Genomic DNA, 72089 nt, shown 5'->3' on the forward strand with positions numbered 1-72089 from the left:
CAGGGATGTAATATAAAAAAATTAAGACATTGAATAATAAAAATAATAAATTACGGGATAGATATATAATTGATTTGATATAATAATCATTTTATATATTTTATTGTAATATAATATAAAAAATTATATTTTTAGAATTAAATTTTAATTTTTTAAATTTATTTGAATTCTAATTAATTAATGCGTTAATTATGTTTTTTTCCGTAACGCAAATTAAAATTAATCTCTTTGAAACTTTAATTTAATTTAGTTTTTCAATTTTAAAAATACATAAATTTAATTTTTTTAACAAAATTTTATTAAATTTATTTAATATTTTAAATATATTTTTAACTAACATTAAAGTAAAAATATGTCAATTATAATAAACAATTTAATTATTATCATAAAATATGTTTCAAATGGCAACTAAACTTAACAATTGAATAAAAAAATAAATTTATACATTTCTAAGACTTAAAAACTAGATTGAACCAAAGTTTTAATTTATCCTAAAGAAATAAATTTACACATTTATAAAACTTAAAAGAATAAATTTATCCTAACTTATTTTAATAAAACATGAATGAGAGTGTGATTCCTGTAAAATTATTATATTAAAAAAATGCAAAAGAATCTTAAAAATAATGTGAGATAGAAAACCCCATAAAAATTAAATTAGGATATGATAGAAGGACTCCTATTACGGTGTTGGACAATTATCATAAGAAAAATAACAAAAAGAATATTTTTTATAACTTAAATATGCAAAATATTTTTCATATGATTTTTAAAAAAAATTATAACAACTTAATTTTAACTTTCTCAACCCCGTTTGAATAAAAAAAAACATTTTGGAAAAAATTGTTTTCTTCTAGTTGCATCCTTCTTTGGAAATGCATACAGATAAGTCAGAAGTCTATTATATTTGAAAGATTACTTTTCAAATTCTGAGAGATACTAAAGATTAAGACAGATATCATAAGAGCTTCCCGGTGAAGTATTATAATAAAAAATAAGACATGACTAAGAAGAATAATAAGTATTGGATAATAAATCGATTAAGTAAAATAAATATCAGTAATTCTATTTTAATATAAAAATATATATTTGTAGTTGTTTGGTTTTAGTAATTATTGTCTGTTTATTAATATTAATCTTAATATGCAATTATCATTAAACAGATTTTGTAAATTTAAAATTTGTAATGTTTTTTTTTAAAAAAGATAATTATAAAATAATGTTAATTTCTTCTTAACAAACATATGTGACAATTAATAAAGATTAAACATGTATTTAATTATCTTATCTATTAATTGAACTAAAACAAAATCAATTAAAAAAGTTGAACTTTTTACTGCAAAGGTGTATTTTTTTCTTATTTTATTAAAAAAAAATGTCTCTATTTGTTGTTACAAACCAACAATCTTCCCAAAACTTATTTTAATAAAACATGAACGACCGTGTGAATCTTATAACATTATTGGAATAAAAATTGTTAAAAATTCTTGAAAATATATGCTACAACAAAATTGTACTTTTTGGAGTCGAATATATCTTGAAAATGAGTTTCACACACTTTTGAACTTTTCATGTGTGTTCCTCTATTGTCTCGATATTGATTCTTCACGGATAAATGTTAGTGTATACAAAAAAAACATTATGTCCAAGTTAATCAAATAGGTCATATAACAATAAATATTACAAATGTGAATCTAAATTATTAACTTAATAAGTATATTATTGATACACTAGTAAAAAATGACGTTTTAAACTCGAACATTATGACTCGGTTTTTATGAAACCGAAGCATATCAAAACGTGGTCGCAGTTTCGTAATTTTAAAAGCATTATATGCCTCCGTTGTTAAGTAACCGGTGTCTAAATAAAATACTGATTCGGTTGTCAGAATGAACCGAGGCCTAATTCTTACGTACCAAGGATACGGCCTCGGTTGGAAGATAGAACCGAGGCATATTGGGCTTGGACTGGGGCCTTAAACCGACAGAAACCAGTCTGGGTAGGAAAACCTTTCCCCAAAATTCTCCTCCTCTTCCCCTCTTCTCCTGCGACACCTCTTCTTCTCTTCTCCTACGACACCTCTTCTTCTCTTCCCCTCTTCTCTTCCTCTTCTCTTCCCTTCTCCTGCGACACCTCTTCTTCTCTTCCTCTTCTCCTACAACGTGCGACGACGGTGGACGCGAGGACGCGGCGGTGGCGAGGACGCGGCGGCGGCGAGGACGCTCTTCTCTTCCTCTTCTCTTCCTCTTCTCCTGCGACGTGCGACGACGGTGGACGCAGCGAGGACGCGGCGGCGGCGAGGATGCAGCGACGGGGACGCAGCGGCGGCGAGGACGCAACGGTGACAGAGGGAGGTGACGGTGGGCAGATTTGCGGTCATGGAGGGGCGACGGGCAGATCTGGGCGCATGGAGGGCAGATCTGCGCATATGGAGGGGCGGAGGGCAAATATGTGACGAGCGGAGATGGTGGTGGTTGGAGATGCTTCTGTCGACGATTTAGGTGGCGCGAAGAAGCTGAACCACGCCGTTGGTGGTGGTCGGAACTGCATGGATAAATGGCTCTGTTTCACCATTTGGGTATGCCCTTTGCTTTGTTTCACCATTTTGGACCGCTGTTTGATTGATTCCTGTTACAGTTTTCTTGTTTGTTTTAGATTTTTGAGCTGAAATTGAAAGAAATCTTGGGAGCAATCTTCGGTTTGTTTGGCATGAGAGAATGACTGAGAATGAATGAACCGTGAATGAACCGTGAATGAAGTATGAAAAAACAAAAAAAAATACACTCTACTGCCTCGGTTATCTAAGAACCGAGGCATATTCCTATCTCGTTTTATCTCACCCTATAACCGAGGCATAAAGTTTAACCTTTTTATCTCGTCCAGATACGCTTCGGTTGTAGAACCGATGCCTATAAACATAAACAACCGATGTTGTTTCTCTTTATTGTACTAGTGATAAGATAATTATGTGTTTGTGAATCTTCACCTATATAGTTATGGATAAACCAATGATCCATTTAGTTAAGACCTTATAGAAAGAGGTCGACTTGTGATCAAGAAGGAATAAGCCAACATGTGACTGGATAGGAATAGACTAGTATTGGTCAGATATAAATAGTTGGACTTGTAACTCAAAAACATCATACTAACTTATGACTGAATAGGTAGAAACTAACTTATGACTTAATAAGAACTGGTCGACTTGTGGTTAGGGTTTTACATAAATATACAATATAAAACCTATAAAAACTAAATTAAGATACGATAACAGGGCTCCTAAAAATGCTATTAGGGTTTTTGGACAATTTCATAAACATCCAAAAAAGAAAAATTAAAATTACTTTTCATAACTTAAATTCGCAAAAGCTTTTTCATGACTTTTTTGAAATTGATAAACAAATTCATTTAATTTATGAAAAGCACCTTTTTTTTCTGATGCAAAATGCTGAAGAAACTATATTGTAAACAACTTCCATGACTATTCGAACTAAATATCTCCTAGAGAGTTATTTTCGCAAAGCGAAAGGGAGAAAATTATTCAAACATAAATCCTGTTTCCTGAAGAGTAACTTTCGCAAAATTATTTCATCATTTTGTGACCTTTAAGTCCTGAATTATTTCCATACTCGTGGGTTATGCTAAAAGAAAAATTCAAATGCGGGTGAAACAGTGGTAGTATAGAAAATTGCACCACGGCATAAACAAGTTCAAATGTCAATGTTATATATGGATCAACGCATATGATAGAGTTTTATCAGTCTTTAAACATAAACTTGTATAAAGAAAAGTTTATTGTCCTTAATAGTCTTATCGTATCCACTACAAAACACCCAAAATCTATATAAAATAAACTATTGATATAATGCACAAACAGAATATTGTGGTAGTTTTAGTGCGAGATTTTCTATTTTACAAGTTATGCGTGGTCCAACTGAGAGATATTTAAAAAGAAAGATGCTCCTCCAAGAATAAAATAATCTATTACTATATGCATGATCGTACATCAAAACTACGTGTAAAAAAACAAATCAATGTAAATGCTAAAAACAAATATACAACTTGCATGCATGATGGTGTGCTATGATCTCTCCATATGAGAGCCATCAACCTAGAATACTTCATTCATTGACCAGGAATCAAGGCACTTTTTCTGAGTCTAAAAAGATTTGTTGGTTTATAAATTATATATACAAAGGACTAAACAAAATGCTTTGTACTTTAATAGGTTGATAAGAGTCTAAACAAAACTGAAGGAAAAAGCATAAACACTTCTATCTCCCTGTCACCATTGTAACTGTCAAATCGTTTGACACGTCAAGGCCTTCGCTATAAGATTGATCTCCATCATCAAATTTCCTCATGGAAGCAGTGACCAAAGGTTGTTTAGGCAGAGGAAGAGTTGTGTCTTCACTTGCCAGCATTAACAATACAGAGGCCATGTTTGGTCTGCGAGATGCTGAGTCTTGCACACATAACATTGCTATGTGTATGAATCTCAATGCTTTACTCTTTGGAGTTGAATCACCAATGGAAGAATCAAGAAGCTCCATTACTCTCTGCTCACTCCACATGTGCCAGGCCTGCATCCATTTTTTCATCATAAACCATCAGCCTTCACCACTCCAATAAACCAGGAATTTTAAGTACTTTTACTTTCACAAACATTGTATAAATTTGTAACTTCTCAAGACTCCTTAGAGGTGGGCACTTTTCAAGTAATGATATAAATTTGCAACTTACCAACATGAACACCAAAGGAAAATAAGGAAACAAATACCTTATGTATTTCAACTTTAAAGAAACTTTTTCACTAAATTTGAAGTTTTGTGAGAGTTGTTTTAGTTATACTCACATATCCTATGAGACTTGAATCTTCTGTGTTGCGAAAGCTAGTGTTCCTGCGGCCACTCATAATCTCTAGTAGCAGTACACCAAAACTATAGACGTCAGATTTAACTGAAAAGAGACCTTCCATTGCATATTCCGGCGACATATAGCCACTGCATCAAAGATATAGAGATTAGTAGTCTGGTTCACATAAGATGGAAGAGAGTGATTTTGTCAAAAAGTGAAATAAAAGCATACTTACTATGTACCAACCACTCTGTTTGTGCTTGCTTCATTTTGGTTTCCTCCAAATATTCTGGCTAAGCCAAAGTCTGAAATTTTTGGATGCATGCTTTCATCTAATAAAATGTTGCTTGCTTTAAGATCCCGATGAATTATTCGTAGTCTTGAATCCTGGTGCAGGTAAAGTAGCCCTCTTGCAATGCCTTCAATTATTTCAAAGCGCTTTGTCCAGTCTAGTTGTGTTTTCTTCACTGGATCTGCCATGATGTTACAAGAACAAGCAAATTATTAAGATCATGCATGCACTGGTTGGTTCTGTTTCAAACTTATCCGAATTAGGATGCAGAAAAAGAATATGCTTAGTTAATGGTAAGAAACATACCAAATAAAAAACAGTCCAAGCTTTTGTTTGGCAAGTACTCGTATACCAGCATTTTTTCTTCTCCTTGAATTGAACATCCAAGCAGTCTAACCAGATTTCTATGTTGTAGTTTGGCTATTAGCATCATTTCATTCTTGAACTCCTCTAATCCTTGACTAGACTTTCTTGAAAGCCTCTTAACAGCTATTTCCTCTCCTCCTGGAAGCTTCCCCTGGTAAATGGAATAAATGAAGCTATTAACCTTTTATTACGAAATGAGTTTTGCGTTTATGGAACACCTTTTTTCTCTTGTCTTTCCATCACATAGCATACTTTTTCTCACTCACTCTTTTAAAATTTGTAGGATAATTTGTTGTACACTTAACGATATTCTTAAGGTAAGCTTAACAGTTAAAGTATTACCTTGTATACAGGACCAAATCCCCCTTGTCCCAGCTTATTTTTTTCGGAGAAATTGTCTGTTGCTGCTGCAAGGAAGGTCAAAGTGAAGAATGGAAGCTCTGCCTTATTCCCTTCCAAACCTAAGTCAGTTGATCCTGAAAATTCTGTCGATAAATCTGTACTCCTCGTTGGATCAATGATCGAAAACTCACCAATGTTGTTAGCCGAAGCCAGGGAAGCTGTTGACAAATGGAAAAGAAGAGATAACATAAGAAACTGTTGGTAATACCTTGTCATTCATTCATCTGAAGGATGAAAAAATAAAATTCTTATGGAAATAAATATATTACCTTCACGTTTTCTCTTAAACCTCCATACCAGCAATACAGAGATCCCAAGGCAGATCAGCACCACCACAACAGTTATTATTATTATTATCCAAGTTTTGGACTTTTTCTCTCCATCGCTTGCTTCTGAAAACAAAAAAATCATATGCTGTAAATACTACCACAAAATCAATGAAACTTGTGAGAGCTTGGATGGGATTTGAAGTGATTTTCCATCTCATCATATTCACAGACAACAAACTAACAGATGTTCCTCCTCCTATATGCCATATGGGAAAATCTCTAACCTAACGCATTAAGCAAATAATTTCCTGTGCATTGAATGTTATAAGCACAAGATTTCTAAACTTGATTGGTTTGGACATGAAATATGACAAATTCAAGTAGTTCCTCGAGAAAGCACGTAAGGTGAGATGTAAAATGGATTTATAAATCAATTATAAACAAAACAAAAAAGATCAATGAAAAGAAAGACAAATTACTCGAGATCTTACCTAACTCAGAATCAGCAAGACGGATGTTGAGTACACTTCCAATATCATTTTCAGTGTGTTGAACATCGACCAAGTCCACATACCAAATCATGCACCCAATTCCAATTGTATATGAATACGCAGTACAAGAACTATTCTGCAGACAAAACCGCTTGCATTCCTCATCGTTAGAAGGACTCTCCAGACGTGCAAAATCTGGCAACTTTGTACAGCTTTGAACGGAGAAACCATCATCACCAACAGTAACCTCAGTTCCAGAACTATTTCTCTCAGCCTTCAGTGGAGTCCTCCTCTTACAACCCCCTGAATTTCCATCATTCCACTCACTCAATTCCCCTTGTTGAAACCCGTGCAAGCAACTACAAACAGATGCCTTAGAGATATCACACACTGCAAAATTGCCACAAAAATTATAATGCTCACACTTATTATAAGGCTCGTGTTGTGTATTATTCCATTGTGTCTCATCTTCATTCGATATAAACTTCTTTTCAAACCCATCCCAGGTTATCTGAAACCTCACCTTTTCAGTTTCATTCCATGTATATGTAAAATGATTCCCATTAAGTTTAAAACCAAAAAGAGAGCTTCCTGTCATATTAGAGACACCAGTGAATACTCTACCATCCCAGTACCCAGTTCTCCACCTCCTTTTTTCCCCATCCAAAATCAAAATCTGTATAGTTGATCCCCCAGAGTCAACCCCCATTGAGTAGTTTCCCGGTGAAGGATCCGTTGCTGATTTCCACGACCTGAACATACTCGTTCCAGCATTAATTGGTAGGGACATACCCGGCACGAAGGTATCAGTTGGATTCTCAAAGCTTTGCCACACCTTTTTCTCATGTTCTGATTCTTCTGAAAGAACAAGGTTCCCGTCATCACCAAGAACAGCTGTTGTGTTGCTCGTCGATATAGACTTGTTAGTTGACCACACCTCGTTGTTCTCTCCATCGAAAACAACCAAGTTTCCGTCACCTTTGATTTTGATCGAACCTCCTCTTCCCATGATGGGTTTCTCTCTATTTGCTACCCATATGAATGCCGTAGCCGGACTAGGAAACTTGCGGTACCAAATCCCAACGTACCTTGAAGAGTTATCAAAACCGAAGAAACCCATTTGAAAGCTGAGGTCTTCTGACACCAAGTTGTCATCACCATTGTTGTCTCTGATTTCTTGCTCTCCTGTCAGGGAATCGACAGCATGAGAGAACGAGGCATGAAAACAGAGAAAGAAGAGAAGGGGAAGAAAGTTTGTATATTTGGGTGCAGTGATCATGCCCATGTCCCTGAGATTACACAGAGGATTACGTGGTTTGGTGTGATGATGGGCATAAGAATGATGAAAAATGAGTAAATAATAAATATAAAGAAGAAGGTTCAATGGCTCCTCTTCTCTGACCAAGTAGGTGTCACGTTGACATACATTTGACCACTTTAGCCACATGATGAACACTACCAACGTTTTTTTTTTATTCTTTGAACTCAATCATAATTAATAATTGTACCGTAGAGTCCGGAGGTTTGGTAATGTGTATCACATAGGTTAGATGTTCCTCGAGGATAAGAAACAGCTAAATAGGGGTTAGACATTTGGATTTCCACAAATAACACTGAAGGACTCCAGCAATAAGGGACGCAAGATAAGTTTTTCCTACAATAATTAATTAAGATAAATAATAATTAGGGATAATAAATTAAGATTAGACTGACATTAAAGTGTCACTAAATATTCTGAAAATTATAAATATAGATGAAGTTCTAAAAACTATAAATATAGAGGAAAAAGATGATCGCATTTATTATGTATTTAATATTATTGTTTTGATTATCTTATGCTGACTTAAATATCAAATAATACTTGACAGGTATTCCACTGGACAATTGGAATAAAAATAAAGATAAAAAACGTGATTTTCATTGCAAAGGTGTTAGAAGTTACGTGATCCGATACTTCAAACAATAATCAATATTTTTGTTCTATGTATTCAAATATTATATTGTTTTAGTTAAAGGTGCAAACTATTTAATCCCTTATAGTTATAAATTTAAAACAGTTTTTGTGTGATATTTTTCACTTGTATGATGCACGGTTAAGTTTACGTTTATGTAAAGTTTTTAATTTAATCAGATAATATATTTTTAATTTGATTGAAGTGTGTTCGTCTTTCCTGGTAAGAGACCAAATTAAAAAAAAAATCTATAATATATGGATCAAAGTTAAAATATCATACTTATAAAGATTAAATTAAAAATGTGTAAAATAAATATTGGTGATAGAAACCAAATCTATAATCCTTATAGGATTCAGTTTAATAAGGTTTTAAGTTTAAGAATTAAATTGAGAAACTACTCGTAAATTAGTATATTATTACCTCTTAAATTTTAACTTTCTTTTTTTGTGATTTAATAATATAGAATAAACGAAGAAGGTTGAAAATGAAATGACTGGTATGAAAAATGAGTGGAGAGAGTGAAGTGGGAGTTGGAATGAAGAAGATTGAATTGGTTGTGTAAGTATTACTGGTTTGGAAAGGTTAAAAACATTAAAACAAACACGTGGTGGTGGTTAGTTAATGAATATGAAGTTGAAAAACTTTGAAGATGGAAATATTCATGGTAACAGGTGTACCTTCTCAATTAAATATTGTTTTTTTCTCATATATGAACAAATTATACAGAATTATATCAATTTTCTTATGAGTAAATATATTGACTTTAAGAGCCTGCGCTGAAAAAGGAAAGAAGACTCCAGGAACCCACGAGCCTTGGAATATTTTCTTCCGTAGAAACGCATCATGATGGATTTTTCAACTGTAAGCAGAAGAAAAATGCTACACGGAATGGGAAAAATCTGCACATTCAAAATGGACTCCTCAATTACCAAGTAAGTTGGGTTATTCAATGGTTTCTATGTCAGATTAGGTTTGGTAACACATTGTTACTTTGAAATTCTATAAACCAAACTCAATCCAACTTATCACTCTAAAATTATTATTAGTCTTATAATTTTTCTTACTATTACAAAATTATATTTCATGTCACACAGTTTATATCCAATTTTAAAAAGAACGACAAAAAAAATCATGACATTTTTTTAAATAGTCTAGTTTAAATTAAAAATTCCAACTTTTTTTTTTCTTTTTGCATTCTTTCCAATTTCCTATTGTTTCTTTCTTTTGGGGTAACAAAAGATAAATATATTACTACCAAGTGGGTGTTTTTTATAAATGTTTAGGAGGCCATCTTTTTGGCTGAATAAGTGATTGTAGGAGTTTGGTTATGGTGAGTATTTTTTCCCCGATTACATTAAAGTTTCGTGGATCTAAATATCTAATTGAGATGAGTTATTATATATTGAAATTGAAAAATATTTATTATTGAGAATCTGAATGTATGAATATCTCAATTAATTTTGTGTTTATAATCTGTTTTGTTTGTTTTTCATATATCCTAAAACTTTGTTGTATTCATTTTATTGTATTTTTGCATTTTCACTGTTCACGCGATTATTCAAGTATTAGTTTATAACACTAAGGTTCATTATATCTGTAAATTAATATTAATATTTTTCTATATTTCAAATTTTAGTTTAAGGCAAAATCGATTAAATAAAAAAAAATACAAAAATTTACATATACCATGTTGTAACATCCCAAAAATACAGTATCAAAATCATATAATAGGAATATCACAAATTAATAATATTACATATCAGTCTTACAAAAGAGAATCAGTACAAATACGGCCGAACGGCCTTAAAATATTACGAGAAATTTAATAACTGCACAAAAGGTGAAACTAGGCCGAACGGTTTACAAAAGACCTATACCGAAAGGCCAACAAAAGAAGTAGCTCAAAAGATGACCAAACGGTCATACAAGGAAACCAACAACTGACTGAACGGTTCTACTGTTCGGTCTTAACTTCTACCTCTACCAAATTTTCTTCTTCCAGCGTCTCTTCCAGCAACGCTTCTTCTTCTGCTCACATCCACATGGATGATCATTGCAACGGAAGGACACACACCGAACATACAAAACGGACAAGACAGGAAAATAGGGTAAGCTTATGTAATTCAATTCAATCATGAACATGTACTTCACACAATGCAATTAAACAAGATAATTTCATTCACTTTTACAGGCAAAGCCTAATACTAGACTCTGACTATCTAGACTGTATGAATTCTGTGTAGCTACAATGTTCGTGCACCCGGGTGATGTAGTAACTGAGATACCCTCAACAGCTGCCATCCGAGGTTAGTCCTATCTGTCCAAATTAACCATAAGGACTAGGACCTCCTGCCATTCCCACTCATGACTTACCCTTCTCTACGTGAGAACGAGTAATCACGGAATATCAGGATGAATCGCTAGCTTAGCATGCCCACATTCATACTTTACCAAATTTCCAATATACATTCACGAGTTATCCCTCCACGGAATGCTCGTTCATAATCCAATTCATTTCGTCCATATCATATGCTATTCATCTTTCATTATTAATAATCTCAACTGAACCCTTCGTACAAAGATCCCTTAGGATACCAAATACCAAACGTTGAACATCAACCCCGAACAAGACTGAACGCTCGGAGTGAGACCAAAGGTCTCCAGTTCCAAACCGGATCAAAACCGAAAGTGTGAACATCGGTTTTAAGAAAGAGACTGATTTTAATAATATTTTTTGAGAACGACTAGAACCAAACGTTTATATACTAAGTGAGCCAATTGGATGAACTGACTCACGAGTTAGACCAAACACCAACAAGCCTAGGCCGAGTACTAAAACTCTAGGCTGGAACCAATTTAGACAGACACTGAGGGACATCAAATAAGGGTACTTAACTGGATCCGGTGAATAAACCGAATGTCAATAAATATACTTAGCCTTTGAATGAGTTAAACATCAAGAACAATCAGAATGCCAGTCAAAGACCGAGCACCGAAAAGGGCAAACCCTATTGAGTTTGGACGAACGTTCTTATTATATATATATATATATATATATATATATATATATATATATATTTTACAGAAAGGAGAAAGAGTGTTTGGTGTAAGACTAAGCACTTACTCAGCACGAGCACTTGGTGTAAGACCAAGTACTACTAACTTATAGAGAAAAGGTTTGATAAATATAATGGATACCATTTTTAGTAGTATTTAAGAACAAACGAATTATACAAATACTTATAGATATACTTGGGTTTATAAGCAAATACCAAGGGACGACTACCCTTGGCTGAACGCTCATATACAAGCATTACAAAACAAAGACACTCGTCCTCAACTAGGATTCTTCCCAAATGAAAGAATCCAATTCCAACCAAGTCCACTAGAAAAACCGAACGGTCAAAGACCATTCGGTGACGAACGTACACTTTCATAGGGAATTACATTCTTATCATTCTTTACACCAATTCATTTCCTCAACATATATTTTCATACATTCATACAATCAAAACATATCAACAATCATACGTCATATTCATTCAGCAACTCAACAAACATGCATCCATTATAACGAACGTAGAAACGAACATACAATCAAATTATATAAGCTTCCCTTACCTCTAAGCGTGACCGAACGTTCACAGAGACAGAGTACAGTTTCACCACTACAAGTCCTTCTACCCTCAACGCTCGACAATTTTCCAACTAAACCAAGTAAAACCAAGTAAAACCAAAACACTATCAGAACCTCTCATTTTAGAGGAGCGATCAACACATGAAACCAGAACTTGGTTTGCATGTAAAAGAAAACGCACGACTAAGTGAAAAGAAGAACTTACCAGTCCAGAACCCAAAACCGATCGGCTCAAACTGAAGCTCTTGACACCGGAGGAGTAGAAACGGTGCCTGAATGGTGATCGGAGGAATAAAAGGTGAGAATTTCTTAGAGAGAAGTAAGAGCTTTTTAGAGAGAAGGAGGAGAGAATGAAAATTTTCAAAACTCTGGGGAAGAAGGGTGCATGCAGAGAGTGGCGTGAAATTCTGAAACTTAGAGTTTTTCTTCCAACGTCAAAACGAACGGTCACTCAGCTGCTCACACCTGTCTTCCACCATCCGAGTGTCGGACCCCATTCTTGACACATGTAATCCACTAAGACGAACCTCAAGTGGATTTTAATGGTTCTGACACATGTCAGATGAAGATTTATGCTACATCACCCACATTCATGTCAAATTGTTATTTGACATAAAAAAATTATAAATATACAACATAAGAAAAACATATTTTATAACCATACCCATGTAGAAAAGAAACATTTATTTTATAGTTCACTATTCTTCATCCTTATCATTCTTTTCAATATCATATAATGGTTTTATATAATAATTCATTTTAATGGCTAAATTACAAGATAATAAAAGGTGGGGATAGATTAATTTATACCTCTTCTTTGAATATTATGTTATAAAAATATGTACTAACACTCTAAAGTTGACCAACAGAGTAAATATTTCATTCTTACATATTTTTGGAGTTGACCAACAGAGTAAATATTTCATTCTTACATATTTTTCAAAACCACATTCACTAATTGTGAAGTACATTTATAATTATAGTTTAGATATATCAATATTTTAAGAATCACTATTTGTATTAATGTTTAAACTATGGACAATCTTGTAAATTTTAAAATTCTGAATATATTGATTATGAGATATATTTTCAAGAATTACATATGTGAAAATATATTTCAGGAACAAGTATGTTTTGTGTATCACCATATAAAATAATCTCTCAATTATAATATATACTCATTAAAGAGCTTATAATAGCAAATATTACAACCTAAAATGCACCAAAAATATACACATATAAATATTTATATAAAAAAGTTAAAATAAAATAAAAATTACATATTTCTATTACTCAAAATATTCTCTCTACAACTGTATCTATATTTGGTTGTGTACATAATATAGTCATTATTGATCACAATACAAACAACACATGTAAGGATAATCTATTAAAATAAATTTATATATATAAAAAGATATATTTTAATTAATACGCCACAATAATTCATTTTCATTTCAAAATCTAACATATAACAATCACATAAACTACACATAGATCTATACATTAAGGATATTCATCAAACAAAATATCAACTGACTTTTCGGATGACACATATTAAGTACGTCCTACAATAAATTAATATCTAGATAATTGAATACTTGATGAGCCCCTAACCCCTATCAAGGGAGGCACATGCTTAGGGAGAATAAACGTGTTTAGAAAGAAAAGTTTTTTCACCATCTTTCTTTTATTAAGTTTAGTTTTATGCTGACTTAAGATGAGTTGACCTTATTAACTTGATTTATTGACCTTCTTGTTTGGTTGTTTGTTTTGTAGGAATAAACTAGACCCAACTTGAAGGACGATAACACTAATTGGAGTGGAGGAGAGACTTGTGCTTGAATCCACATGCCTTTCGAGCACATGTTTGAAGAGTTAGAGGAGCTTGGAGTTGAGCTTCATTATAGAAGGTTAAAGGTTCCACATAAGAAATTTTGGAGGCCTAAGTTAGGTCTCTTTTCTTTTCAAAACACCACACCTTTAGTTAACCTAGTTTCTAGAACATTATTTTGTATTTTTGCTTCTTAGTCCTTAAGATTTGTATTTTTGCAAGAAGACCCCTTTCATCAATTATAAAAGGGACTTTTCTATACTTGTAAAGAAGGTTGAATATTTTGAGTAAAATTACCTTATATTTGATCATTTGTGAGACTGTTCTCTACTAGAATGTGTTTTCTTCCCTTAGTCTCATCTTAAGCTTAGAGCTCTCTATTAGAGTGTGTTTTCTTCCTTTAGCCTCATCTTGAGCCTAGAGCTCAAGTGACAGAAACACGACTTCTCTTAAGTTAGAGAGTCTTAGTTTCCCCTCAAGTGATGTGTTCCACCTTGAATCTCCCTCCCCTTTCAAGTCTTCCATCTTTCACTTCATCTTCTCTTCTCTTTTGGTTCCTTATATCATGTTTACTATTTGACACTTGTGTTCCATTTTTTGTTCTTGATTTTAGTTTTCTTTAATTGAATCATCTCATTCTCTAGAATACTTGGAAGTGAACCTTCACAACTTGATAACCTTACTTATTTTAGGTTTAATCATTTTCGAGGTCCCTAATTTTGCTGAGAAGTTTCAAATAGGTTCTCAGTTATTTTTTCTCTCAATTGGGTCTTTATTTTCGAATAATGAAAGCAATTAGGTCCTTCCAAGTTCTTTAAATTATAATTAAGTTCTTTAAATATACCTATAAGGTTTAAAAAAAATTCAAAAATAATTAAATTTAAAAAAAAACCACAAACTGACACATGGCACCTCCTTTAACGGTGTTAGTACGAAACTAAAGGCAAGGACTTAATTGCTTTAACTTTTCGAAACTAGGGACCCAATTAAGAAAAAATAATAATTGAGAACCTATTTGAGACTTCTCAGCAAAATTAGAGACCTCGAAAATGATTAAACCTTTATTTTATTGTCGAGTGAAGATCTTTCTTGAGCTTTGTTAATCATCTAAACACCGTATTTACTCAAAATGAATCTTTATCAATACCTAAGACTTAGATTTACAAGTGAATCTAAGAGAAAGGATCAAATTAAGTTCAATACAACGCAAGTCATAAGTTCACTATGTGCAAGAATGTTTTCCTCAACTTTTCATCACCTAGTGTCTTAATTCATGTGACTTAAACCATCAATGAAGGTAGGAGATCTTTGTTACAACATAAATGTCAATACTTAATGCTCAAATTAAACAAAAATCCATGTGTCATTCCATATATGTGATCATAAATTCACATAATTATCCTCAATCTCCATAACCATCTCCATATATAACATGTAAATTTCATCAATCTCATTAAACATTGTTATAAAATATAACTCATTTAAATAAAACCATAAATCAATCATGTATAAAAATTAATATTCAATTTGCATTTATAAAAACATTCACATTTAATCAGTTAAAGACACTAAAATAATTTTTTTCTTAGCTTAAGTGAAAATATGCTCGTTTGAGTGAAAATTAAATAGAAATTGGATAAATTTGCAACACTATTTTTGCTAAAGTGAAAAATCATTTGCTTGAGAAAAATAAGGCAAAAATCAAGGTTATTTCCAACTTTAAATTTTGCGCTTAAGCAAAAATTCTTTTACTTAAGTGAAAATAAGGCAAATAGTAATGTCTAGGTGCCTGTTTTGTTTTCACTTGTGCGAAAAATCCTTTGCTTTAACAAAAATATCAAAGAAATCAATTATAATAAAATTGGATTTTGAGAATAATTTGTTGGATGTCTCACATCGACTAGAGATAAGGCCAATTCATAGTTTATAAGTGGGTGCAAACCTCACCCTACAAGTCGGTTTTGTTGGGTTGAGTTAGGCTTAAAGTTCACTTCTAACATGGTATCAAAGCCATGGTTAGAGCCTATCCTAGCGATATTTGTTGACCTCACCCTACAAGTCGGTTTTGTGGGGTTGAGTTAGGCTTAAAGTCCACTTCTAACATAATTTCAAAAGCATTTTAATAATACAAATTCTAATCAATTCAAATTATTTTATCTAAATCATAATTTGTTCAAACATTATTTCATGTATAATCTCTATCCTTTAACTCCAAAATATGCATGTTTAGGTTCATATCAATTTCATAAATTATCATAAGAAAATATATAGAAATTTACTCTACTTATCTAAATCATATTCAAAACCCAATTCAAATAAGTTCTACACATGCATAATCTACTTATCATATCAATATATCAATAAGCATCTAATTCATATTAATTAAACAATCCTTCGTCAAACAAAATTTCATAACACTAAAATTTAAAACATTTGCACAAAGTTTCAACCTATTACAATCGTTACATAAGAATTATAATAGGTGACCAAGTCACCTTCACACACTCTATCTTAAATTTATATAAAAGAAAAACATAATAGCTTCCTTTACTTGTAATTCTTTATTTCAATTAAATCAATATATAATTCAAGCAAAACCAAATCAATCTATAATTCAAGCATAAATTAAAACTTATTTTATTTAAAAATATGATCAAATTATGAAATAAATAAGATATAGAGAAAAAATTTTAAAAGAAGAAAGAGAAAGATTTTAGAGAAAAGAATTGATATGATAAAAGAAAAAGAAAATAAATAGAAGAGACAAAACTTCACATTTTGATTATAGATATATTTTAGTGATTATAAAATTTAGAGAGTACTAAAACTTGGACCAGTCACTCAGTGCATACTCTCGCTAAGCGAAACCCCCCAAACAGTGGATTATACCCTCAGCTCACTCGCTCAGCGCATGTCATTCGCTATCTGAATAAAACTGACAAAGCTCTCAAACCTCAACAATTCGCTCAACGCATACCATTCGCTAAGCGAAATTCCTCTGACAGAAAATCCACCTCTACCACCACTCGCTGAGCGAGTGAATTCGCTCAGCGAGTCTGCATAGTTATGCAGCACCAAATCTACAGAATTACGCAACCTACATCAAATTTACCAATTCCAACTATTTTTCCCATATGTTATATTGTTTTATATACTTAATTAAACTTAACTAAGTGTGTTTAAACCCTTCTAACATCAATTTAAACAAGTAGCTACAAGATCTCAACCAAAAACTCAACTTATAGACTCAAATTGAATTCTACCACTTGTGGTACAATTTCAAGCAACTTAGGGACTTAAGTAAGTCCCAAATGACTTACCAAAACTCTTCAAACTGACCATTTGAGCACAGAACCTTTAACTCAAGTTTTCACTAGTTCACTTCCTCAAATTGAGTTCTAAACCAAGTACAACTCTACCTTATCTATCACCAAACCTTCTCCCCACATATTTCATTCATTTTAAACATCTTAACCACTCACAACACACTCAAAACAGACTTCACATACTTCAAACCAGTTCACAAGACTTCTCTCATAGTTTTCACTTTCTAAGACCTCATTTCTATACCAAAATAACCTATAAGTAACCCTTGCTCCCAATAATTCCATCATCACAATTCACTTTATCAACACTAAATTCAACATCAATCTCATATACAAATAGATTCAACATATTATACATCATTCATCAACACAAAACGTTAAACATCTAATTGATTTCTCTACATTCAATCATAGAACAAAATTTTACTCACACAGTTCAATATTCATGCATCCTCTAACATACACAATTATCATCAATTCAAGAAAACTCTACCTTCCCTTACCTCTAAACCAACTGCCAAACTTTAAAAATGCTCGGCCGATTACTTGAACCGCAAGGAATACCTAGATGAACCTACGAAACACCAAATTAGAAACGAACAGAGTTCTTAGAATTCTAGATGAATCAAGAACATGTAGGAGATGCATGATTACACATGCAACAGAACAATATTACTCTAAAACAGATTTAGGAACGAAAGGGAAAAAATGAGTCGAAACTTACTTGCTCTATTAAATAAACTGATCGGATAGAATGGTAGACCTTGATGCCGTGATCATCTAGGCACCTCATGATCGTCAAATAAAGGACTTGAGATCAAGAACTCTTAGAAACAAGGTAGAAAACTTTAGAAAAATGATTTCTAAAGAGATGTACGTTTTAAAATAATGAAACTCGTTTATAACAAAATTATTTATAATAAAATCGTTTAATACTAAAATAATCGAGTCTCACTATTTTTATATTACCATTACTTCTAAAATATACCATTTTCTGGGGTTTTACAAAGTCAATTAATAATAATGTTAATTTAAAATTAAAAATAATAGATAATTTAGATTAAAATATTTAAAAATTCAAAATTAAAATATCATATAATCATTAAAAAATTTAAAAAATTATTCCATAAAATAAAATTCGTAAAATATTCCGGATCTTCGCATTGCACTAAAACCGTCATGGCCATTATAATTATAGTCACCATTATGGTCAACTTTATAATCATAACTATTATTATTAATAGCATAATCAAGATTGTCATTATTTTTCTGTGACTTTTTGACATAATAATCATGGATGTAATAATAAATATGATTAATGACTTAATCATTATCATCACTCACTTTTTAAATATTTTAATTGTAATGACATGTTATTTGTAATCTGTTTTCAATTATTGTCACTAAGTTACTTCATAAGCTGGATAAGTATGTTACAAAGAGAAATCTATGGAAAAAAAATCATATCTATATTCAATATTAGTTTAAGGTTTCGCCAAAGTTAATGATAAAGATATAAATAATAATATTATCTTTCAATTATAAAAAATAATATAATTATCTTTAGCTCGATAAGTTTGTTACGAGGAATATCTAAAAAAATATCATATATATTCAATATTACTTTAAAGTTTCGTAAATGCTGATGATAAGATATAGTAAATACTAAAAAAAATGGTATACCACATGTGAGACCAAAATATAAAGCTTTTCCCCATTAAGACCACAAGTTCAACACTTTCTTAAGAAAAATCTATAATGAAAAAAATATATATTAACCATATGAATCAAATTTAATATTATAATATAATTTTGTCCACAAAGTCTAATTCGTAAATGATGTTTCCCAAAATTTCAAAGATTAGTTCGTCAATGTTTCAAATGCATCATCTTCTTGCAGACCAAACGTATAATGTAAAATTGTCTTTTACTATGTAAACTTTTATTATCTAGTAGACGTTTTTCAAGTCTTCTTCGCTTTTTATAGAATGGGATGTCTCAAAAAAAAATTCGAGTTCTTAGTAATGTAATTAAATATTTTACTCAAATATAAATTAATGCAAAAAAGTAAAATCAAATTATGATAAAAATAATATTTATAAAGATGTTTTCTCATAATAAATTCATTTGAATGAGTGTCAATTATGAGTTCATTGGTCAAGATTTAATGTCCAACTTACTTGTGAGAAATTTAATTTTTTTATTAAGTTATTAATGGTGAGAATGTTTCCAATAAGTATAAATAGACATGCGATATCATAATCTAAAGAATAAATGTGACCTTTAAAAACATAGTATTCAATATTTGACACCTATTAATCAACATTAAATTTATCTATTTACGAATACAATTTTCAATATCTGATAACTAATCTGTCTCTAAGAAACTATTTAATAATCATTCTATAATTTTATTGACTATAAATTATATATTGATTATAAATAATATAGTACTAGATACCCAATAAACAATATCATATTTAAATATTGTAGTTAAGCTTAGGATTGGACATAATTAATTAAACTGTACTAAATTATAGTTAACTATAGTTTTATTAAACTAAACAAAACTGAACTACTTACTATAACAACTAACTGTATTATTTAATAGTTCAGTTTTAAAAATCTGAACTTATATTAATTAACTAATAACTGAACTTACATCGAGTAGTCTTCTCTGTAATGCGAGGTTGTGTATTGCGAGTTTGTGTACTGCAAGTTTTACTCAAGTTTGTGTAATGTGGGTTTTACTCAAGTTAATGTGTGTACAGTGATCATATATTAGCACAATTTTTAACAAATCAATTCAAGTTAGCTATCACCATTTCAATTAATTTATGAAATTAGATCAAAAGTGACGCAGCTCTCCACTGCAAAAGCTCTTCAGGTAATTTATAAAACAAAACTTTTAAATTAACACTATTTCATAATACTTCTTATAACACTTCCTTTACCATCTCAACTAACATTTATATTGCTCACATGTATTTTTTTTACCAACTTTTATAAAACTTATATATATATATATATATATATATATATATAACATTTTATTGGATAAATGATTATTTAATCAAAATTAAAATTTCACATCAATCATGTAAAAATTATCTACAAACTGATGTTAATTATGAAACCAAAACTCAAAATTGAATATAAAACATTAGTGTCAAATCATTCATGTTTATCTGTATTTTATATGGTTTATTATTCATAAAGTTACTTGATTGAGGATTTTTGTTTTCAAGTACTAGAACAACTTGGATATTTTAACACTTAAAACCCATTAATTTTTCTCTCTCTTCCCATCGGTAAAGTTTGCAATGGAGTCATGCAGCTAAATCGAAGCAGAAATCAATTAAACAAGTGGTGAGAGAGAGGGAAATAGGGTCAACAAAAAGCAAAAGAACAAAATTTCAGTTAACTCCATAAACAGCACTGTAAATATTATAAATTCAGTTTTTCTAACTTAAACTAGATAATAGTATAAATAATTTTTAGTTAAAATGAATTAGTTTTTTTCAGTATAAAACAGTGCAATTAATTATAGTTTAATACAGTTAAATTATTTTTGCCCAGTAGTTAAGCTAATGGAGATCTATCTACCCATGTAATCTTATGGAACTTGTACAATTTTGGAATTTAATTCCAAACAATTACTAGCATTAAAATCACGATTTTTTGGTCAACAAAAAATCAATCCTATATTTATTCATACAATTAACAGTTGATCTACCTATAAACAAATTTTCGAAACAAATTATTTTGTGTTGAAAACATTGTAACAGACTTGTACTCTTAATTATTTACAAAATATTATAAAACATTTATAAAATATTCACATCTTTCATTCCGTTTTTATTCCTCATCCTATGTCTATAATTTTATCCATTACTTATTATTTTTAATGTTTTTCCATTTTTTCTTCCTTTGGTGTTAATGAATAGTTTTCCTTTTTTATTAAATAATAAATATAAAAACATTTATTTACGTGATTCTTGATCAATTAATAATCCCACAATATTGAAGTCAAAATCTGACTGGCATGTCAATTTACGAAAACAGAGTTTGGAGGATTCAGTGGCAATGGCGTGAAGTTTCTTCTATTTTTTTAGTTAGGGTTGAAATTGGTTTTTATAATTGATTTAGTTTACTGTTCAAAACGGTGTGTTGCTGTTAAAACCAACCGCAGAAACGAAAAACAAAGTAGTTAATTATTAATTATTAGTTATTAATTATTAATTATTTATTAGTATTTGTGAATTAGTGGGAAAAAGATAGGAATAAGATCCACTATGAAATTGGCAGCAGCACACCGTTAGTTTGTTATATAGTGGAGAAAACACAGCTACTGAATTTTACTTTCCACGTGGCAACAGCTGCACCCTTATAATTGATACAATTATTTCCCGCCAACCTAAGATTCATGAATGTGTCAACGCACATTCATCAACAAAACAACCGTCCTTATCTTATCTTCTTCTTTTAATAATATAAATAATTTTCTTTTTTTCATTCATTTATTCATCTTTTCTCTATCATTCTCTGTTCTAAACCCGCATAACAGAGCCACCAAAGGTTTTCATTTGACTCTATGGGGGATTTGGAGAAGCAGGAGAGGGTCTTGGAAGAGGAAGAGAGAGAGAGTTTGCTCGAGGGTGTGGCGGTTTTGGACTTTGACGTGCTCTGTTCCACTGTGGCTTTGCAAGCTCAGCATGGAAAATGGGGGAGGCTTGGTGTTGGTGATGATGATCAAGAAGAGCAGAGTGGTGAGTTTGGTGTTGTCCTAAGGATGTGGGAGGGTGAGATTCTTGAGTGTTTCGATGATCATCGCATCGCCCTTGAATCCACATGGTAATCAATTGTTCATTCTGTTTTTTTTTTTTCATTCTGGGTAATCATCATTATTCATTCTGTTTTTTTTTTCTTCTGGGTATTCATCGTTGTTCATTCTGCTTTTGTTTCCCTTCTGGGTATACGTCATTGTTCATTTTGCTTTTGTTTCCCTTCTGGGTATTCACCATTGTTCATTTTGAGGCCTGTCTTGTTTTTTCAATTATGTCATGTATAACAGTTCGTAAAAAGACTTATTTTGTTTTTGTTTTTTGGAATAAAAGTATTGAAATGAGCTTAGCTAATATTGTTCTAAAAGGTAAAAACACTTGCTTGTTATGAATTTAGTCCTTTATTTTTCTATGAAGTTATCAAGGGGCTCAAAATTTGATTTTGAAAAGTAGGAGTTAAGATGTTTTATGAGATCATGATCTGCCATGTCTGAAAATAAAAGTTCATTCATTTGGTTGTTACAGCTGTCCTTGCTACCGGTTTGGGAAGAACATGAAGAGAGCTGGTTTTGGTTCTTGCTACATTCAGGTAAGCGATAACATTGATCAGAAAGTTAAACAGCTTTTGTTTTGGTAAAAATGATGAAACAGTTGCTAAGAAATTCTTAGAACGATTGTGTTTATAATTGGCAGTTGTTTAGCTTGTTTCCTTGTCTTATTTTGCAGGCAGCGATATATTTTGTTCTTGCCATGGGTGCCTTTCTTAACTCCATTGCCTTTATTGTCACGAGACGTCACTGCAATCTATACCTGGCAGTTGCCGTCGTTGTTTCCTTTGTAGCATATTTAGGGTTCTTCCGCACACGACTAAGAAAGAAGTTCAACATCAACGTGAGTATTTTTCTGTATTTGTTTAGATTTACTGATTACTGATGAATGATTCAACAATTATGGTTAACATTGAGCCATATGGCTTCCTATTGCGTGGATTCAACTGCAAGACTACTTACTTTATTTGCTTGTATTGTATATAATTTGATATGTTTTGAGAAACTAATACGCTCTTTATTTGTAACTTTTTCAGGGTAGTGACAGTTCCTTGGACGATTGCGTTTACCACTTCGCCTGTCCTTGCTGTACATTATGTCAGGTCATTTTCGAAACTTTCCTTCCCTTCTCAATTAAGTCATCTTGAGTAATTTTTAAAAACATGTTCTTACAACTAAAATTCATATCAGTTTCTACCAATGACAATACTGAATAAGGGTAATTTCTTGAGCTAAGAAAAATGGGGTATTTGATCTATAGTAATTGGAGTGAATGGTGAGATTTAACATGTGTCTTGGAAACATGATGCAGGAATCTAGAACGTTGGAGATGAACAATGTTGAAGATGGCACTTGGCATGGTCGGGGTGACAAAATATGCATAGGAGGTTATGGCCAAGAGGGCAAAGGATTCTTTCAGTTAAATCCTCCTTCGATTATGAATATTGATGAAAGTTCATTGGAAACAAAAGCAGACACAAATGTCAGCAATCCATCTTAATTGAAGGTGGCGAGGAAGATTTTAAGGAATTTAACATGCACATTGGCCACACATTTAAAAATCCCATTGAAAATTTCTTGCTGAGATGAAATGTAGTGAGCAGTCCTCCATACATGGAAAGTTCATGTTAAGGACTATATTGTTATGGGCGAGAGGAGTGAAACACAAGTATTGTTAATGGGATGACTTTCCATTTGCTCGAAGAGCGATGGTTTGATTCAGATTCGCTCTGGGAAGGAGATGTTGTAATAGAGTCTGATGATGGTACAAAAATGTTGCCATCTTATTGTTCATAATGTAATGTTTCATGAGATTAAGTGTTGATAATTCATACCCAGCAATATTTGAAATTGAGAAAAAGGAAAAATAATAATCACAATGCTTTCATTGAGAGTCGAACTCAAGACCTCCCGCTTACTAAACGGGTGCTCTAACCAACTGAGCTATGAAAGCTTTTTTTGATACTAGCAATAAAATAATTAAATTTATGTTTTTATACCTAAAGGACTTCAGTTCACTTGTAGAACTATTCCATTGTATTTTAGGTAGGGTAGTGTTAAGTGGCGATGGAACTCCAAATCTCATGTTCACCTATTTATTTTTAATTAATTTGTTATATTTTTTCTTCTTTATTTAAAAAGTGGTATCAAATATATTATAAGCAGCCATAATCTATCGATTTGTTTTTTTCTTTGCACTTTCTCTTTGTTTCACCTTCCATTGAAATTATTTCAAAATCTATACAATTTTAAAGTCCTGGCACACATTAATCATCATATTACTATAACTTATAACGATCATTCTTCCTATATTTCTTTTTAATAATTCTTTATATATATATATATATATATATATATATATATATATATATATATATATATATATATATATATATATATATATATATAAAGCATCGTAATCTAGTTCGTAAACTAAAAGGTTTTTAAAGAATAAGTTTCTATTTTTTTTTCTTAATCAATAAGGTATTAAAACTTTTAGACTTATACTATTTCATAATTATGTAATATTAATCAATGGTTAAATTATTTGATATCATATTTATGGTCTTAAATGCTTAAAATGTTCTAAAATAGAAAGATAAATTTAACACTTAAAAAAAATTAAATTAGAGACATTGCACAATTCTTTTTATAGATATATTATCAATATACAGTATATATTGTTTTTATCATTAATTAAATTTCTTAAGAAAGTTCCCTAAAGAGAAGGGGAAAATAAGACATAAATACGTGTTTTGTTGTGATGTGTCACTTGTGTATTAGGCTTCTAATGTATAGGTTATGCATTAAGAATAATGAATTTAATGAAGAATCACAACTCTAAGTATAAGGAAGAGAATGGTGACAAAAAGGTACCGGAGAAATGGAAAATAACAATGTTCTTCTTTGGATTACATGAATAAAACAAAGAATTTGTAGAGCATATTTTTAGAAATAGGAAAAGTGAGAGAGCTATTAAAATAAAATTATTAAAGAAAGCTATAGAAAGCTTAATTAAGCCACAAGGAATTATCATTTTTTACTTCCTTTCATGAACTAAACGTTGCAAAGTTAGTTGAACAAGTTTATTACTGTTTTTTAGACAATTTTTAAGATATAATAATATTGTAGTTGATCATAAAGAGAAACTATTATTACTTTTTCTTTTGGAATATTTGCATATGAAAGAATTTCATTTAGATTATACGATGCTCCAACTACTTTTCAAACATGCATGATTGTTATTTTCAAACTTAAATGAAAAAAGAATTGAAGTTTTTATGGATAACTTTTCTGTTTTTGGTTTATTATTTTTCCTAAAGAATCTAAGTACAATACTACAAATATGCATAGAGACCAACATGGTTCTAAATTGAGAAAAATGACATTTCATACTGAAAGAATGCATTGTTCTTTGACACAAACTCTCAAAAAAGGAATTGAGGTAGATCAAGCCAAAGTGGAAGTTATCTCTAAACTACCTCTAACTTTCCATGTAAAAGGAGTGAGGAGTTTTCTTAGCCATGATGGTTTTTTAGAGGATTTATAAAAGACTTTTCAAGAATTTTTAAACCTTTGAGCAATTTCTTAATAAATGAGGGCAAGTTTGACTTGGATGATGATTGTGTAAAGGTTTTTTAATTGTTAAAATAGTGACTATGCTTAATATCAGTCATCATTACACCTTACTAGAGTAGCAGTTTTGAGTTAATGTGTGCTACAAGCAACCATATATTGGGTGTAGTGCTGGGACAAATGTATAGAAATGAATACTACAATAATATTACAAGCAAGTTTCTATTTGGCATCTATCTTTAAAAATGCTTTTGAATACTGTAAAAAATGTTATGAGTGTCAAAGAAGTGGAGGAATCTCCATAAGGCATGAACTACCTCTATAAAATATCATTAAGATAGAAATAATTTATTGTTGGATTATTGACTTCATGGGACCATTGTCGCAATCTCATTCACATGAGCACATTGCAGTGGTTGTAGATTATTTGTCAAAATGGGTGAAAACAACTGCAACTCAACGAGCTGACTCAAAAATAGTAGTCAAGTTCCTAAAGAGAAACATATTTTGCATATTTGACTCATAAGAATACTAATTAGTGATGGTTACACTCATTTTTGCAATGAACAACTCATAAAGGTGCTTGAGAACTACCATGCCAAACATGGGGTGACCACACCTTATCACCCTCAAGAAAATGGCTAAGTTGAAATCTCAAATAAGGAGTTAAAGCAATTTTTTAAGAAAATAATTACCAACTCCATGTAATATTGGTCATTAAAGCTAGATGAAACACTTTGGACATATAGAACAATTGTTAAAACACTTATAGGTATGACTCCATTTAATTGGTTTATGGTAAGGCATGTTAATTACTAGTGGAGCTTGAGCATAAAGCTTTTTGGGTCCTAAAGGCCTTGAATTATATCTCAAAGTTATTGGTGAAAAAAGGAAATTACTGGTCCATGAATTGGAAGAATTAAGGCTACAAGCCTACAATTCAGCAAATATTTATCAAAGCAAAATCAAGGCATACAATGATCAAAATTTTTTGAAATGAAAGATCAAAGTAGGACAATAAGTCATACTCTTCAATTCCAAGTTGAAACTCTATTGGGGTAGGCTGAAATCTAGGTAGTTTAGACCTTTCATTATTAAGCATATCACTCTATAGTTGGCAATAAAGATTGAAGATCCAATTACAAAGAGGAGCTGGATTGTCAATGGTTAGGGGTAGAGTTATGAAAACAGGTCACCGACCCAGTTCGACCCACTACGGGTTGGTCACCTAGTGAGCTAACACAACCTGACTCACTTATTAGTGAGCTAAAGAAATTTAAGTCTAACCCAACTCACCACGAGTTGGTGGGTCAAACAAGTTAGCTCACTTAATTAAAAAAATTAGAACTTTTTTTTTCTTCAATCTATCATATTTTTTAATATGTAACCAAAATCTAAAAAGTTCAAACCTATACTAATTTTTTTTCTCCTTTTAGACAATAAATAAATCATTCATCCCAAAAAATAAAACACAATTCTAAATAAAATCTAATAATCTCAAAATTTAATTCAACATATTTAGCTTAAAACTTAAACTTCATGGCATGGACCTCTCTCTCATGAAATTTAAATAAAGAAGTTTACAAGACTGACATGGATTTTGTTTTTTATGTCCAAGTTGGTGAGTCAACCTGACTTAACTGATTTGAAAATTTCAATGAGTCAAAAAGGGATCCGGTCTACTAAAAATCCGACTTACCCAGCTCGAAGAGTTATCTTCTCACTGGATAAGCATAGAGATCATTAAACGAGTCTTTTTCTAGTAGACACTCACTAAGCAAGAAACTTATTCAGTAAGCGAGAATGTGCCATCAGAAAGGATGACTTAAGTTTAAATCTTACAAATTATTATTGAGTTATATGAACTTGGATGGAATGTAATAATAAGAAAGGGATTCCTAGGATGTGAATACTACAATGTGTTGTTTTGTATGTAGTGTATTGACAATAAGGATTAAAAATGAGATTATCTTAACTCTATTAGTTATTTGATTCCTATAAATAAAAATAACTAATTGTAAAAGTTGTTAGAGTTTTCTATCCAAAATTTTGACAAACGGTCGAACTCATAATATATGTAAGTTACCGTGTCATATTTTACGGATCAATTTATATGGAACTTATATAAATTGATCCATAAATATAAAACTGTAAATATATATATATATATATATATATATATATATATATATATATTATATACTTATATATTTGATTTATTGCTTAATATTCAATTTATAATAATTTAATTAATATTGTAAATATGTTAAGTTGAGATGTTACATTATAAATATTGTCTCGGTAGATATTTTCGGGACCGAGAGACTAACCTGCTGACGTGTCTGAACCGCTCGCTCGCTTCCAAACTCCTGCTACTGGCCGATCGGTACAAGCACGAACCGATCGGTCTCCTTCTTGACGAGGGAGGATGTACCTGCAAAATATACTCCGTCGCTCAAGTTAGGCGTGTGATTTGAAGAGCCTCGGCTCTTAGTTGAATATTTAGTGAATGATTATCACTATTGAGTATTTGAGAGTAGCGTAGAGTGAATAATGTGTAAGTGGAACGTACCTGGCTTTCGGCCCTAGCTTTGTATTTATAATTTACCTCATGGATCGATCCTGAGCTGATATAAGCCCAATAAAATATAAACAGATTACCTGAAAATTCGGTTGGTTGTTTATAACCTGCTTTATTAATATCTTTAATTAGATATTCTTTGATTATTTTATCATCTATTGGACTGTTGACCCAACAATAGCTTAAGCGCTGACCGAATTGCGGCCCAATCTTTAACCTGAGTGGATGGACCGATCGGTCTTAGTCACCAACCGCTCAGTTAATATTTTATACGATACACATATATTACTTTTTTTTATTATGTTCATGATTTTAACTTTATCTCGAATTCATAAATTAATTATACAATTTTTATAGTTAAAAATTACAATACAAATTTGTTATCATAATTTGATTATTATAAGTATGGTAAGTACAATTAATAAATCAACTGTAATACAATATTGGTTTAATTGCTTGCATTATCCCTAGTTTGGATGCAACGTGTCAAAGTAGTCCATTCTTTTAAAAAAATTTCAATTACGTACAAACTTGGTTTAAAAGTGTCAATTTCGTCCAAACGTATGTAAAATTTGCTTCAATCAAGTCTCTTCCGTTAAATTCACCAAAACGGACGTTAATTTTTTAGTTCTCTCTCCTCTGCTCCTCTGCTTCTCTGCTCCTCTGGACATTATAAAATAATATAATAATAATATAAAATATAAAATAATATATTAAGCAATTATTAGAAAATTTGAAGATGAATATTATTTTGTTGAAGATGTACTGACACGTTGGTTTATAGAAAATATGTGTGATTGAAAGTAGTATTTTATACTGTTTGAATAAAGATATATAAGTAAAATTATTAAGTGAATAAATTAATTTTAACGATATTTGAAAAAAATGCATTTAATTAAAAATATTTTATTTACTATTTAAACACATGATTACATATAAAATTATTAAAGTGAATAACTTTATATTAATTGAAATAAATTTAATAAGTATATGAATAATTTTTTAATATTCAAAATAGGAAAAGTAGAATGATTTTATTCATCTGATTGTATGATTAGAGGAAGTCAAGATGAATTATATGGATAGTTTTTTAGATTTTTAAAATACAAACTTCTAATTATGTTAAATTTATTAAATCATATATGCATTAGAGTATGTTTAGTTTTAGAGTTTTTAAATGTTTTGGTTGGAGAGTAATTATTATTTTTGTATCTTGTGTGATTTTTTCATAAATGAGAAAGATGATATCAATACCTATGTTTTTGTAAATATGTACAATTTAAAGTTTTTATATTTTGCGTGAAAGATATAACTGTAGCCATGAGTTAACTAATTTAGTTTTTTATTCATAGATAATAATATAAGTGGCAATATTTTACTGTCATGTATTTATTTTTTTTTTATGATAAATATAGTTTGTAAATATTGTGCGAAATATAATTTTTATCACGAATTTAATATTTTATTTTAAAATAAAAGTAATATTCATTTTAAATTGAATTGTATTTGATGAAGTTTAAAAAAATATTAAAGTAATTATGTATAAAGAATCAAAACAATTTAATCAAATCTATTTTACTGCCGCAATTTGTTAACAAAATAACATATCAACGTGTCAGTACATCTTCAACAAAATAATATTCATCTTCAAATTTTCTAATAATTGCTTAATGTATTATTTTATATTTTATATTATCATTATATTATTTTATAATGTCCAGAGGAGCAGAGCAGAGAAACAGAGGAGCAGAGGAGAGAGAACTAAAAAATTAACGTCCGTTTTGGTGAATTTAACGGAAGGGACTTGATTGAAGCAAATTTTACATACGTTTGGACGAAATTGACACTTTTAAACCAAGTTTGTACGTAATTGAAATTTTTTTAAAAGAATGGACTACTTTGACACGTTGCAGCCAAACTAGGGACAATGCAAGCAATTAAACCTACAATATTTAAGTTTAAATACATTATAATAATTATATGTTTATTTATGCTTGTTAATTGTTAATTAATTTTAAATATATATCTTTATACTTATTTGAATACAACAGTTAGTTTAATTTGGTTTAATTCTTTATTTTGAATTTGAACTAAATCACGCGATTGAGAAAAATATAAATTGAAAGAATGAACAAAATTGTTCTTTATACTTTTTTTTAGATGAATTTGTAGTTATTTGATTGAATTGTTCCGATTTTGAGTAATTCTAATTTTAGTTATGGAAATGTTATTTTCTTTTTCTTCTTTTTACTTTTCCCCTTATAAAATAACGAATAACGACTTACGAAGAAATTTATTTAAATAGACCCTTAAAACTCATTAAAGTTGAAAATTAGGGTAATTGAGTTGAAAAAAAAGAGAGATTCGTTAAGCTAAGGAAGCAGGAAGAAGAAACATGTAGAAAGCATCTATATTTTATACTTTAACCAATTTTTTAACGTTATAACTAAAATAATATGCATTTATTGTAGATAATATGTGAGCACCTAAGACATTCCTTATCCAATATTGCTCCTCATAAAAAAACGGTTCTTTCTTTAATAGGAAAAATACAAAACCTTCTTTCCTTTAGACAGGTTTAAGATCAGATCAAAAGATTCCCAGCATTGTTTGCTTGTGGAAATACAACGTGTCCAAATAAATTCAAGAAATATGATTTAAGCTCCACTATATCTTTAATAATCCCAGAAAAAAAATAATAAAATGAAAGGAAAGCAATTAAAAAAAATCGTTTTCTTTCATAATTACTAAATCAGTTTTAAAGCACTGGTTTAATTTTATTCTACATAAAAGGCAGAAAAAAAATCTTCTAATTATTTTTTACCCGACAATAATACCAAAAAGCAAAATTTATTGGCAGCAAAAAGAAATATTATTTATCAATAATGTCCTTTATAATGTACAACCTGATTAACTTGCTCAAAGAAATTCATATAATTACCATATTTGGCTTGTAATGCATTCAATTCAACGAATAAGGGAAAAAGCCCAAACTTGATGGAGCAGGCACGTGTACACATGAATTACCCATTTGCATGATCGTAGTATAATAAAATAATTCAGCATCCACCCCCAACACAAAAACCGGTTCAGTTATTCAGCGAATTGGGGCCCCGACCCACCATGTACTCCGCTCCACCTCTCTGCAGTTCATCAGCACCGGTCATGGGCATCATCGGGTGTACGGGAACCGGGCCGGAATTTGGCACGGCATGATACACGTGCTGTTTCAAACCGTCGTGAACCACTGCGGCGGAAGGATTGTAAGGTTGCAGTGGAGTCATCTGCCTCACGCCTGCACCATATACTTGACCCGAACCCGGAATCAAATGATGGTAGCCGATGGGAACCTGAGATGGCACCACTGCATGGTATGGTTGTTGAACGTAGGAGTAAGGTGTCTGCTGCATATTAACCGGCACAGTTCCCGGTTGAATCGGACCGGGAACATAGAAAACAGGAACCGGGTTTACTGTATGAGCAGAATAAGCAGATTCTTGGGGGTAGTGGACTACAGGGTTACCCGGGTAGAGGTTTTGGTTGAGGTTGGGTTGCGGTTCCGTTTCAGGTTCCATTTGATTTTCCTTGGAGTCCGAATCAGCAACAGAGTTTGAAAGTTTAGTCTTTACTGGGGGAAGGTTCGGAAGAGAAGGAACGCAGGGCGCTGATGAGGTGGAACAGTACGGTGAGGAAACAACCGGGGCGGGAGAACCCGGATCCGAAACGGAAACGTTGTCTTGGAGAACGGGTCGGTCCTTGGGTCGTGGGTCGCGTTGGTGTGTGTCGTCGGAGTTGTCTAATCCGAAGAGGTAATCGGGTACTTCCGAGACCATGGAAGAGGCTTCAGAGCGGCCACGCTCGAGACCCGAAACGCCACCGTTTAGTGCGTCGAGGAACCAGTTCTCGCGTTTGGCTGAGCCGTTCAATAGCGAGCTGATGCTACTGGTTCGAGAGTCTTCCCCTTCGGGGAAGAGGAAGAGCCGAAGCCGCGCCGATCGCGGGTTCTGATTCTGTGCCACGCGGTCGTACTCGTCCATCATGTTCTCCACGTCTTCATCCGTCGTGACCGAGATTAACGCGTCCAGATCCTCGTTCGGGAGCTGGTACTTCGCGGTTATGTTGGTCATGCCTGCATCCAATAGAACGCCCACAGAAACTAAAAGTTATAATTGTAATTAAAAATTCAAAGACGAGGGATGTGGTGTGAGGTTGGTTTTCTTGTACCTGAGAGTTTGGAGAGTTTGAGAATGAGGGCGGAGAAGGAGATGGAGCGGTGGACCGCGACGATTCGAGTGTCGCCACCGACATAACGGAGCTGGTTGTCGTGGGGACGGGGGAGGATCTTGCCGCCAAAACTGCACATGAAGCGGACACGCGGCGGCGCGTCGTGGAAATGGTCAGAGCGAGGGGAGGAGGTGACGGAGTCGGCGTCTAAGTCGGGCTGGTAGTGAGAGTGTGACGTCATTCTCCGGCGAGTAGAAGTGGAAGCGTTACTTTAGAATGTGGATTCGGTGTCAGAGACACGTAGATTCCCCCCACTGGCATTGTTGTGGTTGATCTCTGAATTTATATAGGACCCCCCTCCTTCACCCACTTTATGCCTCATATTCTTTCTGTTTTCATTTTTTTTACACAAATGCCCAGGCTGTAATGTCATCGAATATATACAATATTTTAATAATATATACTCAATAAAGATTGTATTACTTTTTTCATAATATCAATTTCAAACGATAAAATAAAAGTATTCGCTAAATTATGATGAGTAATTTTTTATTTACATAATTTTATCTGTGTTCATTGCATCACCTACTTTATTATATATATATATATATATATATATATATATATATATTTTGTTTCCACTATAAAAAGTAGCAAAAATATTGCCCTGCTTATAAAATTATCCTAAAAAATACTGAAGCATATTGTTCGGCTAAACACTAATATAGTGCCATTTTACTCGGAAATGAGCTAGGTGGATATCATTTTTAAAAAATTAAATAAATAAATAAATTATACATGAAATAACTATTTAACAAATAGCTAAATCATGTTTCAAAGAATAATTTTACATATAAAATTCGTAATTCTATTAAAATTTTAACTTTTTTGCCGTCATTCCTATTATGATTTTAACATTTTTTTCTTATTTTTATAATGAAGTTGTATTCTTGTAGTGTGAGTTCAACATATTTTTAATATTCGACTATTTTAAAACTTTTTAAAAAAAGTAGAGTGAAATCACCCTAAGAAACATAACTTTAAATGTAAAAAAACTAAACAATTCAAATTCTAACCACTTTAAGATTAAATTAAAAAAAGAAGAAGATAAAGTTGTGTTTATAAAGAAGACGGATAAATGTTTGTGTGTTAGCTACAATAAAATATTTAATTTCTATACAATTATAAATATAAACATGTTTTTTGATATTTTATCTCTTAAAATAATGATTTTAAATTTTGTATCTTTAGAAAAAATTAAAGAAGAGAAAAAACTAAGTAAAAGTAAAAATAAAATAATATATATATATATATATATATATATATAAATATAAAAGTAACTTGTATAATTAAAGGGAGATAATCCCATTAGACTCAAATTATTAAATATATTATATTTATCATTTATTTTTAGTTAATATGTTATTTTTTCTTGTATTTTGGGCTTACCCCATATTTATGGTGTATATTCAACACGAGCAAGATCATGGTATTAGAGTCATTATTAAAGTCTATCCTAACGAGATTTGTTGTTTGTTAGACATACTGTTGTATTACTATGGAGTTGTTATCGGACCACCTATTAATTTTTAGTTTCACGCACGATATGTATATACCTCGGTATGATGGGGTGTGTTGGAAGTCTCACATCAATTAGACATAAGATCAATTTAGAGTATATAAGTGTGTGCAAACTTCATTGTACAAACCACGCCATAAAGGGAATGCACACTTAAGAAGAGGATGAACACTTTGAAGATTGAAGGTTAGAAATATTTGGAGAGTCTTTGAAGTGTTTGCACTGTACATTTTTTACTATGTAAAAACAATTGACGTCCACCGTGGGTTAACTTGTATTCTGTGAAGAAAGCATTTACGGTGTCTATGAGAAGCGGAATGGTTGGAGAAAGATAATCAGAACCTTCTTTAGCTGACATATCACTGAGGAGATGCAATAGGAGTTTGTCGAATTTAAGAAAATAAGTGCTAAGGAGATGACTGAGGAAGGAGAATGCAAGGTTTAAAAGGAGGTTTGAGGCTTTAGCAATGGTTGACAAAGAAAAGGGAAATGAAACCCATGATAACATGCAATCAATGTAGAGAACGACACCTTGCACCGGTCTTGTCCGTGGAAACGAGGAGGAAAACAAGTATAACCGTACTCCCAAGACACATAACTCCTCGACAGTAGGAAGGAGTTGTCGATGTCCCTTCATAGACGATATCATGATATCCCCCTTTCTAAGCAGTGGAAGGATCTTACCCTAAACCGGTATGATGGTAGCACCGACCTAGATGAGCATGTTGTCGTCTACACCACTAAGGTTAGTTTGTACTCGACTAATAATGCCATTATATGCAAAGCTTTTGCCACCACTCTAAAGTGCCCAACCTTGGAGTTGTTCACCTGCCTTCCCCCATATTCTATTAACTGATTTGACATGTTGGCATCATCTTCATAACACAATACACCACAAGCCACCACCATCACCTTACCTCCCTTACACTCCCTAACATTAGGTCGGTAAAGGGATAACCTACGAACTTTTAGTGAAAGGTTTAGTAAAGTGCCTTGAAGATAAAAAACCTAAACTCTGAGATGGTTCTCCACTATATAATCACGACACTAAGGCTGAGTTCTTTTGCGGACGACTTGTGTATGGCATCGCCTTCAAGTATGGATGAGCTGAGGTAGCATCTCGCTAAATTCATGCGATTGGAGGATGTGAGAGAATATCCAAACAAGATAAAAGTTAAGACTATGCCAGTTGAGAAGAAAGGTGTCGATAAGAGTTTTAACCACTCATGGTATTAACCCTAGACAACCTGTCTAAACCTTTTAACTCAATTGAGTTAAAATATAAAAATGTTTTAATTCACTTTTGAATATACAAACACAATCAGTGTTTTGAGAGAGGATAAATTCAATATAACATTGTAAAGTTCTTTCTCTTATAATAAAAGCTTTAGACAATGTGAGCTTGGAGAGCAGCAAAATAAAAATTCAAAGATATACCTCTTGTAGTAATTACCCTTCTTTTTTATCTTCTTCGAGTCCTTTTTATATAGCCTTCTTCAAGAGATGATCATTAATTAGAGAGAGTTGACCTCTTGAGAGTAGTTGGCTTCTAGTACGAAGATTTGTATTTTTCTGCATCTTGGGAAGAGCAATATTGCTTTAGCAGTGAGAGCTTGTACGGTTATGACAGGACATAAAACTTTATGAAAACATTTCAGGAATGTTTTCCTATTTCTCAATGTCTTTCTAATCCATGTGCAAGGCTTTTGAATAAAACTTGGTATTTTCATTAATTACACAGATAAAAAGAGAGAAAAGCAAAACAAACAGAGATATAGTACGTTCATGCATTTAATGTTCTTACGTTAAGAGAGGGTTTAGGCATGATTTATAGTATAAGCGTTTAACGTGAGTCTATGCTTTTATTATTGTTTTCTCTATACGCGATTTTTGTCAAATACTTTTTAATATTTTATAAATGACACTTTATTGTTTATCTTGCTTTCATTTAACAAAGATTTTTTAGTATGCACTTCTCTTAAACATTTTACTCACTAAACAATATTTCGTTAATTGTTGTGTGTTAAACTTCAAAACTCGAGTTGTTATATAGTCTAGCCTCTCTAGACGATCTTGTCCAAACACCAGTCAATCATCTCCTTCTGTAGTAAGTTAGCTACCTTACGACCAAGCACAAGGGACCCACTTTGAAATTCCAACATCGTGCAAATAAGAGTAGCCAATTCAGTCTCCTCTACCAATTTTAGTTCACTATCCTTCAACCCTATTTGAATGTCTTTGCGTATAATGATAATGACCCCTTCCAAACCACCCAAATCAACGAATTGGTCCTTGAGCTACCAACTTGGCAGAGTAGCTCAACTCTTAGTTTATTCTTGTCTTTACCCACTTCCTATTACTTTTGGGGACACAAACCTCCTGTTGCCACTGAAAGGTCAATGAGTATCTACAATTGCTCTCTTTAGGTTAGGAACCACAATCTCTTCAATTTTCTTGGCCTCCTCGGCTAGTTGGTTCCTTAGCTTGCGGAACATGTCCTCGTTCGTTCCCACTTTAGTAGTATGTTGGGTCGTGTAAGCCACAAGCACCACAAAATTTCAAATCAACTAAAAACTACTCAACTTACAGGCTACTATACATACCACACAAGTCAGCAACCGATTAAGGATACATGTAAATTCTAACAATATTTTTAGCAGGTAGCTTTCGAGGAAGCTGCTTCAAGATCCTAGCAATTTCCGGTCCTCCTCGGACAATATGTCCTTCGACCACTCCTCCTTATACGTAAGGGGGTTATCGGTCCAGTAGAAAGGAAATTTTGGGTTGCCACAATCATAATAAAAATGTGAATGACCAGTCGAATTCACCACTATCCTAAAGATTCCATTCTTAAACTTCTTGAAGGATTAGAAATAGGCATCTAGAAAACATATACTTGGCTTGCTCACCAAGGATAACTAGGTAATGGGATCCCTGGTTACATTAAGTAAAAATGAAGAAAGCACTCAAGTGAAGGAGATATATTGAGAGCCTAGCATACACTAGTACAAAAACACCGTATAACGTCGGTGTTTTTGGCTTTTCACGTCGAATTCGAGGTCGACGTCATATCATGAGACGTTAAATTGACGTCGAACATAGAACAATTCGACGTTTAAAGTAAAGCAAACTAATGTTGAATTTTGTCAGTATTCGAATTTAATATGTTTTTTTTAAAATTAATTGTGATCCTTTTTTACAACTCTACGAGATCTGAAAAGTAGAAAAATAACACATTTCAATTTTTGGTATTTTATAAAGCATGAACTATGAACGTGTAGTGTAGTATCAACAACAAACAACAATAACAAACAACAAACAAGTTCAACAAAAAAAAATAAAAAACAAGTTCAACAAATAAGTTCTTCAAACGAAAACGAAAATTAACCTTCAAAAGATGGGTTCGTTGAAATAAAGTGTTGCCACCAGTGAGAGAGAAAGAGAGAGAGAGAGAGAGAGAGAGAGAGAGAGAGAGAGAGAGAGAGAGAGAGAGAGAGAGAGAGAGAGAGAGCAGAATGTGCCTATGAAGGACAAGAACACGAAAATAATTGGTCAAAACAAACGAAAATCATACCTAAAGTAGTTAATTAACATGCACTTGTAACAAATGAAAGAAAGATTACATGTGATGGTCATCAAACTTCGTTCCAGAAAAGTTTGAGTAGAGAAGAGGGTATCGCACGCTAAGATAAAGTGAATGAATTTTCAATCTCTCGCTCAAATTTTTAATGAATTCACTAACCTTTTAACGTCTAACGCTGGGGCATTCGACGTTTTATATCCTTTTGACATCTAATTCTAGGGAATTCGACATCATACGTAAATACATTTTCACCTTCGCGCCAAACATTTTTGCAAAATTTACCCAATATAACAAATTAACATCGAATTACAAATCTAAACGACGTTTAATAATTGCATTTATTTACAAAACGTCCATCGGTCATTTTTAACGTTGGCTATTCAGTGGTTGGACATTGAACGCGTGACGTTATATGTTGTTTTTGCACTAGTGATACTAATCCAAAACCTTAAAGGCAACCCTAATTATTCGATGAAGTTGTGTTGGTACAACATTCATAAGCCAAAGCACACCCATAGTAAAATCGTCAAAGGGTAAGCGAACATGCAGTTGTTAAAGAATTCCTCCTTCTACCCCCTCAATCATGGTAGACATTATCAATGACACTCACCTTCCTAAAAAAGACTATATCCTCAAACACTCCTCTCTCAAACACATAGATATTATTCAATTAGGAATTCAAAGTTCTAGACCACCTAAATTTGAAAAATTTAGTTCTAACTAAAGGATGTACTCACTCATACCCATCCCTTCTAGGTAGTCGGGACTCAACATGCACTTCAGCGGGGTCTTCCATATTCTAAAATATCACCTCCATTTCCACCCTTTGGTACGAGATGATGATGCATCCGATCACATTCAAATTCGACTATTATTACTACTTCTACTATCCGATTCCTCTCTAGAACCCATTTGACTTGCTACAAGAAATACCTGTCGAGTAATCGACTCTTGAAGTGATTGACTCGTCTCACAAGATATCAGTAGCAAAGCAATTTCATAGAACTTGGTACTCCTATTTGTAGCAAAAATTTGTGACTTTTGACCTTTCCACCCTTTCCCCCTAACCATTAAATCTCTCTAGATCTAAAAGCTAAGAATTGTGACTCTGCCCTTTCCAAGAATTGTATCGTTTCTTGAGTAGAACAATAGTCTCATACGCTCTTATCCCATTAATCGTTACGCTTCTCGAGGCTAGGGGGATATTAATACTTATAAGGTTATATATCCAAAGATACAAATTTTCTTTGCAAGACGACTACTTAATATTGATACCATGGTCGATAAGCCAAAAAATGATGATCAACTACTAATATGTGATACGTTGAAGCTCTTCACAAGACTTTAACATGTAACATGTAAAGCATGAGAGAATGATGTATTGTATATGACCGAGTACCTTTCCACCATACCAGTATAGGACTCATCTTTTTACAAGTACATGTCAGACTACTAAGTCGATATGTATTCGATCCTTTCATATTTGGCCAATTCAACATCACACAAGACACTTAATCACCATAGTCAATAGTTAACTACGATGATTCATAACCAATAAGTATTTGGGCCAATGAGCTAGGTCCATCTAAGTAAAATCCCATAAATAGTAAGTATAAATAACATATTTTATAAGGTATGTTAATTACGTTTCATTAATTACACATTTATTGCTTGCTCAAGTGAGAGACTAACTTGAATGTGAGAGTGTCTTTTGCAAACACAATCTTTTTTTGTCTTAAAGGAACAAGCATTCAAGAAGATGACGAATACTCTAGAGATTGAATTGAAGAGTCTTTGAAGTCTTCGTAGCGGACATTCTTGGCTCTATAAGAACGTATTTTAATATATTTATTTGTTTTATTTTAATACTTGGATTAGAAAAATATTTTATAATTATAGTTTTAAGGGTGAATTAAAATTACTTCTCTCCATTTTTATATCTTTTTTTTTTCTAATTTTTTTACCTTCTTAATATTGTAAGGATTAAATTTAGTCAACATAGCAATAATTTAGATATAAATATTAATATATAAAATTTTCATAATGTGATATTAAATATAAAAATATTTATTACATACATCACTTAATAAATATGTTTAACTTTATTGAAAAGAAATGACTATAAAACTATACCTATAAAACTACATAATTAATTAAAGAAATACAACTTTTTTTTATGCAAATAACATGACAATCGACAATACAACTTTTTTTTATGCAAATAACATGACAATCGACTATCAGTGTGTTGAGTATGAATGACCAATCCCTAACATACGATACCTTCAAGCTCTTCACAAGTCTTTAACCTATAATATGTAAAGTCTGAGTAATTGGTATATTGTGTATTACCAAGTTTCCCTACCAATATAAGACTCGGTTTAGTCGAATACATGTCAGACTATTAAGTCAACATGTACTTGGCCATTCCACTCGACCAACGTGTCATAATTTTTCTTGCAATTTGGGTTGCTGAAACATTTTTCTTTGAATAGAAAAAACATTTCTCTTGGATTTTTTAATTTATTAGTTTCGTGGTAAAAAGTATTCGTATAATGTCTCGTTATCTATCTGAATTGGAAAAACATAGTTTCATTTCTTAATATTATAATATTTGGTTCTTCCGTAGGTAGGGTTATATTTCTTACGACACAATCAATTGTTTCAATGTTAAGAAGCATTTATTTAACTTATAAATTCTTTAATAGCATGAATTATGCCGTGTGTATAATTGCTTTTGAGAAAAAAAAATTAATTTTTTTTTGGTAAAATAAATTAAATGTTTCGTAGCAAGGAAAAGAATTTCAAAAGTATACTCATGTAATTTTAAAATAATACTACTTTTGATACAAAATATTAAAACCATACCACTTCAATGTACAAAATAAACTTCATTGCTAGCTCGTTTCTTCCACACAATCATTTAACTACTTTATACGTCTCCTCGAAAAAAAAGGATAATATTTCCTTCAATTTTCCAAAATGACAGCTTCAAATTTGGAGTCACGCTAACAATTATTTGTGTAAAGGAAACGAATAAAATAAATTAAAATAATAGGTGAAAAGAAGCAATGATTAATTTAAAATAGGAGGTGTCATAGTCAAGCTATAAAATTAATGTTGTTGGAGAAGATGGTGAAAATGCAAATATATTATGTGGACACATCTTTCTGAACGGTTTGTGTAATTGAATTTAAATACTATGAAACTGAAATTCATGTCTGTCGTCTGAGTTGCTGGGTATGAGTGGCTACAAATTGTTCCTCGGTATAAAGTCGTTATCCATTTCGGTTATTAAACTTCTGGCCGGCAAAATAAAGAAATTAGAAATAATTATTATGATTAATAAAATAGGTTGATTGGGTCTAAAAAAATTAGTTAGTTGAATGGAGATACCCTATGTGGTGGTCCTTAAAAGTTATGATAGGGCGTTGTGTAAGATGTGATGAGCATGAATGAGCAGGGTTTAGGCTTATGGAAAGTGGTTTTAGGTTTTAAATATTGGGCCACGTCACCTTGTGTTTGTGGTTCAACGCCATTTTTGATGGGGACATGTTCTTGATTACAGTGGTACACCAACGTTAATATATCTCATTAGTTTTTTGAAGGTTTGCACCTAGGATTTTTAATACCAGCAATTTTGTTTCTGAGAGATGGGGCGTGAGGTTTTGTTTCTGTGATGGAGACACCGATTACGATTCTTGAAACCTGGATTTTAGATCCTTGCTTTTCTTCACTGTTCACGTGAGTGATTAAGACAAGGGTTCTGTCAACTCCTTTTCTCCATTGCCTAATCTGTACTCTACCCTTCATTACCATCACTTCAGATTAAATGCAACACAGAAGCAAATTCCGTAATGTAAGGGAAGGAACAAGACAATAATGTTGGACCCATTATCGATTATTTTGATTCTTGAGTGAGATGTTCGCCCAAAAGTGAAATTGCTTAAACCTTAAACCTAGCCTGATTGTATTTTGAAGGTACTTTATGAATCAACTTATTCACTCCCCTGTTGACTTCGAGAGAAATGAATGAAAATATAAATTATCATAGGTATTAATAAATGTTGTGTTTAGATTTGAGGATGAATTTGAATGGATTGGAGGAGAGAAAAAGTTGAAAGTGAGATTGTATGGATTAAAGAAAAAATTGTGTGAAATGAAAAAATTTGAGACGAAAATTAACGAAAGTTTCTAAGTGAGGTAATGGATTTGGTAAATAAAAAATGTTTTAATAAATAAAATGAAATGATTATTATTTTATTCTTAGAATGTAATTAGTATAAATTATTATATATCAAACAATCTTTCTTAAAAAGGGAGGTTTCTTATTCTTTTAAATGCATCAAATTTATGTGTAATCAGCCAACCACCTCTAATCTCATGAGATCACCGTCACTATTACCACACCAGTAAGATTCATCACAACAACAACACTAGAAATAAAAACTCAATAGAATCGATTATTAAAAAAAGGAAAATCAATTCTTTAGAAATAATAAAGAAGAGAATAAATTCTCTTCATTTCAAAATCGATTTCCTCACATGTTTGTGTCAAAACGTTATTTTCTTCTTAAATTCTTAATCCAAACTAGAGACAAATGAGTAATTTCTACAATAATATCGTTCCTTTCTCGTCAAATCTCTTCAGTTGAGCGAGACACCTCTTTCCTTTCAACCTTGCAAATCTATACTTCCATTTTGATGCAAATGGTAATAAACAAATGTTCTTCACACTTGTTGTTCCGACCATGACAACAATAAATCATACGATCCAAACATAGGATAAAAGAGATATTTTATCTTAATTTATAAGTTGGTAAACATTCAATATAAGATCTAAAGTATAATAAATATTACTACTTTTCTTTTATTGACAAGAGAGTTTTATTAATAATTTTGTAAAAGCATAATCATCTTTATGGTGTGAGATATATTATAAAAATTGACAAAAACATGAATAACATGAGTTTTCTATGACATAAACGATCATTATTCTTAAGAATTTATGTTATGTATTGTGCAAGCATCATAGGATATAATAAGAGAGTTTTTCAAGTAGTTATGAAAAACTCAAAAACTAGCCAAGAAAATTCTATAAACAACAAATAACTCAAGATATAAGAGAGGTAGAGACAAGTGGTGATAGTGAGTAAAAACGTGACTTAGAGATGCATAGGAGCCCTTATTTATAGGTGGAGTATAGGGTTAGAAACCCCATGACTCACATAGGAAGCTAAAGCTTTACGGATGAAACTCCTCTATCTACAAAGAAATCTCTTTGACTTGTTGAAGAGGAAACATGTAACTTTCCTACAACAACATTGTAGGGCATTTTTGTAGAAAGGATCTTGACAACAATGTTGAACGTTTGCATGTCAAGAGGATCTTGGTGTAGAGCATTTCCATGGATCATGGGTTTTAGTTATGGAGGTCACGCTTTTGCAACACTTTATTATTCTTTATGTTCATAACAATCTTTCACGCAAAAGGAAAAGATAAAAAGAATGAAAGAAGAAAATCTTGGGTTTCATATATTATATGTAATGCACCAAAGTTGATTTATCAAGCAATATGAACCTATCATAGATTAAGAAACTTAGCACATTGTAGTTGGTATAAAAAGTTATTTGAACCAATGGACGTAGAATGTGTTAGCGATTTATCAATTGCAATACACCTTCCACAATTCATATTGTTATTTTTTGTGTTGTGCTTACTAGGCCTTGCGTGTGTTTGATATTCATGAGTGTTATAAAGGTTTTATTATGATCTCATGTAAGCAACCCCACTCAATAGTTTTATAAGTGATTTCATTAAGTGCATGCTCTAAATCATACACCACTTATAAGGGATATGAAAATCATTAAAATCTTTGTTAAAAGATCAAATTCTTTACCACTTATAGTATCTATCATTTTCACACACAACATAGGAATATGAAAAATTGATTTAGAATCAATTTAAGTGCTAACAGAACTAACAAGTGGTTTGTTTCTACCTATATGAATCTTATTCATGGGATCACTAATTACAAATGTTGGGTTTTCATCACTTGTTTGATTACAAGTGCTTGAGTCTCATTCCCTTCAATGTTTATAAAATAATGTTTCTCCTTCGAGTTTTGTCAAAGGACCTACTAGATTATGTTGTAACTTAACATAGTCAATAGAAATAGGTTCACTCTTTAGCAATTGTTGTATCAAAATGTGTCTCAATCATATATGTTTATTTTTCCATTAAAAGTTTTGTTTTTAGTTATAGCTATTGCCAATTGGCAATGACAATTCATTGATATAGATGGCGTTGGTTCATTCCTATTGGAATGCTATCTCAAGAGCAACAAACTCATTCCATTGTTGATCTTTCAATAATTATTTGCTTAACTGATCTCCATGTAATCGCATCACCGAGTGAAGACACAACCATTAATGGACTTTGTCTCATCTGTATTAAAGATTCAATTAGCATCATTATACCATTATAGTATAATAGGCAATTCACTATATTCAATGGCATAATCTATTCTACTTCTTATGCATTTAATAAGTCGTGCAAGTGCGTCTCAATGTTCCTTATTAGAACACCGAGTTTACATATTAAATCTACCTATCTCATAAGCAATATATGGTCTAGAAAAGCCTATTAAATTTAATAAGCTCCCAATTATTTGGGCATAGTGAGGTTGAAAATTAGATTATTCTTTATTTTTCTTTGATTTTAGAGTTAATATCATAAGGGGTGTTTATTGACTTAGAGTCAAGTACCTAAACATCCTAAGAAGTTTCTCAATGTATTATTTTTGGGATAGTAATATATTATATCCCTTCTTTATGATTTTAACTCCTAAAATCACATCATCTTCACACTGCTCTTTTATTTCAAACTTAGATCCCATAAACAACTTAGTTCTAGAAACAATATGATTGCATGTACCAAAAATGAAATAATAGGCAAACTCTATAAAGGAGAGAGGGGTAGGCAAAAGGATTTGAATAGAGTTTGAAAACTTTTCTCAAATAGTGCTAAACACTGTTTGTAGAGGTTAGACTATCTATAGATAGTGTTGAACACTTAAGGATTTTTCAAAGCATTTATAAACACAGTAAAAAGAGGACAAAGATAAAGCTCATTTTATACTAGTTCACTCAACCTGAGCTGCATTCAGTTATGCTTTAAGCACTTTTAAAAGGTTTCACTAAATTCAATAACTACAAACGAGTTTCACTAGGCTTGATTTACAATAGCCAAACTGGCTAAAATACCATTTAACTTCCCCTAAGTTAAACAAATCAAGTGTTTGGAATCATTCCCGATTATCCAAAACAAATGTATGTTTAACTTCTCTTCTTCATGCAGTCTTCAATTTATAAAGAACTTCGAAAAAAATCCATTAGACTTAGACCATTAACTTTTGGTAAAGTTGATGTAGCTTTTTGTACATTATCAAATGCTATTATGCTTTCGTAGAGAAAAATTGTGTTGTTGTACAGATGATCAGACAGAAAGCAACAAGGAAATATTCGTAGAATATGTCTATATCTCTTAACGTCGTTTTGGATCAGTACAAAAACTTTGAATAAAGCAACTTGTCCTTTGTAGGATCCGCATAAACAAAGAGGTATTACACAACAGACAAAAGTATTATTCGTATGATAATTAGGCACATTGGTTTTAAACAATAGGTTTTTTACTATAAGGTTTACGATAGTTCGTTTACTAATAGCATTGAGGATAATGCTTAGTCATATAGTATTTAGCGAGTTATCCTAGATGGTTGTTAGAAATAGGAGGCCTTACATCTCAATCCAAGAGGGGTGAGAGAAAGATCAAAACACACAACAATTTATACTCGTTCAGCTTATCACAAGCCTACATTCAGTCTTCTCCTAACAACCTGAGTTGAGAGGCTTTCCACTAAATCAAATTTGAGTTGAGAATACAATGAAACTCTCAATTGATATCCTCACCACCCTCAAATCAGACTACAATACAAATAAGAGAGGAAAACACCCACTCTCACCCAATACAAAAGATGAAAACTTTCAGTTTCTAACCTGACCTACTCGCACAAGTGCTACATAATGTAGAAAGAATGATACACTAATCAGAACACACTATTCTAGTGTAGATATATCAACAACAGTGAAGTCCACTTGATCTTGAATGAATCTTTGAATGTGAGCTCACCAATGAAGCATGAAATCCTCCAAGAACTATTCTTGAGAGACCTTGTACTCAAAACTCAGAAAGTATGTTAGTATTTGAAAATTATAACGTTAAAGAAATACGTCTCAAGTCAGGTTTATATAGAAAATTCAAATCCTGACACAATTTAGTGGATTATATTATCAACATAATCTATTATGCTTTTCTCTCTGTTTTAATAGATTATAGCACGTGTGTAATCTATTATTTCAACATTTATGCCTATAATTGCTTCTTTTAACAGACTTAACATATTAGACTATTTGTATAATGGATTTGACCTTACTTTCTATTTTAACCAGTTATCCAACTTATATAATATATTATATTTACACTTAGTCTCATTAGTCATCCATTTACCTTTCTTAACAGATTATGTTACTTATATAACAAATTATGCCTTTCTCTCTATTTTAATCAGTTATATAACTTATATAACAAAGTGATTTGCCTCTGTTTAATTTTCTAAATGTTCTGGCTTAATCTAACGGATTATACCACTTATGAAATCGATTATTATTACCAGAAACTAGATTCTCAATCTATTTTAGGCCTATTTTATTAATCATGAATGGATTCAAACATTTAGCCCTAACATGTTAATGATTTAAACATTTGTTATGTCCTTTTGTTGTGCAAGAATGATTAAAACCATTTCTAATCATTTAAACATGTTCATCATAAAAAACCAATATGTATAGAAGCTAGGCTCTCTCTATCAACAACGATCTTTGCGATGATCACTATTTCGATAAATGATTTTGTTAAACTTCAAAATAAAGAGTTTATAAACAATATTGTCTTAACAATCTCCCCTTATTTTTATGTTTAACAAGTACTATGCAAAGTATAACATGAAATAGGATTAAAAATTTGATCAAGAAACTTTTGTCATGTTAGTCATTTAGGTAGTCGTTTACGCATATAGATGTAAGTGTGTGTGTATGATAAATGATTTCCCATCAGTCACAAATCATTGTGTAGAGCAATAGTTAATAAAAATACAAGGTAAACATTATTCAGAGCGAATAACTTATCAGAGTAGAAAAAAAAGGTATCATAACAGCTCAGAAATAATTATCAGAGCTAAAAATATTCAGACATAATAAATGTTCACAATGAATTTATTGTAAAATGTCCAGACCAAATGTTTAGCATCAAATTGATGTAAAATGTTTAAAGCATATGAAATGTTTATGATAAATGTTTAAAGCATCAAATTCATGTTGAGTGTTCAAAATGTTCAACATAATTTCTTCCCTTTATTTGATAAACAACAACAAGGATTTGAAATGGTATCATTGCCCCGGTGGTGATGGACTGGTGGAGTCATCCGATGTTGGTGGTGGCAGTGGTAATGCAATAGGTTTTAAAGATAGAATCTGACTAGTTGAGACATTGAGTGTGTTTATTATTGTAGTAAGATTCTCATCATGTCTTCTTTCATTAACTTTTAAAATTACAACAAGCTTTTGTTCTTAATGTGCATTGTTTTCAACTATAAGAAAATTAACCTAGTCAAGGATGGATGAGGAAGTGGATGTGGCAGTGGATAAGGTAATAGGGTTATTAGGTGGGGGCACACTTGGTGGTGGAGTTGGTTAAGTGACTACTGTCTATTTCAGGTATTATGGTGGGAGCTTGGTTGTTGAATAGACTCGGCGTGGCGTTCATAGACACAGTTGCATCCTCCAAAAAGGATTTTTCAATGATAGTAGGTAATGATGGACGAGCACTGCTATCATGATGAAAAACTTCTTTAATAGCAGTCAAGATGGATGAAACACTTAGGAGTTGTTGAAGTTTTGAAGTTAAAGCTTCTATGTAGTAAAGCAGTTGAAGTAAGATCATTGTTATGAGGGGAACTTTAACTTGAAGCATATCAAATAATTTACGACCAAAAGAATTTGAATCCACTAGATACGTGGCACGAGATTCATCAAAATGATAAATGGGGCACGATTCCAAAATGATTGAGCTAGGTGGTTGTTCTCCATAACCAAACTAGTTAAGGAAGTTCATCCTGGAACTGGCTTGAAAGCATTAGTGTTCTTGAAAATGCATTGTTGCAAAAATAAAAATGCATTGGACTTAGAGTAAGACGATTGGAGTTCGATAGTCCATTCTTTTATAGGATTAGTGAGCATGGAGCGTGTATGAGCATAACGAGTGCCTTTTAGCCTTTGAATCATGGTTCTTTTTATTGGTCGTAGATCCATTGGAGGTAGATGTGGTGCAATGAGATTAGGCACAATGAACCAGTTAAGACAATAACATAAGAGGTGAAGTAACATCAAGGACAAACTCTTGTAGAATCCAATTAGCAAAGAGAAATTGGGATGACCTACTAATACTAGGAGCATCTTGGACACAAGGAGGTAAAGGGAGACACATCCTAGTTGATGTGAGGGGGTTATATTCTAGAAGGTGATGGTGGTAAAGGTGGTGAAGTTTGGCAAGGCTGTAAGTAGGAAGGTGGGTCAAGCATCATTTGATCATGGTCTGAGTCGAGAGGAAATTTTTTTTGAGCAGTATAATTAGTAGACAAAACACCCTTAGACGTTGTTCTTGCAAAGCATCTAACAATCACATTTTGGTTCTTGACTGTAGCATCAACAACAACAAGTTTAGTGGACTTTTTCAGTCATTTAAAAAACGAGTCCTTTATCAGAATCAATAGACTCTTTAAGACGTCCAACATTAAAGGTTTGAGCAACCTTGACTTTGTTTTTTGTTTTTTGCTTCATCATCGTTGATCAAGAGCGTTTGATGGAAACTTCTGGTTAAGAGGTAGAAACATCTTGTGCGGTAGGTGTTGAGAGTGGTTGAGCAATAAACACTTCAACCTTAGCCTCAAGAATCATGCCTTTATGATTCCTTTTTTGTTGACGAGTAAGAAGCTCATAAGAAAAAGCTTTCATTGTAGACAGAAGGCTTTTGATTCTGAGGGATTCCTTCATTTTTTCATTCATGTGCGACGAAGCCAACTTCTCTTGTCTCTTCTTGGCCAAAAATTGCTTAACGTCTAACTGAGGAGTAGTAGACAATCTTTTCATATCAACGTCCAAATGGCTCTAGCATATATTGGTGATCCCAAAACGTAGTGCTGTCAAAACAGGTTACTCGGCCCGACCTAGTTCGACTCATAATGGGTTGGCCGCTTAGTGAGTCAATCCAACCTAACTCACTTATTAGCAAGTTGAAAAAATTTGAACTCGGTCCGACCTACCATGAGTTGATGGGTTAAACGGATTAGCTCACTAACTCAATTAATTACAAGTTTTTTTATTAAAAAAATAAAAAAAATTCTATTTCAAATCTAAATAAAGGGGAAGGGTCTTAAATTATATTTATAATCAATCAAACATCATATTTCATTCACACAAAGGTATCACAAAATCTCAACAAAATTTGTAATGGCTTTATAGCGATTCAAATTTGTTTTTGCATAAAAATTGAGTTACTAAGTAGAGATTTGAAGATTTTTCATGTTTCCTAATTATTCTAAACAAAAATAATTTCATAAGAACCTTCTTATCATCAGATGATAAATGACGAACAAACCTAGCTCCGTCACATGGTCTCTATAGTTGTTCTTGTGCATAAATTTTTTTAGCAAACATGTTGCAAAACCTTGGCATATGGACTTAGCTGCTTATAAAGAACCTATTTTCCAAACTGGTCCTTTGAGAAGTTTGTTCCATACAAGAGCCAATTAACAAAACCATTATGGGCATAAAGATCATCTCATCCTTCATAGAAGCAGTTGTTGTATCGATCGCACTCAATACCAAATGGTATAGTGGCAACATTTATCATTACCTTCTTTCCAATAACCATAGGGATAAGCATGTTGTTGTTGTGAAGATCAACATTTGTCTAGAACTACCTTACAAGATTTGGTAGAATCAGAGTATCATACTCAAAATACTTTAACAACCCGCATATGTGAACATTATTGATGACATCGAAATCGTAGGCATGTAGCTCCTTCAAGTCCGAGTGTTCCAGGAAAAGCTTGATGGATTTATCGATAGAGGCATGTATCACATGATCTCTTTTGGATGACGAATGAACTTCCTCTAGGGTGATGGCAATCTGTTCTTCGTTTGACATACTTGTAGGGAAAGGTTTTGAGTAAAGATGAAGATAGGTTTCGAAGAAGGTGAGGGTTGTTTCTTGTAAAGAGAAATAATGAGAAGAAAGTTTCTGAGAGTAGTAAATGAGTTTAGAGTCAAAGGTGACAGTTTAAGTATGAGGAAAAATCTTAGGTAGAGTAATGGGTTAGGGGAAGGGAAACACCATATCTCATTAAATGCAAGACATAATGTTTACTAAGCTAGCATATTTTGAAACTATTTAAGACTAGACGAGAATAGTGGGCCAGTTATTTGTCATCCAGACGATGAGACATTAGATGCTAGATGTGAGCATGACATCTTACATGATGAGTCTTAGATGCGTGTCCCTAGATGCTACATGATACATGTGATAAAGATGTTGAGTCAAGTCATTCATTCAACAAGTTCATTCCAAATAGTGTCCTTAGATGAATTAGTTTGTCTTTCACAAGGGGCTTTGTAAAAATGTTAGCAAGCTGATATTTTGTGTTTACATACTATAAATCTACAATCTCCTTTTGGACATGATCTCATATGAAAAGATGTTTTATCACAATGTATTTAGCACGAGAATGAAAAATTGGATTCTTAGATAGATTAATTGAAACATTATTATCACAAAAGATAGGAATGTTAGTCTCGTAGATTTTATAGTCTTCTAGTTCATTCTTGAGCCAGAGAAGTTGAGAACAACAACTAGCACCTGACATATACTTTGCTTCACTCATTTAGAGAGCAATCGTCCCTTGTTTCTTGCTAGTCCACGAAACAAGATTGCCTCCAATGAAGTGACAACCTCCACTAGTGCTTTTATGTTCAATCCTATCTCCAACGTAGTGTACATTGTAGTAGCCTTACAATCTAAAGTTTTCTCATCCCTTAAAACAAAGACAAAGATTATTTGTTGCAATGTTTCTAGAATATGTTTGTATTTTTTAACATCTTTTTTTATTAACATAAAACTTTGAATAAAACACTTTGTCTGCACAAACAAAGAGGTACTACATAATAAGAAAAAGTATTATTTTTCTGATGGGCACATCGGTTCTAAACAATAGACTGTTTAGGATAGTATGTTTACTATAGCGTTTAGTCATATTGTGTTTAGAGAGTTATCCTAAAAAGTCTTTACGATGAACATTATTTTCATAAATGATTTTGTTAAACTTCAAAATAAAGGGTTCTTAAATCGGTTATAAACAATAGACTGTTTAGGATAGTATGTTTACTATAGCGTTTAGAGAGTTATCCTAAAGAGTCTTTACGATGAACATTATTTTCATAAATGATTTTGTTAAAGTTCAAAATAAAGGGTTCCTAAATGATATTCTCTTAACAAAAATTTTGAATATCATTCATATATAAACATATGACATATTCACTATTTTCAAATGTAGTGTACACATTTAGTAATATTATTAATTGAAAAACCATCACAGAGGTTTAGTCATATAAATTTTCTCTCCTAATTGTAAATAACTATAGACAGTAGAACTAACAATACTTAAGTAAAGAAAATCCTAGTAACTATGACAAAAATATAAAAGTAATTTATGTTGGATATTTAAGTTAAACGTTTTGCTACTTATGTTACCTTATATATATTTTTTAGATTTACTAAAATGATACTTAGATCTATTTATAATAACGAGTTTTGTTCGTTTAAACAATTTTTAATATCCAAGTAATATTTTTCTTAATTGAATAAGTTTTATCTTAATGGTTTTATCTCAATATTAAACATTAGTGACTTTTAAAATCTAGTTTAATAATTTTCAATTAAATAAGTGTAAAAGCCAGTTCCTAATTTTATTTATTTTTTATTTGTCTCTTACTTCTCATCAAATTCTCACGCAGAGTTTCAATGCTAATATTTATAGATTGTTCAAATGTCTTATTAACATGTAAAAGAAAAACATATATAAAATTTAACATTTTTTACCTCTACTATAATATGTTGATAATGTATTTTTTTAAAGTTCAAATAGCTACAATTAGATAATATTGATGTTCGATAAAGAGACAAAAAGTTATTACAAGAATACTACACCTTGAAATTAACCATTCACAAAATTTGTGGGTTGCATTTTGGTGATTCATTTTAACTCTTTCACAAGCAGGCTCTCGGATTATTTTCGGACCTCCATTTTGACTGTTTATAACATAAAACGCTAACTTTTTTTACATATAAAAGATATTCCTTCACGATTGAACGATTCTTTTATTATTTTCGGGGGAAAAAATCCCAATTTTAAGATTCGAGGACAATAAGAAAGAAACACAACAATTGTTATTTTAAATTATAAAAGGACACTTTTCAATACATATAAAAAAGTATTCTTATCCATAAAATATAACAGCTTAAATAATACCATTGTTTGTGGTACTTGAGTCCATTTTAATTTATGACATATAATACAATTTAAAATAAGTGAAAATAAGAGAATTTGAATTGAAAGTTGCGTATTTCTTTCTATCGCAAGTTGCCTTCAATTACAAGGACGTGTGTGGCTACACCACCGGTGGACGGTGCATAAAGCACTTTTATAACTTAAAAAAATGCAATAAACAAATCTCGCATTATTAAATCTTAACAACACTTGTCAGTCTTCTAAACTTTCTCTAATGCCACTTGAAAAATCAGGTTATGGATGAAGTATTTTGGGTCCTCAAAAAAGTTGTTTTTAAAAATAAGAGTTGAATAAGTAAAATGATGTTGATATTCAAACTTCGTCACACATTTTTCATTAATTATTTATGAATTATCAATTCTCAATTCGAAAACTCCCACTTATGAAAACATGGCATTAGAATGTAGTGTAGTAATATAAATTGAGGGTTTAGTTTAAGAGAAATAAACAAAACTTAAAATAATGAGATTTTTTAGTCCAAAAGCAAAGATAGAAAATTCAATCACTAATTGTTTCTATTAGATTGAAATTATTTTGTAAGACCTCTTGATTTGAGTCTCGACTGTCAATTTATATTTTGTAAGACCTCTAGATGGTTAATTGACCTCAAACTCGAATGAATATGTAAAATCTTTAAAAGAAAATTATTTTAAAATCTTTAAAATTATTTATGTTTATGTTTAACGGGTTTATTTTATGGAATAATTATTTAGAATATGATGCTAATTATATAAGTATTATGAGAATGAGTGACATGAATTTTAAATGCTTCTTCCATAAGATATTCACCAATCCATAAAAGGTAATTTCTCTATGAATGGTGCATGCTTTTGGAAACCAAAACACAAAATGTGGATATGCTAAACAATTGTGAAGTAAGGGTTAAATATGACTAAAATCAGTGGGAGCAGCTCAATTTCTTTTGTTCTTTCATGCAATTACGCTTTTAAATATTGAAGTTGATTTTAATAAATTTTGACCAAGAACATAGATACATCAATCTGAACTATATTTGACACTGTCGGATTGCACACATGTTAAGAAGATTACCTGAACCGATTTAGAGCATCAGAATGATCAAAGAGCAAATATAGCTCCAGAAAATTTGCTAAATTAAGAATAATATGGAAAGTTTCATGTTATGCTACAATACTATATATGGATGTTTTGAAATGTGATTTTTTCAACTGTTTGTGAATAGTATAGTTTATTGTAATTCTTCATTTATAATATTATTTTTTCGATAAAAAAAATCAATCCATACATTAATTTTATTCTCTCCCAACCTTTTTATTTTCTCAAAATCAAACCAACCATTAATGTTAGATGACAAAATATATACTAGATCTTAAGATTAAAACTTGAGTCTTATAAAATCTTCTAATTACACTACTTGCACCCCCATTTTTCTTTCAGAAATCCATAAAACTTGTAGCTCCCAAATTACCCCTCATTAAAATTATAATAAAAAATTCTACAACTTTTTAAGAGTTTTCAGATTAAGTGTTTTAAAAGGTAATTTTAGATTGAAAAATATATTCCAGAAAATGGGATTGTGAATGATGGGTTTGGACGAGTTCTTTAGAAGGGTAAGGGTCATTAGGTCAAGGTTGTCCACCCTAGATGATGAGAAAGAAGAGATAATGAATAAGGAAGGTGCAGCAGAATGGGTGGGTGAGCGATTTACGTTTTAGGGGTGCGGGAAGAAAACAATTCTTTTATTAAAGAATTGTTATTTTTAAAGGTCATGTTTGTGTTAGCCCAAAAAAAATATACATATTTTATTTAAGCAATAATTATCCAAAGAAATTATACTTTTTTTTCTTTCATTTTTAAATTTATCACACTATTATCTTATTTAACAGGTGAGAGACTTATTTATGAATCTATGATAAGGTGCTAAGATGGAGGTCCTCCAAATAATGCTTCTAACTTTACTTCGTTTCCTTCAATACTTTCAAAAGTTGTTCGTAAAACAATTATTTGAATTAAATGTACTACGTATATGATTTCATAATCTATGGCATGTTCAGTAGACAAGAACTTCCATTTTCATAAACTATATCACCTTATTTTTTTCTTAAAATTTTTAATATACAAAATATAACTCTTAGTCTCTATTAAAAATATTCATTTCATAGAAAATTAAATAACCCAAACAAATACATGATAAAGTATCCTATATTTGCATTTATTTAATTATAAAATTAAAACCTCCTATTATATTGTTTTATTCTGTCAAAATAATATAAAAAAATAGAAAGAGAATTGAATTTGACTTAACTTTTAATACAATATTTTAAGGACTACACAATTTATTAAATTTATATATATGTGTGTTTAATATCCTCTTGATATTAGGGTGTTGCTCCCTCCACCATCACACCATACTTCCTCCACCTTTCCAAATTCTTTTAACTCTAATTTTATCTTTAGGTTAAAACTTTTTTACTTTTACCATTTAGGATTTTTTAATTAATTTAAAAATCTTATTTTTACTCATTTTGCTACGTCCAGCTGCATCCCCACTCATCTCTCATGGATTCCTCTCTTCCTCATCTCCGTTTCACTTCCTCTTATTTCTTCTTCTTTTTTGTTCTTTTTCCTTCATTTGTCTCTTTTTCATTTTCCTTTTGAATTTTATTGCTTCCATTGATGTTGATCTCTGGTATGGAAGAATGTGAAGAAGTGTGGATCAGATTTTGAACAGAGCATGCGAAGGCCAAAACGAATGTGGGATATCCGTTTGGCCTTCAACGGATGTGGGAAAAAAGATAGTGATGTATTGTCTTTTTTGTGATTAGATATGATGTTGTTGGGCAACAAGGGATATGGATACGATATCTCTAATTTCATTATTTCTTATATGTTGTTCCTTCTCTTGATAACGCAGTTAAAGAACCTGTTATCGATTTCTTTGAACTTTATTATCGCCTGTTCATGATTATGTGTATGTAGAGACTTTTTGTTCATTTATTTTATAATTTCATCATTTGAAAAAATTACTCGCATTCGCTGCTTGAGAAATATACTTTTATTCATTCAATTATTATCTTATTATTTCCTTTCAATTGCCCTAGCCAATTTATGATAAGCGTTTCCATAATTTACTTCATAAACTCTCTTCTAGTAATAAATTATGCATTTCCAGTTCTGGTATACGATTTCAGGCACCCTTCCATTTTCCGATTTTCCATTTCGATGGCTTTTAGAACAACCCATTTTTTGGAAACAGAATAAAGACTTCTTATGTACTCCAAATATTCCTCTATAAAGCTCCAAATGCATGTCTAAGTGAAGATGAGGGAGAAGTAGAACGCGTAACACCGTGGGTTGAAGCCAAAAACACAACATGCATTACCATTGGTTAAAGCCAAAAGCAGAAGAATAACGAAGAAGAAGGTCAGTAAAAAAATTAAGTAAGGGGTGTTGGAAACACACACACACACACACACACACACACACACACACACACACACACACACACACACACACACACACACACACACACACACACACACACACACACACACACACACACACACACACACACACACACACACACACACACACACACACACACACACACACACACACACACACACACACACACACACACACACACACACACACACACACACACACACACACACACACACACACACACACACACACACACACACACACACACACACACACACACACACACACACACACACACACACACACACACACACACACACACACACACACACACACACACACACACACACACACACACACACACACACACACACACACACACACACACACACACACACACACACACACACACACACACACACACACACACACACACACACACACACACACACACACACACACACACACACACACACACACACACACACACACACACACACACACACACACACACACACACACACACACACACACACACAACACACACACACACACACACACACACACACACACACACACACACACACACACACACACACACACACACACACACACACACACACACACACACACACACACACACACACACACACACACACACACACACACACACACACACACACACACACACACACACACACACACACACACACACACACACACACACACACACACACACACACACACACACACACACACACACACACACACACACACACACACACACACACACACACACACACACACACACACACACACACACACACACACACACACACACACACACACACACACACACACACACACACACACACACACACACACACACACACACACACACACACACACACACACACACACACACACACACACACACACACACACACACACACACACACACACACACACACACACACACACACACACACACACACACACACACACACACACACACATATGATAGTTAACAGAATAATATCAATAATGTGATACATTACCTAAGTAACTATATATTATGTAGATATATGATATTAAAGAATATCATAACGTAATTAAACAACTGGGATTTCTTCATATATATTACTAATATATGACTATTAGCACTAACAAATATATCTTAGAATACTATGTAACCAATTTAGGTCAATAATGATGAATGGATCTTGTTGGGCCTGTTACTTCACATATTTATTAGGTCGAGTGTGTACAAAAGCATCCCGAACTCAGAAGTTTGATTAACGTATAGGAAATACTTGTTGGGATTTTAACTAACCATTTCGTCGAATTGTAGCTGACTGTATGATTATAGGTGGACTGGCCCTTGGGCTAAATTTTATGTAGTTGTCTTTAACCATGTTGAGCTTACTGTTAACTTAGGTTGTTCTTAACCTTAGACGTTGGCTTGAGTAGACTTTGTTGTATGAGTATTGTTGGCTTAGGTAGGAATTATTTTTTGTTGTCGACTCAAGCATGTTTTACTTTGTGTTGTCGACTAAAGCATACTTTATTGATTTCTATAGAGCATTTATGAGGGGGTTTTAGGAAACATTGCAATGATCATCCTAGGATGTGAAACGTCGCCTCACATTAAATGACTATGATCAAAATGGACGTGGTTGCATCTTAACGGTTGAGTTTGAAAGATGAAGTTTCAAAGGTTAATTGTTGTTGGGAGGAAAATGACATTTGATGAGTCATCATTTCACTTCAAATTCTTAGCTTTAAGACTTTTCCCTTTCACGTTTATCTTTCACATTATCATTCTTTGTCCTTAAAACTTTTGTGCGTTGTTCATTCGCTTTGTTCGCATTACTACTTCTTGCGAGTCACTTTGATTTTTGTCAAGCCTTATCCTCAATTTTTGTATTCGCTTATCATTGTAGGTATGTCTTATTCTCCTTCTCTGATATTAGTCATGGTCGTTGTCGCTATATGTTGGAGAGAGAGATTATCCCTGTGAGTAAGGGTTCCTCTACCATATCTCTTCCTCCTTCTAATGAGAGGGTTTCCTCATTCGAAAACCCTCGTTGTTCCTCCAGTGATTGCTTCTTCTAGAGTCACCATCTTAGCTTCTAGGAAGAAGAAGAATGTAGTCAATAGGAAGAAACTTGTGTCGCATGCGCAAGTGACCAATAGGAGTGATTGTTTCCCTATCAAAGATTCTAGGTATACCTGGGTTAGAGATGCCAATAAGTCGGGTCGGACACGGATAGTGCCTACCCACAACCCGACCCACAAAAAAATATTCAAGCTGCAACTCATCCGCTACCCGCACGGATACCTACTTAAAAAATACCGGCGAGTATTTTAAAACCTGCGGATACCTGCAAAAAATATAAAAAATATATTTTATACATTTTTAAATAAAATTTAAATAAAATTTAAATAAAATTATAAAAAACATATGTATAATATAGTATAAAGTAAATTAAATATAAATTAAAATTTAATTTTAATTAGATTTAACCTAGTAAAATATAAATTAATTTTATTTTTAATTAAATTTAATTTTAAAATAAAAAATTAATATTTTTTTTATTTTTTGTGGGTAGCATGTACTTGTGGGGTAGATAGTTTAATACCCACACCCGACCCGTTTAGAAGCGGGTATTAAAATACCCGCTACTCGTTACCTGTAGGTAAATAATATCCGCGAGTAGTAACTACCCGCCGTGAATTTTAATCTGTGGATACTTGAATCCGCGAATTTTTTTGTCATCCCTGCGTCCTAGATAAGGTGGTGTCTTAGCTTCCGGGTTTGTTACTACTAGGAAATGGCTGATTTGGTGGCTACTTTACCCTTTTATCCTAAGCGGCTTATAACTTTACCTTTTCCATATAAGAAAAAGTTTTTTCTAGCTTTGGAGAGAAAGAGGACAACTTTGTTTTTGTTTATGAAATTTTTAGGGATTTTGACATCTCTTTCCCTTTGACCGACTTCAACAGCAGTCTCATTGCAATGCTTTCTATCACTCCTAGTCAACTCAAACCCAATAAATGAAGTTTGATTAAGTCTTTTAAAATAGTGTACGGTCAACCTAACCTGACCCCTACCCCTCATATCGCTCCTAGTCAACTTATAGCAAATGAAGCTCGAGGCCAAAGTCGGTTAGGTATCCCTTAATGGTACCCAACATGACCTTTTACTTACTATATATACCCAGTGTTTCAAGAAGCTTTAGACTAAATTCCTTAACTTGAAGGCTTCTTTCGAAGAGGCTAAGCTTAAATTCCTTTTGTTTCTTGAAACCTAAAAGTTGAGGTTTCCTTTGTATAAGAGCCACCCTAGGAAATTGACTTTAGTGCTCGAGAATTTGTTGAATGTCAAGGAGAAGATAGACGTTGATCTTCTCCTTCAGCTTCCTCGACCAATCTTCTGTCGTGAGGTGCTTTGCGTTTTGCATGCTGAGCATCCTACCGCTCTCTTTGAAGCTAAGGTTGATGTCTCTTTAGCATAATTTTATTCATTGCAACTAACACTTCTTTCTTTTTTGTCATCTCATGGTGAGAAAGAAACAGAAAGTTGACTCTGGTAGGTCGACTATCACATCAATTTCACCTTTGAACAAACAGAAGTTTGATTTGGCAGTGACACCTCCTTTCTTGTTGTGACTCCTACCTTTAAAAAGAGTGTGCCTCTAGAGGTGGTCGACCTAACAATCGAGGATGCATTAGGTGAATCTGTGAAGGAGACCCAAGTTGAGGATACTCAAGTCATCAAGAATCCTTTGGCGTAACTAGAAGTGTTGTTTGAGGTTCAACTTGTAATGCATGTTGTTGAGTCCACTATGAGAGAATGTCCCTCTCCTGGAGTCTTGCCATTTGGTAGGGCTCAAACTCCGAGCAACAGGTGTTTGCTTGAGCTTATATATAGGGAGACTTGCCTTCCTTCCAGTTAGAGGATGCCTCCACTAACATTGTCGATTTACCCTTTATGTGGCATCTCAAGATGTGGGGAAACTTCATCCACCAAGGTGAGCATTCCTCTTTCCCTAACCCTTATGATGTTGAGCTTTTAAAGATGACGAGCTAAAAGTTTGTATAGACTCTGTCACGGTGATGATAGGTTATTGTATGGCCATTTCTCGTTTCTGCAAGGAGTAGGTAGTCACGAGAAGACAACTGATGGCCAAGCTTATTGAGATCGAGAAGTAGAAGATAAAACTTTTTGCGAGAATGGTGAACTTGAACCAATAAAATGAACAGATTGTCGAGCTGGAATGGCAAAAGAAGGAGACTGAGAAGAGCCTGAAGCGACAGGGCAAGAAGTTGGATACGTTAAAAGTGGAGGTATCCAGCCTGATGGAAAAGGAGAAGAAGTTGGTTACCCTAAGAATTATAGGCAACCAAGTTAAAGGATAAGCGAGATGAGCTTGCGAACCAAAAGCTAAGAGACATGTGACCTTATTTAATCTTGGATTGGACTTAGAAAAATTTGATGTGGATAAGGATGTGGTTGACAATTCCCTTGTTGACGTGAAGGGGGTCCCTAAGGACAAGGCCGATGTTGAAGTTGATTTATAGGTTGATGCTCGAGCTGATGAGGAGATTGTTATTGAGGTCATTGATTAGGCCGACTAATTAATCCTTCTATAGTATCCTACTATGAGTACTCATGCAGTCATGTCCCATGTAGCAAATTGTCAGGTAGTGGTTATAGTGTTCAACTTCTCGAGTAACACCTGATGTAATGGGCCAAAGTATGGGTATTCTTGGCACTTCGTGATGTATTCATTGGTGTCTTTTCTCAAAGTGGGCTAGTAGTATCCTGGTTTGAGTACTCGTGTAGCCATGCACTGAGCTCTAAAATGCATGTTGCATTGCCTCGGTCTTGACAAACATCTATTGGGCATGTTCTTGATCCAAGCTTATGAGGAGCAGGACAACGAACGTTCTTCTAAAGAGTTTCCCATTCTATATGGTATAGAACGTTGTCTGCCTATATATCGACTTTGCTTATATTAGGTCGACAGGTAGTACGTTGAGAGTCCTCTAACTCAGCATGCCGAGAAGATCTCAAGTAAAGGTTCAATAAATAAATTCCAAGACTGAAACTTGCATAGTTGAATAAATTGAGGAATTAAAAGCACATTCCAAAGCAATTATCAAAACACCAATTTGGAGAGAATGTTTGACAATCTTGTAACTAAATAGAAGTTGTTGACTTGACAACCGTCTAAGAATATGAAATGTGAATTCATTTATGAATGTGAAAGACTAGCATGATTACAAAAATTACCAATCATAATTATAAACATTAATGACAAAAATGCATGTTACAATTGTAAGTTGCAGAGTAAATATTACTCTACCAAATACATAAATAATAGATTACTTTAATGTATGCTAAGGGTCCATTAAAGTAGAGTATGAGAACATAAATAACACCATATTTTCATAAAACAATAATATTACTCACATAGATAAAAAAAATGTGGTAAATGTCATCATAGATGACAAATTTTATCTAATATCCAAGTAATACATAATTAAAATTCAAACAAATTTTATTTAATACATAACCTTCCTCTCTAGTTTTGGAAGGAAGCATAAGAAGGTCAATATTGTCCTTCTTAGAGAAAGCTTTATGGTCTTCATCTTACCGTCAATATTTTTAACCATATTCACAGCTTCTTCGTCATTGTAATAAATTATTTTTGAACTACCAAACATAACATTCCATTAAAACAGATTAAGAAAATGCTAATAAAAATACAACAAAAACTCAACTTTCAAAAACTTAGCATACCAACCATGAAAATAATACACAAACAAAAAAAAATCATGATTTTGAGAAACTCATTTCAAACCATCATAGTGGTATAGGAAAATGCTCTAACATATCAAGATTTTTAAAAACTCATTTGAAACCTTTAATCACAAACTAGCAAACTAGAACTGACCTTCAGAAACTTAGCATACCAACTATGAAACCCGAACAATGTAAAAAAAAACATAACAACAATCACATTTTCAATACAAACAATGGCGCAGGAAAATGACGAAGAAAACTATCACTTGATTTAACCTAAAGAGTGGCAGCCAAATGAGAAAATTTTTAAGTCATGAATTTCATCTTTAAAAATGTAAATATACAACTCAATTTGGTTTTAATATAAGGAATTCAACCTACTAGATAATAGTTATTGGAAAAAAGGTTGATCTAAGTTGTCTTTGATCGAAGATTGTCTCGTGTTGTTTTCGACCAAAGGTTGATCTGAATCATCTTTAGCGAAAGGTCGACTCGAGTTGTCTTCAAACGAAGGTCAACTAAGTCGTCTCTAGGGCTTTGTGGCTAAGTTCGAGCTAGTCTGATAAAAGATCAACTAAGTTAATTTCATCGGTAGTCGATTGAGTCTATCCAGCCAAAGATCGACCGAGTTGGTTTGACTGATGAGTTGAGTTTGTCCAAATTGAAAGTTAGCTTGAGTTTACTTAGGTTGACTTCTATTTAGACAAAAGTAAACACCAAATCGACTAGAATTTAAAGTTGAATCAAAAATCAACTCAATACATATTTAATAGACCTAATAGTTAAATATATTAGATTGATCTTATTGAATTTAATTTTATTGACAAAGTAAATTTAATGAGAAAAGCTGACTTAAAATCATAAATAAATTTCAAAAACAACAAATTTAGAATTGTCATATGCAAACACAGTAAATAACTATAAATTTACGATTATATTTATAACTCAGAAAAATAAACTACTCATACAAATTATATATATATGTAAACTCAAAAACAAAATATATATATATATATATATATATATATATATATATATATTAAGTGGAGATTGAGTAATATGATATAACTGTTGCCAAAACATCTGATAAATAATTATATTTTCAATGTAGTACAAGATTTCATTCTAGTACAATTGACCAGTACAAGATTTTCGCTTATGCTAAACTGGCAAAATAGAAAGTACAAAATGGTTGGTGTACTACATTGCACATTCTCTATGTAAGTTTTACCAACGAAATTCATGTTATATATAACATAAACAAATGCTATAAATTTGTAATAGAACATAAAATGGATCTCCAATGGTTTCGGAAAGTCCCCATATCAGAGAAACATCATTGAGTGCAGCGTTGATGAAGTTTCTCTCTCGCTTGTGTTCTCAGGCATATGAAATTGTCATCGACACTGCATTCAATCATGTTTTTCTGCCAATATGGGATTCTGTGAAGTAAAAGGCAACCTTATAAGCAACACAGGTTTTGTTTCTCAATTACTTTTGCCAATTAATTTGAATCTTTTCTGTTTCTTTTCCTATTTTCAGAAAATTTGAGCAATTTTATGTTGTTCATCCTCAACTGCTATTTCATGCAGTTCAGTGTCTCAAGATCAGTGTGAACACAATTACTTCTTTTAAACTATTATCCAAACTTTTTCGTAGATGTAAAGTTCATTATACTTTCAAATCAATAAAATTTATATCAAATCTCCTAATGAAACTTAGATGAAAAGAACTGTACCTTTACAAATTTTACTGGTAAATCATTGAATGAGGAAATTCCCAAGAATAATATTATTTACTTGCAAAGTCCAATATTAGGTTTCTTGAATGCTGCTTTTTGGTAAACGTTGTCATAATAGAAAGGCATATAAAACTGAGGGTTTATAAAACACAGATCTCCAACAGTTAAAACGTCAAATGTTGGCACTTTCACATACTCATGCTTTATCAACTAAGCTATGTCTTTAATGTCTTAGGTTAGAACTAGGTTGCTGCAATGTCACTATTCTGATGGAGAAAAAGGTTTTTTTTTTTTTTTTAGAGTTTAGCCAACATGGTTTGTGAGTATACAAGAGAGATGATTGTGATTTTTTTTTATGTTTTACCTTTTAAAGAAAAACAAATTATGACTTTTTTTTTCAATCACTGTATTTTTTTAAAGGAATTCTTTTAAACACGTTTAAAACAAAGGAAACAAAAAAAAAGTTTAAATTTTTTGTCATCAATACAAAGGAAACCAACTTTGTTAATTTCCTCGTAACATTAGTTGGATAACTTCTTGCAAAAATGAAACTCTATTCTCTTTTAGTTTTTTTTTTGTCAGTAAGTTGATTTTTCTTTTATCTAAACTTGACTATGATTTAAAAACCCTTTAAAACTTGAAAATAAGATTGGCATGTAAAATTTTTCTATTAATCAATATATTATAATAGCTATCTTCATTACGTTTTGCAAATAGTTACTGGGATTTATGAGACTTTTTTACTGTATTCATAATTCTTGTGGTGACAAAGTTGTAGTATGCCCAAAATTACTAAACCATTTTTTGAACATTTTGAAAATTGAAAGCTTTTCTTTGCACCTCCAATCGTTTCTAAATATACTTTCATTTTTATTTTAAATCTCAAAATCATCTTTTATCAAAATTTTTTTTTAACTTAAAGTAGCTATTTTTAAAGTTTTTCTCTCCATTCAAAAAACCCTACACTCCAATTTTTGTGTTTCAATATATTTTGAAATTCGTTGAAAGATTTTTCAAAGACTTCAATAGATTGCAAAATTCGTTCATGTCTTTAACAAATTTTGAAATCCGTTGAAGTCTTTAATGAATTTTGAAATCTGTTTAGACCTTAATAAATTTTCAAATTCGTTAAGATTTTCAATGAATTTCAAAATTTGTTAAAGTATCGACAAATTTTTAAATTTATTAAAGATTTTGACGAATTTAAAAATTCGTTGATGTTTGAACGAATTTCAAAATCCATTGAAGTCTTTGTAAAAAAATTTGAAATTCGTTAAAGTCTTTGAGAAATTCTTTAACGAATTTTGAAAATTTATTATAAAGTCTGCGAAATCTTTTGAGATCTTTAATAAATTTTGAAATCTAAAACCTAAATAAATTTTTAAAATTTGTTGAATATACATTAATTACTGTCTACAATCTCACTTACTGAGAACTAATTTTAGAAATTAGAAGTGTTGGAAGAAACTTTTTAGAGATAAACGTCCTTGAAAATTAAAAAAAAAAACTTATAAATAAGTGAATTAGTAAACCAACTCATTTAATTCACCAACCCGTGATGAGTCGAGCTAGGTTCGAATTTTGTCAACTAGCTTATAAGTGAGCCGGATTTAGTTGACTCACTAAATGACCAACTCGTGGGTTGAACCGAGTTATGCATTTTGACAGTTCTAAGTAGTATATCATGCATCTATATAGGAGTGAATTTTCTAGAAAAGGTTTTGAATTTATAAATTTCTTCATTCCTTGAATAGAAAGTACCTAAAGAATTTTGGCTTTGAAAGATAATGGTCCTTGCCCTTTAGAATGTTCATGGTGATAAATTTTCATTAAATTAATGTAAACAAAAAAAAATTGTATAGCTCTTTTTTCCGTAAGTATCATGGGTTTCAAAATTAGGATCTGATTACAAATTACAAATACATTTGTAAATTATTCCTGTAGTAGTAAAAATGCATAACAAAACTGTGAAAAAAATATATTATATTATAAACATGTCTTTATCCTTTAATATCAACGTTTTTGTTTATAAAAATTGAACTCCAGAGACAAATTTGCCTGTCAACCTATTACCATAATTAAAATAGTTTATTAATTTCAACTAATAATCTGCTTTCAGAGTTATATTGAAGCATAAGAAAGAAGGACAACAATCAAATTTTAATCTTGATCCTTGAAAAATGCATGGAAGATGTTACAACAAATGTATTATAGCTTCAGTCATTATTTTTTCCATTTTCTTTTCTTCCTTCACTCTTCTTCCTATATCATATTTAATAAATACCACATTATTTTATCACATTATTTAAGAGTTGAAGTCTAAACCAATTTAAATATTTTTTTTCTTTTTATTTTTTAAAATAATTTTTAAAAATAAAATTGTGATAAAATTTCTTACTTTAAAATAAATCATATTCCAAAAATTTATTAATGTTATTTAATAAATTGAAATATTAACACTTATCATATGTAATAATTGATATTAACAATATTATTCCAAGAAAATATAATTTTTTTTTCAATAGAATGATAGGTCACTTCATATAATTTTATCACATTCTCATCCATAATTTATAAGGCTTAATTATGATTACATCATTCCTATTATTATTCTAACTTAAATAAAAAGGCATTCTTTTATATAAGTATAAAAAGTAAGTGATATAAAACAAGTATTTTAGTAGTGTAGCCTAGGGTAATAAAAGCACGTTTATGTAATTCCACTTGTCAAAGCTTCTCTTATTCAATATGAAAGTTACTAGAAGTGCCAACAATAGGTTTATATCTCACTAGCATGGACCCAACTATTAATATTTGATGTGATGTTATTGGCTCCATAGTTCTTTTACTTCCAATAAAACGAAAAAGAATACTTAACCTAACATTGCCATGCTTTAGGTTCAATGAGATTAAATGAAAAAGAAAACAATGAGGTACTTGAGACTGCTTTCGAATATAGTTACTGTATTTGAATGTGATGCTATTTTTTTATTATGGACTTTAACATTTTTAACTATCACAATTATATTATTTAATGTTTTAAATAAAAACTTTCTAATAGTATTTTCATAAGATTCAATTCTTTTGTTAGACCAGCAATTAATAAAATTAATCTTTGTTTAGAGTTTCGCAGCATTTATAATTTCCTGTTCAAATTAATGCAGGCAACTGCAGAAGTATTTATGTTGAAACAATAGGCGACTTATTTATTCCCAAAACTTTCAGAAAAATTCAGATAAAATATAAATAGTACTACAGCTTTGATATTATAACAAAAAATGTGGTGCAATTACACATTCTGAGTACTTCCAGCATGATATAACATGATTGAGAGGTGAATTTGTTGTTTAAATATGACATGATATGACATTACTTTTCAAAGGCATAGTAAGATATTTGGTTTTATGTTTGTCCATATGAATAAACATGATGTGAAAGAGGTTAAGTTCTGAAATGGATGTTAATTTTTGGAAGAATGAATCTTTAACTTTGGATAGAGAAATACTCTGAATGCAACACTACATAGCATCTTCATACTCTGATTTATATGGAATCAAAAGTCCAACAACAATGGACAACCAAACAATTCAAATTGGTAGGGGTCAATATTCCATGATGAAAGATTCTCTTTACATCAGAAGTGTGCTGCAGCATCACAGTACTGTATCTGCATTTCATTGTGAGTCTCAGCCCAATACTTTAATAAAATTTACATGCAAGAACAATGGGCTTTATAACTTTATCAAACCATAGAAGATTTTGCAGCCAAAAAAGTTCATCTCTAGCACAAAGGAATGGATGTAAAGACTTGATGAATTTCTGATATCTTGTGATTTTCCAGTTTCTATTATAAGCCATATGTTAAAAAAACTAAGATTGATTGAATTGAGTGGGATTATTACCAAAGACAAATTTTCATCTTGATGTTATACTCATTACTTTTATATTGTTTAAATTAAAACGATTTTGTACCAACTATCCAAGTAGTTAATAATTAAAACCTAGAATGTTAAAGAAGACAATGTTAAATGGGAAATTGCTTCTAACTTTTTTCAACTTCCCTCTTTCAATTAAGTAATTCACCACACAAAAATATAATGCAAATCAAGTTGAAACAAAAGAGCATACTCTCACACTGATCCTGTGCAAGTAAAAACTCAATATGTTGGAGAAGATAAAAACATAATTAGTTCATCAAAACACTACTACAGAGCAAAGGCAGAAACCTTTGTTATAGTGTAAATAATCAAAGACTGCTACTAAACACGTTGATCACTGCATAGTCCATTCATGAATTTAGGCACATAACTTAAATCAAAAGTGATTGATCAGAAGCAGAATTATACATTGCTACATATCTGGCGGTTGATTTCAGCCCAAGAAACTAAAAAAAGTAGAAATCTACTGAAGGAATAATTCCAAAGATTGAGTTACATAATTTGGAAAAAACCGGTTAAGAAACCAAGATAAAAAAAATAAGAAAAATAAAATAAAATCTACATTTTGACAGAAACACTTAGCATTCAGATTGAGTGATGATAAGATCACAAGATTTGGATTAGTCCTGTTCTTTTCTGATGCAATCAGCGAAGATTAAGAGACCAAACAGGACTTTGCAATTGAAAATAATTACTGGAACATGCCATTGCCAAGGCCATTCATTCTCACTGTTCTGTTTTTTGTTCCCAATAAATGACAACAAAGACTCTCTTTTTGGGCCTGAAAAACAGAAAAACCCTTTTTTTCTCTCTTCCTCTGCGCTCTCTGCAGAGAAACACGGTTTCTCTGCGCGCAAAGGTGAAAAAAATTAAAAAAAAAATTCCCAATTCTCTCCGAAAACCGAAATCAATGACGAAAAAACCGAAGGCGGAGGGAGCGGAGGAGCCTTTGCCGGACCACCTCCGGTGTGGGCGCACCGACGGCCGGCAATGGCGGTGCCGGCGGAGAGTGAAGGACAGTCTGAAGCTGTGCGAGATTCACTACCTCCAAGGTCGTCATCGGCAGTACAAGGAGAAGGTTCCCGAGTCCTTGAAGCTTCACCGGAAGCGCAAGACGAGCGACGAGGAGCCTAGTGCTGTGGACAATGTCGAATCTAGGGCACGGAGAACCTCGAGAATCGTGAAGAAGAAGCGCAGGCTTTCGGAGGGTCCCGAGTCGCTGGTGGCGGCGACTCCTTCTCTCGCGAAGAAGAAGGCGCCGAAGCAGGGCGATATGCAGTTGGAGCTCATAAGGATGGTTCTCAAGAGAGAGGCGGAGAAGAAGAACAAAAACAACAAGGGTAAGAAGAAAAATAAGAAGAAGAACAAGAAGAAGAAGAAAAAAGAGGAGGAAGAGGAATTGTGTTACGGTGAAGGGGAGTTGAGGAGGGAATTGCCGAATGGTGTGATGGAAATCTCTCCGGCTTCGCCTACTCGTGATTACGACAATGTGGCTTCGCATTGTGACGTGAAAGTTGGTGTTGATTCTAGAACTGTTACTCCGCGTTACTTTAGGTCCAAGAATGTTGATAGAGTCCCTGCGGGGAAGTTGCAGGTGTGTTTTGCCCGATATTATTTGCACTCACAGTTCTAACTAACTGACCGGTTGTGAGTTTTGTTTTTGGGAGTTTTGAATTTTTTTTATCCGTGGTGTAGATTGCGCCGTATGGATCGAACTTGAAGAAGGGTACCAAGGGTAAGAGGAAGAAGTGTCATTGGTGCCAGAGAAGCGAGTCTTGCAATCTGATCCAGTGTTCGAGCTGTGAGAGGGAGTTTTTCTGCATGGATTGCATTAAAGAGCGGTTTGTTATTGTTGAACTCACTTAACTCTCTCAATTTTGAGCATGAGAATGAGAATGAACCTTTGTGAAATCATCTGTGTGTGCTTGTTCCAATGTTTGATGTTGTGTTGAATTTTTGCTTTGCTATGTTCGTATCTTCATGTGCAAAGTTCTTTGTCTGCATTCTGGGGTATTTATGATTTATTTCCATTTGAGAAGTTGCTGATTTTGATTCTTTAGGGCCTCACCTGTGATCAAACTTTTGAGGCCATGCTGAAGCATGAATTTGAGACACGTGGTTTGATCAATTAATTGCCTAGCTAGAGATTCTTCTAGTAATTTGTAATGTTGTTAAATAACCATTGTTGAGCCACCGTAATGTTATAATTTGGCGGTTTTTTTACCCTTCCACCATTGGTTAAATGAAGGAAGGCCCGCTATGGCGATGCCATAGGCCGCAATGGCATGTTTATAAGGTTGAGTTTTTGCCTTCCATCATATTCTGCCATTGATATTTCCACAGCTATTCCTTAGAGCAAAGGATGCCCCTTTTTATGTAGTTAAGATAGATGTGCGTGATGTTTATCCCTCTCAACGGTGTTTAATATGAATAATTAAAATTTACAAAGGAAATAATAATTTAATGCAAATAGAGTCATTCTTTGTTTTTGCTAATTTTAAGAAATGATAGTAGTAGAAGGATCAATAGTGATTAGTGCTTACATGTTTACCAATATAATTTTTTTTTCTGTTCCTTTTAGATTGGGAATCAGATCATAATCATAATATGAGACATTTGTCAATATTTGTCTATACAAATTTAGGTATTTGGACACTCAAAATGAAGTTAAGAAGGCATGTCCAGTTTGTCGTGGAGCTTGCACTTGTAAGGATTGCTCAGCAAGTCAATGTAAAGACAGTGAAAGTAAGGTCTGACATCAAACATGAACACGCTTATGCTTTAATAGTGTTTTATTAATAGCATATATCGACACTTCGGTTTATGACCTGTTCTTTTCAGGAATATTTGACTGGTAAGAGCAGCGTTGATAGAATATTGCATTTTCATTATTTGATCTGCATGCTCCTTCCAGTACTAAAGCATATAAGTGAAGATCAGAATATTGAGCTAGAAACAGAAGCAAAAGTTAAAGGTGTAATTTTTGTTATTCCAATGTTGATTTTTTCTGAAGCAGCATTTTGTTTATTATAAAACATGTATCTTAGATGCCTTTGTTTGCGACAGGAAAAAATATTTCTGATATTCAAATCAAGCAGGTTGAATTTGGCTGCAATGAGAAAAATTATTGGTAAGTTATCTTCTCTAGGGTGGGTGCTGTTGAGAAAAGTGATATGATTTTCTGGTGCTTCTTGTTAACTAATGTAAACCTTGTCGCAGCAATCACTGCAAGACACCCATTTTGGATCTCCATAGAAGCTGTCCGAGCTGTTCATATAGCCTATGCTCAAGTTGTTGTCTGGAATTAAGTCAGGGAAAAGCATCTGGAGAAATTAACTTATCTACATTCAATCGACCTGATAAAATGAAAAGTAGCATTGCTAGTGAGAGCCAGGATTTGGACGAGAAGCCCATATCTAGTAGCAATTTAACCGATACTTCAATATTGACTGAGTGGACAAATTGTAATGGCATTGATACTCTCTCATGCCCTCCTAGAGAATATGGTGGTTGTGGTAATAGCCACCTTGAGTTGAGATCTGTTTTCCCCTCCAATTGGATCAAAGAGATGGAAGTAAAGGCAGAAGAAATTGTTTGCAGCTATGACTTTCCTGAAACTTCGGATAAAAGTTCAAGCTGCTCATTGTGTTTTGACACCGATCATAATACTAACAGATACAAGCAGTTGCAAGAAGCAGCTTTAAGAGAAGATTCCAATGATAATTACTTGTTTTGTCCGACTCTGTTGGACATAAGTGGTGATAACTTTGAGCACTTTCAGAAACACTGGGGAAAAGGTCATCCTATAGTGGTTCAAGATGTTCTCCAAAGTACATCAAACCTCAGCTGGGATCCACTGATCATGTTCTGTACTTATCTTGAGCAGAATATTACGAGATATGAGAATAATAAAAATGTACTTGAATCTTGTTTGGATTGGTGGGATGTAAGTATACCAACTAATTTTATATTGTATGTCTCACAATTCTTTTAAATTAATTTGTTCGACTGATGCTGTTATTTGACTGAAAAGAGTTATAACTATCTTACGATAATATTTATTCAATTCAATGCATTTTTATATTGTGGACTGAAATTTTGTGTATAGTTATTGACACCATTGAACCAAGTTGCAATTGTTGAAAGAGTGTTATTATTGGCAGGTTGAAATTAACATTAGGCAGTACTTTACTGGGTCTGTAAAACGCCGTCCTCAAAGAAATACTTGGCATGAGATGCTCAAACTAAGGGGGTGGCTTTCTTCCCAAATATTCAAAGAGCTGTTTCCAGCTCATTTTGCTGAGGTAATTGATACTCTACCAGTTCAAGAATACATGCATCCCTTGTCAGGCCTTCTGAATTTAGCTGCAAATTTGCCACATGGGAGTGCAAAACATGATATTGGACCATATCTCTATATTTCTTATGGCTCTGCTGACAAAGAAACTGATTCTGTGACAACACTCTGCTATGACCCATATGATGTGGTATGTGTCCTTCCTTATTGTGTTACACATCATTTCTTATATATATATATATATATATATATATATATATATATATGTATCTATATATATGTATATGTATATATATATATATGTATATGTATATATATATATATATATATATATATAT

The 72089-nt window shown here is 32.3% G+C and overlaps 4 protein-coding genes and 1 non-coding gene across 5 annotated transcripts in view; 2 read left to right on the forward strand and 3 right to left on the reverse strand.

The window, feature by feature from the left end:
- Positions 1–4054: 4054 nt before the first annotated feature.
- LOC108342387 (G-type lectin S-receptor-like serine/threonine-protein kinase B120) lies at positions 4055–8025 on the reverse strand. Its single transcript, XM_017580159.2, has 7 exons — positions 6675–8025; positions 6184–6306; positions 5855–6072; positions 5453–5663; positions 5090–5327; positions 4853–5000; positions 4055–4580 (listed from the first exon to the last, which is right to left on the reverse strand). The coding sequence occupies exons 1-7, from the start codon at positions 7957–7959 to the stop codon at positions 4272–4274; spliced, it is 2532 nt and encodes an 843-aa protein (XP_017435648.1). The 5' UTR covers positions 7960–8025; the 3' UTR covers positions 4055–4271.
- Positions 8026–21946: 13921 nt separating this feature from the next.
- LOC108334569 (protein PLANT CADMIUM RESISTANCE 11) lies at positions 21947–24083 on the forward strand. The gene is made up of 5 exons (XM_017570429.2): positions 21947–22280; positions 22736–22799; positions 22937–23101; positions 23295–23360; positions 23570–24083. Exons 1-5 carry the CDS (start codon positions 22021–22023, stop codon positions 23756–23758), a joined length of 744 nt encoding a protein of 247 aa, XP_017425918.1. The 5' UTR covers positions 21947–22020; the 3' UTR covers positions 23759–24083.
- Positions 24084–24137: 54 nt separating this feature from the next.
- Positions 24138–24211, reverse strand: TRNAT-AGU (transfer RNA threonine (anticodon AGU)). The gene has a single exon. It is a non-coding gene; the product is annotated as a tRNA-Thr (tRNA).
- Positions 24212–31263: 7052 nt separating this feature from the next.
- On the reverse strand, positions 31264–33023 carry LOC108331445 (uncharacterized). Its single transcript, XM_017566128.2, has 2 exons — positions 32639–33023; positions 31264–32543 (listed from the first exon to the last, which is right to left on the reverse strand). Exons 1-2 carry the CDS (start codon positions 32877–32879, stop codon positions 31504–31506), a joined length of 1281 nt encoding a protein of 426 aa, XP_017421617.1. The 5' UTR covers positions 32880–33023; the 3' UTR covers positions 31264–31503.
- A 35188-nt stretch (positions 33024–68211) lies between these two features.
- LOC108319082 (lysine-specific demethylase JMJ28) overlaps positions 68212–72089 on the forward strand; it is a 6286-nt gene continuing 2408 nt past the window's right edge. Inside the window, exons 1-7 of the mRNA XM_052880834.1 lie at positions 68212–69048; positions 69150–69295; positions 70099–70204; positions 70296–70428; positions 70521–70584; positions 70674–71400; positions 71618–71941. Of these exons, the coding sequence (XP_052736794.1) occupies positions 68365–69048; positions 69150–69295; positions 70099–70204; positions 70296–70428; positions 70521–70584; positions 70674–71400; positions 71618–71941 (2184 nt within the window). The 5' untranslated portion in view covers positions 68212–68364. The remainder of the gene's footprint in view (positions 69049–69149; positions 69296–70098; positions 70205–70295; positions 70429–70520; positions 70585–70673; positions 71401–71617; positions 71942–72089) is intronic.

This window comes from Vigna angularis, chromosome 1 (assembly GCF_016808095.1).
Source record: "Vigna angularis cultivar LongXiaoDou No.4 chromosome 1, ASM1680809v1, whole genome shotgun sequence".
Classification (NCBI taxonomy): Eukaryota; Viridiplantae; Streptophyta; class Magnoliopsida; order Fabales; family Fabaceae; genus Vigna; species Vigna angularis.

Bases quoted from the DNA above. Each gene is read 5' to 3' on its own strand.
- LOC108334569 (XM_017570429.2), top strand. From the start codon at position 22,021: ATGGGGGATTTGGAGAAGCAGGAGAGGGTCTTGGAAGAGGAAGAGAGA. The intron at 22,281-22,735 runs GTAATCAATTGT...TGGTTGTTACAG, and splicing joins ATCGCCCTTGAATCCACATG to CTGTCCTTGCTACCGGTTTG. The intron at 23,102-23,294 runs GTGAGTATTTTT...TAACTTTTTCAG, and splicing joins GAAAGAAGTTCAACATCAAC to GGTAGTGACAGTTCCTTGGA.
- LOC108331445 (XM_017566128.2), bottom strand. From the start codon at position 32,879: ATGACGTCACACTCTCACTACCAGCCCGACTTAGACGCCGACTCCGTC. The intron at 32,544-32,638 runs GTACAAGAAAAC...TATTGGATGCAG, and splicing joins CAAACTCTCCAAACTCTCAG to GCATGACCAACATAACCGCG.
- LOC108342387 (XM_017580159.2), bottom strand. From the start codon at position 7,959: ATGGGCATGATCACTGCACCCAAATATACAAACTTTCTTCCCCTTCTC. The intron at 5,664-5,854 runs GTAATACTTTAA...TCCATTTACCAG, and splicing joins GATTTGGTCCTGTATACAAG to GGGAAGCTTCCAGGAGGAGA. The intron at 5,328-5,452 runs GTATGTTTCTTA...ACATCATGGCAG, and splicing joins CTTGGACTGTTTTTTATTTG to ATCCAGTGAAGAAAACACAA.